Source organism: Chanodichthys erythropterus, chromosome 24, assembly GCF_024489055.1.
Source record: "Chanodichthys erythropterus isolate Z2021 chromosome 24, ASM2448905v1, whole genome shotgun sequence".
Lineage (NCBI taxonomy): Eukaryota > Metazoa > Chordata > Actinopteri > Cypriniformes > Xenocyprididae > Chanodichthys > Chanodichthys erythropterus.
Window position 1 is genome coordinate 6728735 of NC_090244.1, and position 60948 is coordinate 6789682.

The following is a 60948-nucleotide window of genomic DNA, read 5'->3' on the forward strand; positions in this document are numbered from 1 at the left end:
TAAAGACTAAGCACATTTAAAATACATTAACAAATGTCATTTTGGAAAACACACTTAAGTTGAAATTAAAATAAATTATTTTTCATGTGCTTTAATATATGTCAATATATCAGAATAAGTTTACTTATTTAAAACACCATAAAGTCATAATTAAGTAAAAATTAAGTGCATTTTTAAAAAGTGCTCTTAAGCATGTTTAGAAATAAACATTGTTATTAAAGTGTACTTTTTTTTAAGTACAATTAATAAGTCATTATTACAAAGTGCATTTTTAAAAACTGCACTTAAGCGTGTTAATAAATATTGTCATTAAAGTGTACTTTCTGTAAGTACAATTAATAAGTCATTATTACAAAGTGCACTCAAGCGTGTTAGTAAATATTGTCATTTAAGTGTACTTTCTTTAAGTACAACTTAATTTGACATTATTACAAAGGGCATTTTTAAAAAGTGTGAGCATGATAATAAATATTGTCATTAAAGTATATTCTATTTAAGTACAGTTAAGTGGCCTTTAATTTTAATTATATTATATTATCTGCAAGTGCACTTTTTAAAAAGTATACTTTAAGATTTGAAGTACACACAAAGTACACTTTCAATACAATTAAGTACACTTCTTTTTCACAAGGGTATTCAGAGCGCTGTAGTGTTATATACAGGCCTATGGCACAGTACTGGTATGTTGCTGCTTTATTTGCCTGCTAAGACTAAGTATAGTTTCATTTACAACAGTAATAATTATCTAATGTTAATCATAAATATGGAAAAGAGATGAGCCCATAAATTCGGATGCCACATGTTAACTTTGTAATGTTGACTTTGAAAATTTGATCCATTATTATTTAATTTGTACTCTCTAAAATGATTTGCATATCCCTGTCACCACACACAACGTAAAATATTGGCTGTTTTTTTAATATGATTTATGTTTAAATCAATGTGATAAACGAGTCAGGTCAAAAGTAATCTAAAAAGTAATGAAATTACCTAAATTAAGTAATCTAGATCACATTACTAACTACAATCTTTTTTACAATTACTAACTGTATATATTTGATACATGCCCTATGTGGGTGTCTGCGAGGATTTTGGCAATAGGGTGGAGCACTTGTCACTCTTTAAATTACAGTGTGCCCTTCTTCCCAGCCCCTTTGCTTGATGAGAGCACACCTGTGGTCACATCTCTAGCCTCTTAATCAAAAAAAAGATAAGTCTGATAAAATGTCTGCTGAGTTTGAACTTTGTCCAGGAAGAAAAATCGGGGGCTCCAACCCCTGTTTTATCATCGCTGAGATTGGACAGAACCATCAAGGAGACATAGAAATTGCCAAAAAAATGATCCGAATGGCCAAGGTAAAGTACTGCTTTATCAAATGTGAAGTCTGATACCGTGTTGATGCCGGTTCTTTTCATATTTTGAAACAACAGGGGAGGGGGGAGCAGTGAGATGTGTAGATGTCAATGTTAGCACGACCAGGGGAACACCAAAACCACAATTTTCATATAAAAAATTACAGTTAAAAGACTAATTTAAGTGAGAAACTATTAATATCAATGATTTTACCTGTATTTTCTAGTTAACAGAAGAAATGACATGGAAACAGGATACAGAAACAGGGCTGTTCACACAGAATGTGTTTTTCCATTTCACTGAGCTACTTTCCATTGTTTTTCAACGTAAACATGTGCATAATTTTTAAAAACTCATTTCAAGACCTTGAAATTTTTCCCCGTTTGACTAACATTTGTCTCATGTTTTTAACCACAAGAACGTGTTTCTGTCTATCCCACCATGGTAAATTCACTTTAAAAAAAGCAAGAACTTTTGCAAATCTTAAGTCAATAATTAAAGAGGAAGCTTCTTTAAAACAGCTCCTGAGCTATAACTCACACATTATATCACATCAAATTAACTTTTAGATTTCTTATATGGTGAAACTAATTTTTCATAAAAAAAAAATGCTGATTGTTGTCAACTAAATCCACTTCTACTTCCCCATTTATCTCCATTCAGGACTGTGGAGCCGACTGTGCCAAGTTTCAAAAGAGCGAGATCGAACACAGATTCACCAAGCAGGCTCTGGAGCGTCCCTACACGTCCCCTCACGCCTGGGGCCCGACCTACGGGGCTCATAAGCACCATCTGGAGTTCAGTCACCAGCAGTACAGAGAGCTGCAACAGTACGCCAGTGAAGTTGGCATCTTCTTTACTGCATCAGGGATGGACGAGGTGAACAAATGAAAGAGGGTCCCAATGTTTATTATAGAGAATATATGCATGTTAACATGCAAATATCCCTTAGAGACCCCGTAGTTTGAAATGCATCTCATAACTTTTCCTCTCCCTACCTCAATCAGATGGCTGTAGAATTTCTTCATGAAATCAATGTGCCGTTTTTCAAAGTTGCCTCAGCTGACACCAACAATATCCCTTACCTGGAGAAAACTGCCAAAAAAGGTAAAACTCAGTGACGTTGAGACCCATTTCAAATGAAAAGTCTAGAAGCTGTTGTTACACAAATTTAAGAGAGTTGTTGCTGTAAACTTGTTCTCCTTTGACTGAGATCTGTCATCTTCACTCCCAAGGTCTCATTGTTCCTCTATTTATCTAACATTTCAGACACTATCCACAGTGACTCACAAATGAGAACTGAATCTGAATAGCTTCTCTTGTGCATTTGAAGTCAGTTATTCTGAAGCCCCTGGGCAATTACGTATTGACAGTGCTGATTGGCCAAAGAGCAGAGCGAATGAAACCTAGAAATCCTGGTGTGGATTTTCTGGAGTTTCACGTTGGGCTGGATTTAAGTCTGCAGAGAAATCGACATGTGTGAACTAATCTTAATGTGTTAATGACTGAAACAATTACTTTATGTTCTCCCAGAAGCAGCCATATCTTGAAGCTGAAGTTTTGACTATTTTTATAGGTCGTCCCATGGTGATTTCTAGTGGAATGCAGTCTATGGAGACCATGCGCTGTGTTTACCAAACCGTCAAGAAGCACAATCCCAATTTCACGTTTCTGCAGTGCACCAGCGCTTATCCACTGCCACTAGAGCACGTCAACCTCAGCCTGATCCCTGTAAGACATAAATAGCTTTAATCTCATCTTTATAATGTTCATAAATTACTGAAGAAAATGTTAATTTTTTTTAGTAGTAGCAGAGTAGTTTGAAATCTTTCTTTCCCTTTTCCAATGCAGGAGTTTCCGGACATTCCCATAGGCTACTCTGGACATGAGACGGGCATCCATGTGTCTGTGGCTGCTGTGGCACTTGGGGCAAAGGTCCTGGAGCGTCATGTGACCCTGGATAAGAGCTGGAAAGGCAGTGACCATTCAGCATCACTGGAGCCGGCGGAGCTGGCGGAGCTGGTGAAAGCCATCAGGAAGGTTGAGATGGCAATGGGCTCGCCAATCAAACAGATGCTGCCCTGTGAGGCTTCCTGTCACAGCAAGGTCACATATAACGGTTGTTCTTTGTTTAAAATCAATAGGTGGCTTTTGCTCAATTCTTTAACTCCTTTCTTGCAGTTGGGGAAGTCAGAGGTGGCCCGGAAACCATTGCAGAAGGGTCAGACATTAACTCTCGACATGCTGACAGTAAAAGTGGCCGAACCGCACGGCATGAGACCAGAGAACATCTTCAAACTGGTTGGCAAGAAAATCACTGTGGACCTGGAGAAAGATGCCACCATTACTGATGCCATAATACAAGACTGATGATCAGACACTCCAAAATATAGGGCAATGAAGGGGTCTTATACTTTTATTAAATCAGAAATATGACGTTTTGTATTGATTTAGAATATGCCTAATGTCTTGCTATAAGTTTGTTCCATGTTGTAGCCTGTCTTGTAGACTATAATTGTCTTTGAAATTGTGGTGAATGTGAATGTCACTTTGTCAATTAAAATATCATTCTCTCAATCAATTTCAATTCAACTTAGTTCATATTGGTCTCTTTATTAGACCAAGCTGTGTTCCACAACAGCAAGATGTGTTGAAGAAAGAAAAAAGAAAAAGAGAGTAAATAAATAAATGGGTACATAAGTTGCAAAAAAAAGAAAGAAAGAAAAAAGGATGAGATGATATGATATGATATGGGGTACAGAGGTGGTATTAGATCAGGTTGCTATTTAGGGGCATCAGAGTGGCCCTAACAGCTATGAATGCTTCATTAGAGCATATTTCAGTGAGCGTACCTACTGGATCGTCGTCATCTCACCCTGGGGAGAACTGATTTACTGCCCAGTCTCCTTCAAAACCTTTTCCAAGCCCTGAGGGGGGAGTCAGTTTATTTAGGAGTAAAAAGCTAAATGAAAGAAAGAAGATAAATGTATAGATTGCATATATACATTCAATGGTGCTATTTTAATAGTAGAAACAGAATATATATTAAAACTATACATTATGTCAATAATGTAGATCAATACATGTGTGCACAAATTCACACATACATAAACATATACACATACATACAAATATTTATATATCTATGAATATATTCCCCTTACTCTTTCTTTGTTGCTGTTAGGAGAATTTGGAGAGTGTGTTGGTCTGGTGCCAGGTTTCTGATGTATATTATGATGAATCAGAAATGGGTTCCAAATATAGGTAAATATAAATAAGTTTTATGTTATGTTATGTTATGTTATGTTATGTTATGTTATGAGAATATTTGTGGTGCGCCAAAAAAAACCTAAATAACCACTTTAGTGATGGCCGGAGCGTTATGAATCAGTGTATCGAATTTTGAAAGTCAAACTGCCAACGGCCGAAATCACGTAACTTTGGTGCTCCGAACAGCAGATTCAATACACTGATTCATAACGCTCCGAAGCTTCCTGAAGCATTGTTTTGAAATCGGCCATCACTTTATAAGTCGTTATTTTGTTTGTTTTTTGGCGCACCAAAAATATTCTCATCACTTTATAATATTAATATTGAACCACTGTACTCACATGAATTGATTTAAATATGTTTTTAGTACCTTTATGGATCTTGAAAGAGAAAATGTCATTGCTCCCTATGAAGGCCTCACTGAGCCATCGGATTTCAAAAAAAAATTGTGTTCCGAAGATTAATGAAGGTCTTACAGGTGTGGAACGGCATAAGGGTAAGTAATAAATGACAGAATTTTCATTTTTGGGTGAAATAATCAAAGTTCGTACAAGTGCCTAAAGTGGCCTAAAAATGTAACTTTTTAAAATGTCATCTTTACAACAAGCAGACCAGTGCGTAATGGAGAGCAGCATTAAGAAATATCAAATATTGGGTGGGACAATTTGACCATTTCCAGTTATTGGGGGTGACTTGTCCCCCTCAAATGGTGGTTAAGGCCCTGATGGAATCAATACAAGATTCTTGTGTCATACGCAAGCCCATTTCAACTGTTTGTTATGTCTATTGTTGAGCTGGGTCCAACAAATGAAATGAAATTTACTACCAAATTTCTGTCAAACGAACCAAAAGAACTTAGAGATTATATGGCTGATTTGATCACTCAAGGTTTGCAAAAAGAACAAGACAAAACTCAAAGAAGCAAGCCAAAAAGGAAGAAAGGAACCTGAATGGGACAACTGAAGATCAACTCGAAAGCCAAAGAGATGATCAAATTGCTGAGACAGCAACAGAAAATTTATATTATGAAATTGATTTTGCTTTTAAAACAATCATATTCTTTTATGCGTGAAATTAACCAACTTACAAACAAGGTTGAAGCTTTGAGCACAGAGGCTTCAGCACCAATTGTAACTGAATTTATTAGCTGATTATTTTCTGTAGAACTTCTCAGAAATGACATGAGTTGAATTTTTAGAAGTGTTATACGGAAATGAAAGCGAAGGTCACATGCTTTAGCAGTTAAAATGTGTTAGAATCTGTAGAATGTGTTGCAGTCAGCAAAAGGTGTCACAAGGCAGACTGCAGCCAAACTTTGTAACTTATGCTTTGCAGCTTTATAAGGGCTTTATTTCTATTTACAAATATACAAATATTAAAATTCTATTATGCTTCTATTATTTAACGATGTGATCTCTGCAAGCTATATATATTGAAAAACTTGTAACAGAAGGTTGCCAAGAACCTCGTGGTGAAGACTTCTCACTGTTATGTTATATTTTTATTCTGAACTTTGTTATTAAAAAGAAACCAATATATTTGGCAAGTTTTATCCTCTCTATAACCCTCGTAAATAAAATCCATCCACTGCGTTTTCAGTGGCTCTGATGTCGGAAGTAAGTGAAAACTACTATGTTCATTATTACATCCCACAACAGAACACTTATGTTTCTTAGGAGACATTTCCGGCTGTCGTTGAAACAATGAAGGATGGTTGACAGATCTCCGACGGCGGGGTCTATGCCAAAACCAGATTGTCAATCAAACCACGTGGGTGGGGCTTAGCGCAATTCTACGTCACAGTGAGAGCAATCTTAGAACAGGGTGTTCTGAGACAGTGCTTAAGAATTATCGAGATTGTAAAAAAACACTGGGTGGATTTTTCTCATTCTAGGGTGGTTTTGCTCACACACTGCCAACACACATTTATGGTCAAACACCATGTAAAAGTGAATTTTGCATAATAGGTGCCCTTTAAACTTTTGCTTGCAATTAAATATGTTTAATCAACTTAGAACAACAATGATATTAAAAGTATTATACACATATGTAAAGTACAGCACTGTTGCATTAAGTATCACAAATACAGCACTCCATAAAAAAACATTTTATGTCAAATATTATGTAGAAAACTGACACTAGTCGAGTTTAGAGCAGGAGCTGGTGATAAACATTTCAACAATAAGTTGTACAGGATTATACACTGTATAAGAGCAAGTGTATTGAAATTCAAAAGAAAAATAAATTTCAAGTGTATTAATGCACACAGTATTTATTAAAGACTAAGCACATTTAAAATACATTAACAAATGTCATTTTGGAAAACACACTTAAGTTGAAATTAAAATAAATTATTTTTCATGTGCTTTAATATATGTCAATATATCAGAATAAGTTTACTTATTTAAAACACCATAAAGTCATAATTAAGTAAAAATTAAGTGCATTTTTAAAAAGTGCTCTTAAGCATGTTTAGAAATAAACATTGTTATTAAAGTGTACTTTTTTTTAAGTACAACTTAATAAGTCATTATTACAAAGTGCATTTTTAAAAACTGCACTTAAGCGTGTTAATAAATATTGTCATTAAAGTGTACTTTCTGTAAGTACAATTAATAAGTCATTATTACAAAGTGCACTCAAGCGTGTTAGTAAATATTGTCATTTAAGTGTACTTTCTTTAAGTACAACTTAATTTGACATTATTACAAAGGGCATTTTTAAAAAGTGTGAGCATGATAATAAATATTGTCATTAAAGTATATTCTATTTAAGTACAGTTAAGTGGCCTTTAATTTTAATTATATTATATTATCTGCAAGTGCACTTTTTAAAAAGTATACTTTAAGATTTGAAGTACACACAAAGTACACTTTCAATACAATTAAGTACACTTCTTTTTCACAAGGGTATTCAGAGCGCTGTAGTGTTATATACAGGCCTATGGCACAGTACTGGTATGTTGCTGCTTTATTTGCCTGCTAAGACTAAGTATAGTTTCATTTACAACAGTAATAATTATCTAATGTTAATCATAAATATGGAAAAGAGATGAGCCCATAAATTCGGATGCCACATGTTAACTTTGTAATGTTGACTTTGAAAATTTGATCCATTATTATTTAATTTGTACTCTCTAAAATGATTTGCATATCCCTGTCACCACACACAACGTAAAATATTGGCTGTTTTTTTAATATGATTTATGTTTAAATCAATGTGATAAACGAGTCAGGTCAAAAGTAATCTAAAAAGTAATGAAATTACCTAAATTAAGTAATCTAGATCACATTACTAACTACAATCTTTTTTACAATTACTAACTGTATATATTTGATACATGCCCTATGTGGGTGTCTGCGAGGATTTTGGCAATAGGGTGGAGCACTTGTCACTCTTTAAGTTACAGTGTGCCCTTCTTCCCAGCCCCTTTGCTTGATGAGAGCACACCTGTGGTCACATCTCCAGCCTCTTAATCAAAAAAATGATAAAATCTGATAAAATGTCTGCTGAGTTTGAACTTTGTCCAGGAAGAAAAATCGGGGGCTCGTACCCCTGTTTTATCATCGCTGAGATTGGACAGAACCATCAAGGAGACATAGAAATTGCCAAAAAAATGATCCGAATGGCCAAGGTAAAGTACTGCTTTATCAGATGTGAAGTCTGATACCGTGTTGATGCCGGTTCTTTTCATATTTTGAAACAACAGGGGAGGGGGGAGCAGTGAGATGTGTAGATGTCAATGTTAGCACGACCAGGGGAACACCAAAACCACAATTTTCATATAAAAAATTACAGTTAAAAGACTAATTTAAGTGAGAAACTATTAATATCAATGATTTTACCTGTATTTTCTAGTTAACAGAGGAAATGACATGGAAACAGGATACAGAAACAGGGCTGTTCACACAGAATGTGTTTTTCCATTTCACTGAGCTACTTTCCATTGTTTTTCAATGTAAACATGTGCATAATTTTTAAAAACTCATTTCAAGACCTTGAAATTTTTCCCCGTTTGACTAACATTTGTCTCATGTTTTTAACCACAAGAACGCGTTTCTGTCTATCCCACCATGGTAAATTCACTTTAAAAAAAGCAAGAACTTTTGCAAATCTTAAGTCAATAATTAAAGAGGAAGCTTCTTTAAAACAGCTCCTGAGCTATAACTCACACATTATATCACATCAAATTAACTTTTAGATTTCTTATATGGTGAAACTCATTTTTCATAAAAAAAAAATGCTGATTGTTGTCAACTAAGTCCACTTCTACTTCCACATTTACCTCCATTCAGGACTGTGGAGCCGACTGTGCCAAGTTTCAAAAGAGCGAGATCGAACACAGATTCACCAAGCAGGCTCTGGAGCGTCCCTACACGTCCCCTCACGCCTGGGGCCCGACCTACGGGGCTCATAAGCACCATCTGGAGTTCAGTCACCAGCAGTACAGAGAGCTGCAACAGTACGCCAGTGAAGTTGGCATCTTCTTTACTGCATCAGGGATGGACGAGGTGAACAAATGAAAGAGGGTCCCAATGTTTAGTACAGAGAATATATGCATGTTAACATGCAAATATCCCTTAGAGACCCCGTAGTTTGAAATGCATCTCATAACTTTTCCTCTCCCTACCTCAATCAGATGGCTGTAGAATTTCTTCATGAAATCAATGTGCCGTTTTTCAAAGTTGCCTCAGCTGACACCAACAATATCCCTTACCTGGAGAAAACAGCCAAAAAAGGTAAAACTCAGTGACGTTGAGACCCATTTCAAATGAAAAGTCTAGAAGCTGTTGTTACACAAATTTAAGAGAGTTGTTGCTGTAAACTTGTTCTCCTTTGACTGAGATCTGTCATCTTCACTCTCAAGGTCTCATTGTTCCTCTATTTATATAACATTTCAGACACTATCCACAGTGACTCACAAATGAGAACTGAATCTGAGTAGCTTCTCTTGTGCATTTGAAGTCAGTTATTCTGAAGCCCCTGGGCAATTACGTATTGACAGTGCTGATTGGCCAAAGAGCAGAGCGAATGAAACCTAGAAATCCTGGTGTGGATTTTCTGGAGTTTCACGTTGGGCTGGATTTAAGTCTGCAGAGAAATCGACATGTGTGAACTAATCTTAATGTGTTAATGACTGAAACAATTACTTTATGTTCTCCCAGAAGCAGCCATATCTTGAAGCTGAAGTTTGACTATTTTTATAGGTCGTCCCATGGTGATTTCTAGTGGAATGCAGTCTATGGAGACCATGCGCTGTGTTTACCAAACCGTCAAGAAGCACAATCCCAATTTCACGTTCCTGCAGTGCACCAGCGCTTATCCACTGCCACTAGAGCACGTCAACCTCAGCCTGATCCCTGTAAGACATAAATAGCTTTAATCTCATCTTTATAATGTTCATAAATTACTGAAGAAAATGTTAATTTTTTTTAGTAGTAGCAGAGTAGTTTGAAATCTTTCTTTCCCTTTTCCTATGCAGGAGTTCCAGAAGGAGTTTCCGGACATTCCCATAGGCTACTCTGGACATGAGACGGGCCTCCATGTGTCTGTGGCTGCTGTGGCACTTGGGGCAAAGGTCCTGGAGCGTCATGTGACCCTGGATAAGAGCTGGAAAGGCAGTGACCATTCAGCATCACTGGAGCCGGCGGAGCTGGCGGAGCTGGTGAAAGCCATCAGGAAGGTTGAGATGGCAATGGGCTCGCCAATCAAACAGATGCTGCCCTGTGAGGCTTCCTGTCACAGCAAGGTCACATATAACGGTCATTCTTTGTTTAAAATCAATAGGTGGCTTTTGCTCAGTTCTTTAACTCCTTTCTTGCAGTTGGGGAAGTCAGTGGTGGCCCGGAAACCATTGCAGAAGGGTCAGACATTAACTCTCGACATGCTGACAGTAAAAGTGGCCGAACCGCACGGCATGAGACCAGAGAACATCTTCAAACTGGTTGGCAAGAAAATCACTGTGGACCTGGAGAAAGATGCCACCATTACTGATGCCATAATACAAGACTGATGATCAGACACTCCAAAATATAGGGCAATGAAGGGGTCATATACTTTTATTAAATCAGAAATATGACGTTTTGTATTGATTTAGAATATGCCTAATGTCTTGCTATAAGTTTGTTCCATGTTGTAGCCTGTCTTGTAGACTATAATTGTCTTTGAAATTGTGGTGAATGTGAATGTCACTTTGTCAATTAAAATATCATTCTCTCAATCAATTTCAATTCAACTTAGTTCATATTGGTCTCTTTATTAGACCAAGCTGTGTTCCACAACAGCAAGATGTGTTGAAGAAAGAAAAAAGAAAAAGAGAGTAAATAAATAAATGGGTACATAAGTTGCAAAAAAAAAGAAAGAAAGAAAAAAGGATGAGATGATATGATATGATATGATATGATATGGGGCACAGAGGTGGTATTAGATCAGGTTGCTATTTAGGGGCATCAGAGTGGCCCTAACAGCTATGAATGCTTCATTAGAGCATATTTCAGTGAGCGTACCTACTGGATCGGCGTCATCTCACCCTGGGGAGAATTGATTTACTGCCCAGTCTCCTTCAAAACCTTTTCCAAGCCCTGAGGGGGGAGTCAGTTTATTTAGGAGTAAAAAGCTAAATGAAAGAAAGAAGATAAATGTATAGATTGCATATATACATTCAATGGTGCTATTTTAATAGTAGAAACAGAATATATAATAAAACTATACATTATGTCAATAATGTAGATCAATACATGTGTGCACAAATTCACACATACATAAACATATACACATACATACAAATATTTATATATCTATGAATATATTCCCCTTACTCTTTCTTTGTTGCTGTTAGGAGAATTTGGAGAGTGTGTTGGTCTGGTGCCAGGTTTCTGATGTATATTATGATGAATCAGAAATGGGTTCCAAATATAGGTAAATATAAATAAGCTTTATGTTATGTTATGTTATGTTATGTTATGTTATGTTATGTTATGTTATGAGAATATTTGTGGTGCGCCAAAAAAACCCTAAATAACCACTTTAGTGATGGCCGGAGCATCGGAGCGTTATGAATCAGTGTATCGAATTTTGAAAGTCAAACTGCCAACGGCCGAAATCACGTAACTTTGGTGCTCCGAACAGCAGATTCAATACACTGATTCATAACGCTCCGAAGCTTCCTGAAGCATTGTTTTGAAATCGGCCATCACTTTATAAGTCGTTATTTTGTTTGTTTTTTGGCGCACCAAAATATTCTCATCACTTTATAATATTAATATTGAACCACTGTACTCACATGAATTGATTTAAATATGTTTTTAGTACCTTTATGGATCTTGAAAGAGAAAATGTCATTGCTCCCTATGAAGGCCTCACTGAGCCATCGGATTTAAACAAAAATTTGTGTTCCGAAGATTAATGAAGGTCTTACGGGTGTGGAACGGCATAAGGGTAAGTAATAAATGACAGAATTTTCATTTTTGGGTGAAATAATCAAAGTTCGTACAAGTGCCTAAAGTGGCCTAAAAATGTAACTTTTTAAAATGTCATCTTTACAACAAGCAGACCAGTGCGTAATGGAGAGCAGCATTAAGAAATATCAAATATTGGGTGGGACAATTTGACCATTTCCAGTTATTGGGGGTGACTTGTCCCCCTCGAATGGTGGTTAAGGCCCTGATGGAATCAATACAAGATTCTTGTGTCATACGCAAGCCCATTTCAACTGTTTGTTATGTCTATTGTTGAGCTGGGTCCAACAAATGAAATGAAATTTACTACCAAATTTCTGTCAAACGAACCAAAAGAACTTAGAGATTATATGGCTGATTTGATCACTCAAGGTTTGCAAAAAGAACAAGACAAAACTCAAAGAAGCAAGCCGAAAAGGAGGAAAGGAACCTGAATGAGACAACTGAAGATCAACTCGAAAGCCAAAGAGATGATCAAATTGCTCAGACAGCAACAGAAAATTAATATTATGAAATTGATTTTGCTTTTAAAACAATCATATTCTTTTATGCGTGAAATTAACCAACTTACAAACAAGGTTGAAGCTTTGAGCACAGAGGCTTCAGCACCAATTGTATCTGAATTTATTAGCTGATTATTTTCTGTAGAACTTCTCAGAAATGACATGAGTTGAATTTTTAGAAGTGTTATACGGAAATGAAAGCGAAGGTCACATGCTTTAGCAGTTAAAATGTGTTAGAATCTGTAGAATGTGTTGCAGTCGGCAAAAGGTGTCACAAGGCAGACTGCAGCCAAACTTTGTAACTTATGCTTTGCAGCTTTATAAGGGCTTTATTTCTATTTACAAATATACAAATATTAAAATTCTATTATGCTTCTATTATTTAACGATGTGATCTCTGCAAGCTATATATATTGAAAAACTTGTAACAGAAGGTTGCCAAGAACCTCGTGGTGAAGACTTCTCACTGTTATGTTATATTTTTATTCTGAACTTTGTTATTAAAAAGAAACCAATATATTTGGCAAGTTTTATCCTCTCTATAACAAGTCGAATTATTTTTTACATAACCTATTATCAATACCTGAAATTAAATTAATTCCAACGAGCCCCAAGAGCATCAGATCAAACTGAGCCGGCTGCACTCCCCCTTGCATCTACCCCTAACCCCGCCTCTAAACCTACCTGTCACTGGGGTTGACAAATCGTACAAATTCGTACAAATTCGTACAAGTGAGTGACTTGCCACTTAGAGTAAGATAACTAATGCGTCAAGGTGAGTTTTCTGCTTTCTGGATGAGAGCTCACCCTCCCCTGTGCAGATGGATACAGATTTATGCGTGGTCTGTTGCAGGGCCATGGCTAGACTGTCGATGGACTGGCCATCCCAACCAGCAGGTCAAGGAGCTGAAAGAGACCTGTATGACGGAAAGAGACTTCTGTCATGTCTCCCTCCAGCGAGGCAGTTTATTCTGGCCGTCCCGGCTTGTTTAGCTGAAATTAAGAGGTTTTGGGATAAGCCTTTTTCCCACCGAGTACCTGTCAAGGGCTTATCGAGGCTGGATGTTCAGGGAATGGAGGACTTGGGAATGGCAGATCCTTCCCCTGTAGAATCATTTGTGGTGAATCATTTGCACCCGAGTCGCAGGGCAGCGCTTTCTTCAGCCGGGGCCTCGCTGCCAGGGAAAACAGAGTGCTTCGCCGCTTCTGTTTTTTAAAAGATTTATAAATCTTCTGCACTGTCCATCCATGCTTTGAACGTGACGTCCCTCCTTACAGCCTATCAAGCCTAGTTATTAGAGGGGATGGGGCGTCAGCTGGACTCCGGATCTCCCAACCCAGCGCTCTGGGAGGAGATATGCGTCATTGCAGATTTAAACCTGTGCACGTCCCGCGGAGCAGTTCAAAGTTGCGGTCGGAGTATGAGCTTAGTGGTTATCGGAGAGAGATTGCTATGGCTGGGTTTTTCAGGCCTTCTTGTCCTGGTCCACCACAACAGCTGGGAAGCGCAGGCCCTCAGTCAAAGCCCGGTTTCATGAAACTGAAACAGTCTCCAGCAGGGAAACAGAGAAGAAATTTAAATGTGCAATGTGTTTGTGTGGACAGGTCAAAGTCAACTGTTCACTGGAAAATGGTCCATGTTCCTCTAGCACCCCCCAAAGAATTGTCTCTCCCTCCACCTATAAGGTTTGTTCTGGGGGAGGAAAGACAAAAGTGCATTAGCATCCCGTCACAAATAAAGTTTTCTCTGTCACATCCAGGCCAAGGGCTGAGGGAGCAGAGTGGAATAAAAAAAAAAAAAATCTCCATCCCATTTTAGATTTACCTGAACAAACACCTCAGAAAATACAAATTCATAATGCTTTTGCTCAGAACTTCAAGGGGATTGGTTCACCTCAGTGGACCTCTAGGACACATATTTTCACATAGATATTTTCAGGAAATATCTGAGGTTTGCTTATCAGGGCACAGCATACAAACATATGAAAATCCCCTTTGGCCTTGCTTTAGCGCCCAGGGTTTTCACCAAATTTGTGGAAGTGGCTTTGACACCATTAAGGAACGGAGGAGTCAGAGTTTCATCATATCTGGACAATCTGCTCATCTGTGCGACGTCCCCATGGTAAGCAGAGAGCGATACATACACACTAGTGACGCATCTGGAGAGATTAGGTTCCAAGATAAACCAGACGAAGAGTTGTCTATTTCCTTCACAGGAAATAGTCTATTTGGGTCTCAGGTTGAATTCAGTGATGTTTTGAGCATTCCTATCAGAGGAACGCATCAAGACATTTCTCAACTGCCTCTCCTTCTTTCAACGAGGGAGTTTTGTCTCTTTCGGAATATATCTTCGACTACTGGGTCTGATGGCCTCAACAGTGTCAATGGTTCCCCTGGGACTGCTACGAATGAGGGATTTTCAGAACTGGACAGCATCACAGGGCATTCGCCCCATGAGCCACCTCAGCCGCAGAGTGCGCATCTCACCAGAATGCATAAGCGTTCTCTGTCATTGGAGAGCCCCGTCTTTTCTCAAGACAGGATGCCCTCTGGGTCCTGTTGTACTGAGGAAAGTGGTGATAACAGATGCATCTCTTACGGGCTGGGGGTCGGTGTTCGAGGGCAGAACAGTGAAGCGCAGCACATAAACAGTGAGAGAGAAGCACATAAACTACTGAGAGTGTAACTAGCTCTGAGACATTTTGTGCATTTTCTCAAGAGTCATCATGTATTGGTCACAACAGACAATACAACGGTGATAGCCTACATAGATCAACAGGGAGGAGAGCAATCTCACAAGCTTCACTTGTTAGTGAAAGACCTGATTATGTGGAGCAGCAGGACGTTCCTGTCATTATGCGCGACGCATGTTCCGGGAATAATGAACAGGGGAGCAGATTTACTGTTATGCTCATGGTGTGGTAGAGATTCGGCCAGGCCGCCGTAGATCTCTTCGCATTGCGCAAAGACGCGCACTGTCCCCTGTTCTTCTCTCTGGTTGGCAATGATGCACTGTTGGGTGTGGATGCTCTAGCCCACAAGTGGCCAGACATGTTACTTTACGTGATCTGTCCATTAAGCCTGATCGAGCCGACACTATGGGGGGTTCAAGAATGCAAAGTGTTCAGGGATCTCCTCTCAGAAGCACGGGATGAAAAATATTTCACCCCTCCCCTCAGAAACAAGTTCTCTAGGCCTGGCCCGTGAGAGGCTAAATCTGAATGCAGCTGGTTACCGCCGAAAGTGATTGAGACAATTCAAAACGCGAGGGCTGCCTCAACTCATTCTTTATATAATCTCAAATGGAGGGTGTTTGAGGGTTGGCGCGCAGCTGGGAACATCGTTCCTCTCTTGTGTTCAGTTTTGGATGTGCTGTTTTTTTTACAGGACCTTCTAGATAAGGGCAGAGCCTTTTCTATGGTTAAAGTTTATCTGTCCGCTATCTCGGTATGTCATGTGGGTCTTAGTTCGGGTACTATTGGCCAGCACCCTCTCGTCTGTCGATTTATGAGAGGGGCACGTCGGTTACACCCAGTATCGAAGCCGCTGGTTCCGTCCTGGCCCGTCCCGCTCCGGGTGGTCAAAAAGTCACTTTTAGAACTAGCCCTGTGTTTGTACCCAAAGTGTTTGATCACGCTGGTGCAGTTCAATCAGTGGACCTGCTAGCTTTTCATTCAACACCCTTTGCATCCCCAGAGGAGGAGAGGTAACACAGTTTATGTCCAGTTCGTACTCTGCATATGTATGTTCAGAGAACATGCACACTTTGTGAGAGCAATCAGCTATTTGTCTCATGGGCTGACTCTTACAAAGGAAGACCTATCTCCCGTCAACGCCTTTCTCACTGGGTGGTGGAGGCTATCGTATTATGTTACAATAATGCAAATTTAGAGCCCCAATAGGACTACGAGCATACTCTACTAGAGGCATGGCTACTTTCTGGGCTCTTTTTAGAGGCATCTCAAGAAATTTGTGCGAATTTTGAATTACGCATTGTGTTGTGCTTTAGGGTTAACAGACATGTCCGTAAAAGGATAATGCCTTGGCAGAACATATCCAGTAGCCTAGCTAGCCTACATTTTCCATTTTTCATTTTTTTTACATTCCCAGCTAACAAAAAGGAGTTGTCAGAACGTTTTGTTAACATTCTCTTTAAGTTATGAAAACGTTATTTTGGAATGTCCTAAAGTGGCCTAAAAATGTAACTTTTTAAAATGTCATCTTTACAACAAGCAGACCAGTGCGTAATGGAGAGCAGCATTAAGAAATATCAAATATTGGGTGGGACAATTTGGCCATTTCCAGTTATTGGGGTTGACTTGTCCCCCTCAAATGGTGGTTAAGGCCCTGATGGAATCAATACAAGATTCTTGTGTCATACGCAAGCCCATTTCAACTGTTTGTTATGTCTATTGTTGAGCTGGGTCCAACAAATGAAATGAAATTTACTACCAAATTTCTGTCAAACGAACCAAAAGAACTTAGAGATTATATGGCTGATTTGATCACTCAAGGTTTGCAAAAAGAACAAGACAAAACTCAAAGAAGCAAGCCAAAAAGGAGGAAAGGAACCTAAATGGGACAACTGAAGATCAACTCGAAAGCCAAAAAGATGATCAAATTGCTGAGACAGCAACAGAAAATTAATATTATGAAATTGATTTTGCTTTTAAAACAATCATATTCTTTTATGCGTGAAATTAACCAACTTACAAACAAGGTTGAAGCTTTGAGCACAGAGGCTTCAGCACCAATTGTATCTGAATTTATTAGCTGATTATTTTCTGTAGAACTTCTCAGAAATGACACGAGTTGAATTTTTAGAAGTGTTATACGGAAATGAAAGCGAAGGTCACATGCTTTAGCAGTTAAAATGTGTTAGAATCTGTAGAATGTGTTGCAGTCAGCAAAAGGTGTCACAAGGCAGACTGCAGCCAAACTTTGTAACTTATGCTTTGCAGCTTTATAAGGGCTTTATTTCTATTTACAAATATACAAATATTAAAATTCTATTATGCTTCTATTATTTAACGATGTGATCTCTGCAAGCTATATATATTGAAAAACTTGTAACAGAAGGTTGCCAAGAACCTCGTGGTGAAGACTTCTCACTGTTATGTTATATTTTTATTCTGAACTTTGTTATTAAAAAGAAACCAATATATTTGGCAAGTTTTATCCTCTCTATAACAAGTCAAATTATTTTTTACATAACCTATTATCAATACCTGAAATTAAATTAATTCCAACGAGCCCCAAGAGCATCAGATCAAACTGAGCCGGCTGCACTCCCCCTTGCATCTACCCCTAACCCCGCCCCTAAACCTACCTGTCACTGGGGTTGACAAATCGTACAAATTCGTACAAGTGAGGTTGTATGAATTCATTTTCAATTCAATTTACACCTTGTAAAATATGTACAAATTGGTTCTGAGATAGCGTTGGTTCTCTTACTAACATTTGTTCAGTATCTCACTATGGGACCGCCTCAGGGCGTGTCCAATCGCGAAAGCACCAATAACACCACGTCTGCCAACCATGGCAGACCAATCGCTGCAGCGATCAGGGAGTCCTGCCTCCCTGTATATAAACCGCATCTACCTGCCATTTCATCATTCTCGCTCTCTTCCCCATGGAGATTTCGGAAGCTGCTCTCAGCAGACTTTGGGAATTATTACTTAACAGTTTATAGATGGAGCTGCAAGGTAACATCCCAAACGCAATATATTCTTAACGTTTGTTGAGTGACTTGCCACTTAGAGTAAGATAACTAATGCGTCAAGGTGAGTTTTCTGCTTTCTGGATGAGAGCTCACCCTCCCCTGTGCAGATGGATACAGATTTATGCGTGGTCTGTTGCAGGGCCATGGCTAGACTGTCGATGGACTGGCCATCCCAACCAGCAGGTCAAGGAGCTGAAAGAGACCTGTATGACGGAAAGAGACTTCTGTCATGTCTCCCTCCAGCGAGGCAGTTTATTCTGGCCGTCCCGGCTTGTTTAGCTGAAATTAAGAGGTTTTGGGATAAGCCTTTTTCCCACCGAGTACCTGTCAAGGGCTTATCGAGGCTGGATGTTCAGGGAATGGAGGACTTGGGAATGGCAGATCCTTCCCCTGTAGAATCATCTGTGGTGAATCATTTGCACCCGAGTCGCAGGGCAGCGCTTTCTTCAGCCGGGGCCTCGCTGCCAGGGAAAACAGAGTGCTTCGCCGCTTCTGTTTTTTAAAAGATTTATAAATCTTCTGCACTGTCCATCCATGCTTTGAACGTGACGTCCCTCCTTACAGCCTATCAAGCTAAGTTATTAGAGGGGATGGGGCGTCAGCTGGACTCCGGATCTCCCAACCCAGCGCTCTGGGAGGAGATATGCGTCATTGCAGATTTAAACCTGCACACGTCCCGCGGAGCAGTTCAAAGTTGCGGTCGGAGTATGAGCTTAGTGGTTATCGGAGAGAGATTGCCATGGCTGGGTTTTTCAGGCCTTCTTGTCCTGGTCCACCACAACAGCTGGGAAGCGCAGGCCCTCAGTCAAAGCCCGGTTTCATGAAACTGAAACAGTCTCCAGCAGGGAAACAGAGAAGAAATTTAAATGTGCAATGTGTTTGTGTGGACAGGTCAAAGTCAAGTGTTCACTGGAAAATGGTCCATGTTCCTCTAGCACCCCCCAAAGAATTGTCTCTCCCTCCACCTATAAGGTTTGTTCTGGGGGAGGAAAGACAAAAGTGCATTAGCATCCCGTCACAAATAAAGTTTTCTCTGTCACATCCAGGCCAAGGGCTGAGGGAGCAGAGTGTAATAAAAAAAAAAAATCTCCATCCCATTTTAGATTTACCTGAACAAACACCTCAGAAAATACAAATTCATAATGCTTTTGCTCAGAACTTCAAGGGGATTGGTTCACCTCAGTGGACCTCTAGGACACATATTTTCACATAGATATTTTCAGGAAATATCTGAGGTTTGCTTATCAGGGCACAGCATACAAACATATGAAAATCCCCTTTGGCCTTGCTTTAGCGCCCAGGGTTTTCACCAAATTTGTGGAAGTGGCTTTGACACCATTAAGGAACGGAGGAGTCAGAGTTTCATCATATCTGGACAATCTGCTCATCTGTGCGACGTCCCCATGGTAAGCAGAGAGCGATACATACACACTAGTGACGCATCTGGAGAGATTAGGTTCCAAGATAAACCAGACGAAGAGTTGTCTATTTCCTTCACAGGAAATAGTCTATTTGGGTCTCAGGTTGAATTCAGTGATGTTTTGAGCATTCCTATCAGAGGAACGCATCAAGACATTTCTCAACTGCCTCTCCTTCTTTCAACGAGGGAGTTTTGTCTCTTTCGGAATATATCTTCGACTACTGGGTCTGATGGCCTCAACAGTGTCAATGGTTCCCCTGGGACTGCTACGAATGAGGGATTTTCAGAACTGGACAGCATCACAGGGCATTCGCCCCATGAGCCACCTCAGCCGCAGAGTGCGCATCTCACCAGAATGCATAAGCGTTCTCTGTCATTGGAGAGCCCCGTCTTTTCTCAAGACAGGATGCCCTCTGGGTCCTGTTGTACTGAGGAAAGTGGTGATAACAGATGCATCTCTTACGGGCTGGGGGTCGGTGTTCGAGGGCAGAACAGTGAAGCGCAGCACATAAACAGTGAGAGAGAAGCACATAAACTACTGAGAGTGTAACTAGCTCTGAGACATTTTGTGCATTTTCTCAAGAGTCATCATGTATTGGTCACAACAGACAATACAACGGTGATAGCCTACATAGATCAACAGGGAGGAGAGCAATCTCACAAGCTTCACTTGTTAGTGAAAGACCTGATTATGTGGAGCAGCAGGACGTTCCTGTCATTATGCGCGACGCATGTTCCGGGAATAATGAACAGGGGAGCAGATTTACTGTTATGCTCATGGTGTGGTAGAGATTCGGCCAGGCCGCCGTAGATCTCTTCGCATTGCGCAAAGACGCGCACTGTCCCCTGTTCTTCTCTCTGGTTGGCAATGATGCACTGTTGGGTGTGGATGCTCTAGCCCACAAGTGGCCAGACATGTTACTTTACGTGATCTGTCCATTAAGCCTGATCGAGCCGACACTATGGAGGGTTCAGGAATGCAAAGTGTTCAGGGATCTCCTCTCAGAAGCACGGGATGAAAAATATTTCACCCCTCCCCTCAGAAACAAGTTCTCTAGGCCTGGCCCGTGAGAGGCTAAATCTGAATGCAGCTGGTTACCGCCGAAAGTGATTGAGACAATTCAAAACGCGAGGACTGCCTCAACTCATTCTTTATATAATCTCAAATGGAGGGTGTTTGAGGGTTGGCGCGCAGCTGGGAACATCGTTCCTCTCTTGTGTTCAGTTTTGGATGTGCTGTTTTTTACAGGACCTTCTAGATAAGGGCAGAGCCTTTTCTATGGTTAAAGTTTATCTGTCCGCTATCTCGGTATGTCATGTGGGTCTTAGTTCGGGTACTATTGGCCAGCACCCTCTCGTCTGTCGATTTATGAGAGGGGCACGTCGGTTACACCCAGTATCGAAGCCGCTGGTTCCGTCCTGGCCCGTCCCGCTCCGGGTGGTCAAAAAGTCACTTTTAGAACTAGCCCTGTGTTTGTACCCAAAGTGTTTGATCACGCTGGTGCAGTTCAATCAGTGGACCTGCTAGCTTTTCATTCAACACCCTTTGCATCCCCAGAGGAGGAGAGGTAACACAGTTTATGTCCAGTTCGTACTCTGCATATGTATGTTCAGAGAACACGCACACTTTGTGAGAGCAATCAGCTATTTGTCTCATGGGCTGACTCTTACAAAGGAAGACCTATCTCCCGTCAACGCCTTTCTCACTGGGTGGTGGAGGCTATCGTATTATGTTACAATAATGCAAATTTAGAGCCCCAATAGGACTACGAGCATACTCTACTAGAGGCATGGCTACTTTCTGGGCTCTTTTTAGAGGCATCTCAAGAAATTTGTGCGAATTTTGAATTACGCATTGTGTTGTGCTTTAGGGTTAACAGACATGTCCGTAAAAGGATAATGCCTTGGCAGAACATATCCAGTAGCCTAGCTAGCCTACATTTTCCTTTTTTCATTTTTTTTACATTCCCAGCTAACAAAAAGGAGTTGTCAGAACGTTTTGTTAACATTCTCTTTAAGTTATGAAAACGTTATTTTGGAATGTCCTAAAGTGGCCTAAAAATGTAACTTTTTAAAATGTCATCTTTACAACAAGCAGACCAGTGCGTAATGGAGAGCAGCATTAAGAAATATCAAATATTGGGTGGGACAATTTGGCCATTTCCAGTTATTGGGGGTGACTTGTCCCCCTCAAATGGTGGTTAAGGCCCTGATGGAATCAATACAAGATTCTTGTGTCATACGCAAGCCCATTTCAACTGTTTGTTATGTCTATTGTTGAGCTGGGTCCAACAAATGAAATGAAATTTACTACCAAATTTCTGTCAAACGAACCAAAAGAACTTAGAGATTATATGGCTGATTTGATCACTCAAGGTTTGCAAAAAGAACAAGACAAAACTCAAAAAAGCAAGCCAAAAAGGAGGAAAGGAACCTAAATGGGACAACTGAAGATCAACTCGAAAGCCAAAGAGATGATCAAATTGCTGAGACAGCAACAGAAAATTAATATTATGAAATTGATTTTGCTTTTAAAACAATCATATTCTTTTATGCGTGAAATTAACCAACTTACAAACAAGGTTGAAGCTTTGAGCACAGAGGCTTCAGCACCAATTGTATCTGAATTTATTAGCTGATTATTTTCTGTAGAACTTCTCAGAAATGACACGAGTTGTATTTTTAGAAGTGTTATACGGAAATGAAAGCGAAGGTCACATGCTTTAGCAGATAAAATGTGTTAGAATCTGTAGAATGTGTTGCAGTCAGCAAAAGGTGTCACAAGGCAGACTGCAGCCAAACTTTGTAACTTATGCTTTGCAGCTTTTTAAGGGCTTTATTTCTATTTACAAATATACAAATATTAAAATTCTATTATGCTTCTATTATTTAACGATGTGATCTCTGCAAGCTATATATATTGAAAAACTTGTAACAGAAGGTTGCCAAGAACCTCGTGGTGAAGACTTCTCACTGTTATGTTATATTTTTATTCTGAACTTTGTTATTAAAAAGAAACCAATATATTTGGCAAGTTTTATCCTCTCTATAACAAGTCAAATTATTTTTTACATAACCTATTATCAATACCTGAAATTAAATTAATTCCAACGAGCCCCAAGAGCATCAGATCAAACTGAGCCGGCTGCACTCCCCCTTGCATCTACCCCTAACCCCGCCCCTAAACCTACCTGTCACTGGGGTTGACAAATCGTACAAATTCGTTCAAGTGAGGTTGTATGAATTCATTTTCAATTCAATTTACACCTTGTAAAATATGTACAAATTCGTTGTGAGATTGCGTTGGTTCTCTTACTAATATTTGTTCAGTATCTAACTATGGGACCGCCTCAGGGCGTGTCCAATCGCGAAAGCACCAATAACACCACGTCTGCCAACCATGGCAGACCAATCGCTGCAGCGATCAGGGAGTCCTGCCTCCCTGTATATAAACCGCATCTACCTGCCATTTCATCATTCTCGCTCTCTTCCCCATGGAGATTTCAGAAGCTGCTCTCAGCAGACTTTGGGAATTATTACTTAACAGTTTATAGATGGAGCTGCAAGGTAACATCCCAAACGCAATATATTCTTAACGTTTGTTGAGTGACTTGCCACTTAGAGTAAGATAACTAATGCGTCAAGGTGAGTTTACTGCTTTCTGGATGAGAGCTCACCCTCCCCTGTGCAGATGGATACAGATTTATGCGTGGTCTGTTGCAGGGCCATGGCTAGACTGTCGATGGACTGGCCATCCCAACCAGCAGGTCAAGGAGCTGAAAGAGACCTGTATGACGGAAAGAGACTTCTGTCATGTCTCCCTCCAGCGAGGCAGTTTATTCTGGCCGTCCCGGCTTGTTTAGCTGAAATTAAGAGGTTTTGGGATAAGCCTTTTTCCCACCGAGTACCTGTCAAGGGCTTATCGAGGCTGGATGTTCAGGGAATGGAGGACTTGGGAATGGCAGATCCTTCCCCTGTAGAATCATCTGTGGTGAATCATTTGCACCCGAGTCGCAGGGCAGCGCTTTCTTCAGCCGGGGCCTCGCTGCCAGGGAAAACAGAGTGCTTCGCCGCTTCTGTTTTTTAAAAGAATTATAAATCTTCTGCACTGTCCATCCATGCTTTGAACGTGACGTCCCTCCTTACAGCCTATCAAGCTGAGTTATTAGAGGGGATGGGGCGTCAGCTGGACTCCGGATCTCCCAACCCAGCGCTCTGGGAGGAGATATGCGTCATTGCAGATTTAAACCTGCGCACGTCCCGCGGAGCAGTTCAAAGTTGCGGTCGGAGTATGAGCTTAGTGGTTATCGGAGAGAGATTGCTATGGCTGGGTTTTTCAGGCCTTCTTGTCCTGGTCCACCACAACAGCTGGGAAGCGCAGGCCCTCAGTCAAAGCCCGGTTTCATGAAACTGAAACAGTCTCCAGCAGGGAAACAGAGAAGAAATTTAAATGTGCAATGTGTTTGTGTGGACAGGTCAAAGTCAAGTGTTCACTGGAAAATGGTCCATGTTCCTCTAGCACCCCCCAAAGAATTGTCTCTCCCTCCACCTATAAGGTTTGTTCTGGGGGAGGAAAGACAAAAGTGCATTAGCATCCCGTCACAAATAAAGTTTTCTCTGTCACATCCAGGCCAAGGGCTGAGGGAGCAGAGTGTAATAAAAAAAAAAAATCTCCATCCCATTTTAGATTTACCTGAACAAACACCTCAGAAAATACAAATTCATAATGCTTTTGCTCAGAACTTCAAGGGGATTGGTTCACCTCAGTGGACCTCTAGGACATATTTTCACATAGATATTTTCAGGAAATATCTGAGGTTTGCTTATCAGGGCACAGCATACAAATATATGAAAATCCCCTTTGGCCTTGCTTTAGCGCCCAGGGTTTTCACCAAATTTGTGGAAGTGGCTTTGACACCATTAAGGAACGGAGGAGTCAGAGTTTCATCATATCTGGACAATCTGCTCATCTGTGCGACGTCCCCATGGTAAGCAGAGAGCGATACATACACACTAGTGACGCATCTGGAGAGATTAGGTTCCAAGATAAACCAGACGAAGAGTTGTCTAATTCCTTCACAGGAAATAGTCTATTTGGGTCTCAGGTTGAATTCAGTGATGTTTTGAGCATTCCTATCAGAGGAACGCATCAAGACATTTCTCAACTGCCTCTCCTTCTTTCAACGAGGGAGTTTTGTCTCTTTCGGAATATATCTTCGACTACTGGGTCTGATGGCCTCAACAGTGTCAATGGTTCCCCTGGGACTGTTACGAATGAGGGATTTTCAGAACTGGACAGCATCACAGGGCATTCGCCCCATGAGCCACCTCAGCCGCAGAGTGCGCATCTCACCAGAATGCATAAGCGTTCTCTGTCATTGGAGAGCCCCGTCTTTTCTCAAGACAGGATGCCCTCTGGGTCCTGTTGTACTGAGGAAAGTGGTGATAACAGATGCATCTCTTACGGGCTGGGGGTCGGTGTTCGAGGGCAGAACAGTGAAGCGCAGCACATAAACAGTGAGAGAGAAGCACATAAACTACTGAGAGTGTAACTAGCTCTGAGACATATTGTGCATTTTCTCAAGAGTCATCATGTATTTTTCACAACAGACAATACAACGGTGATAGCCTACATAGATCAACAGGGAGGAGAGCAATCTCACAAGCTTCACTTGTTAGTGAAATACCTGATTATGTGGAGCAGCAGGACGTTCCTGTCATTATGCGCGACGCATGTTCCGGGAATAATGAACAGGGGAGCAGATTTACTGTTATGCTCATGGTGTGGTAGAGATTCGGCCAGGCCGCCGTAGATCTCTTCGCATTGCGCAAAGACGCGCACTGTCCCCTGTTCTTCTCTCTGGTTGGCAATGATGCACTGTTGGGTGTGGATGCTCTAGCCCACAAGTGGCCAGACATGTTACTTTACGTGATCTGTCCATTAAGCCTGATCGAGCCGACACTATGGAGGGTTCAGGAATGCAAAGTGTTCAGGGATCTCCTCTCAGAAGCACGGGATGAAAAATATTTCACCCCTCCCCTCATAAACAAGTTCTCTAGGCCTGGCCCGTGAGAGGCTAAATCTGAATGCAGCTGGTTACCGCCGAAAGTGATTGAGACAATTCAAAACGCGAGGGCTGCCTCAACTCATTCTTTATATAATCTCAAATGGAGGGTGTTTGAGGGTTGGCGCGCAGCTGGGAACATCGTTCCTCTCTTGTGTTCAGTTTTGGATGTGCTGTTTTTTTTACAGGACCTTCTAGATAAGGGCAGAGCCTTTTCTATGGTTAAAGTTTATCTGTCCGCTATCTCGGTATGTCATGTGGGTCTTAGTTCGGGTACTATTGGCCAGCACCCTCTCGTCTGTCGATTTATGAGAGGGGCACGTCGGTTACACCCAGTATCGAAGCCGCTGGTTCCGTCCTGGCCCGTCCCGCTCCGGGTGGTCAAAAAGTCACTTTTAGAACTAGCCCTGTGTTTGTACCCAAAGTGTTTGATCACGCTGGTGCAGTTCAATCAGTGGACCTGCTAGCTTTTCATTCAACACCCTTTGCATCCCCAGAGGAGGAGAGGTAACACAGTTTATGTCCAGTTCGTACTCTGCATATGTATGTTCAGAGAACACGCACACTTTGTGAGAGCAATCAGCTATTTGTCTCATGGGCTGACTCTTACAAAGGAAGACCTATCTCCCGTCAACGCCTTTCTCACTGGGTGGTGGAGGCTATCGTATTATGTTACAATAATGCAAATTTAGAGCCCCAATAGGACTACGAGCATACTCTACTAGAGGCATGGCTACTTCCTGGGCTCTTTTTAGAGGCATCTCAAGAAATTTGTGCGAATTTTGAATTACGCATTGTGTTGTGCTTTAGGGTTAACAGACATGTCCGTAAAAGGATAATGCCTTGGCAGAACATATCCAGTAGCCTAGCTAGCCTACATTTTCCATTTTTCATTTTTTTTACATTCCCAGCTAACAAAAAGGAGTTGTCAGAACGTTTTGTTAACATTCTCTTTAAGTTATGAAAACGTTATTTTGGAATGTTTTTTAAACGTTCAAAACGTCCAGTTTTTTTAATGTATCAAGAATGTTTTTTCTTGGTTTATGTTAACGTTAGAGGAACATTCCATTCTATCATTTTGGAAATGTTATAAAAACGTTATTTTGTAATATTTTCGGAACGTTCAAATTATGTGTTTTTTTATGCATTAAGAACGTTTTTTCTTGGTTTATGTGAACGTTAGAGGAACATTCCATTCTATCATTTTGGAAATGTTATGAAAACGTTATTTTCTGAACATTCAAAACACCCTGCCCCACTAGAAAATTTTACATTACGAGAACGTTCTCAAAATGTCCCCACTGGTGTTAAGGACGTTGTCTAGTAATGTTCCCAGAACATTTAGAGACGGTCACGATGTGGAGTTCTTTTAAGGTTTGGGGGACATTATTTGGCGGACCTTCATAGAACATTCAGGACGTTCTCTGAACATTTAGGGAACCACATTTTATTTTTATTTTTTTTAGGGAACATCCCTTCTGCCCTTGTCAAAAAAATCAATTAATAAAAGTATCTGCTCAAACAAAAACTAATTTATCTTAAATGTCTTACAAAAGATGAAAAAACAGCAGAACATGCGTGAGTTAAAGGTGATAGAGAGGATTTTTTTCGTCGACTGAGAATCCAAAGACTGTTACTGAGTTTTTGAAATGAGCGCATGCGAAAGAACAACCCCCCTCCTTCACAGCTCATTTTAAAGGAACGCCTCCCAAAACTCGTGCACGAGTATTGGAACACGAGTGTTTACCACCGGCATTCGCTGTATCGTGTTAGTGGATTCATTATGTCGGACTCACCACAGGTAACTCATAATCTGCATTTGTTACTCCTGTCTCCTGACAAAAACATTGCATGCAGCGCCTGTGGAGTGTGGAAAGTTACTGGAGCGCACAGCTGCGCTCGTCTCTCACAAGGAACGTCACGGCAGTGATTGACAAGCCAGAGGGCCAATCTTTTACACGATGATCGCGTAAACGATTGGCTGATGTTTTTAAGGCCCTACCTTGTGCACAAATGATGTATATAAATATTATTACTTTCAGTGCACCTAATAAATAGTTTCAAGTAATATTGCAAAAATGTATAAAAAAAACATCCTCTTTAGCACCTTTAATATAACTGCTGTTTCACTGCATCATCAACTACACAATTATTGTCTTTAAATAAAGCAACATGCAGCAGAACATCAGTGTTCCTGGATCATCACTGACTGAAGCACTGGCTCTACTCTCCAGCACAATGGTGACCTCACAAAACTCAGATAACAGAAACAACATTAAACACTAACAGATCTCTCTAGACATCAGCATCTTCACATTACAAACCACTCTGACTTTGTTTCTTTCATACAAATCTTCTTAATGAGGTGTTGATGTTTTATCAAATTTATAAATATCACCGTTATGGAGGTAAGCGCTTGTTTTAGTTAGGCTCCTGACCCTTAACATTTTGACTATGTTATTTCCAATTGTTGTAATTTTGTTTTTTAAAGCATTTGTTGCAAAAGAAATTGTGAGAGAAATCTGATCAAATTTTACTGCTCTTTGCTGATGATTTTCTCATCATACAGTGGTCTTGTTCTCTGGATATTGCATTTTCTTTCATGTTGAAGTAGTCATATGATAATGTATAAAATCCTGTCATGTTTTGATATTTTTAAATTTTCATTATAGGGCAGAAATTATTCAGACAGCGTTGTGTAGATTCACATAGACATCAAGATTCTGCATATGATCCTCAACAATGGTGACAAAATTTTCAGATAAACAGATTAACTCTGAACATCACAAAACAAGCTACTAAAGTCACAAAAAAGATTTTTGTTTAGTGTCACCACCGTTGAAAACACCAAATAAAAAAACATTTGAAAAACTAACAGTTACATATATTATATATTTACAGTTTGGGGTTTTAGTGATTAGCAGAAAATCAGGACACTACCTGATTATTAAATCACCAGCACTTACAAACCCAATTCATTGCTGTAACTAACATCTGTTGATAACACAGTTAAAGCAGCTAGAGAAACACAATGTTATACATCAAAAATCAAGAGCCCATCTAAAGCAAACGCTCACCTCTATAACGGTGACTTCAAACTTTATTATTTTCTATAAAACACACACGCAGAAGCGATGTTCTTGTAACCTTGTGCAACTTTGCCTAAAGTTCTCTAAAAGTGACAAAAATTCTGACATTTTACAGAACATTTGTGACATAAACATCCTCTTTTGTTAATTAAAGTGCTGCAGTTCAAGGTTCCTTATATGACTTTAGGGGGACATTCCAATTTGGGTAATTTTATGGTCACATAAGAAAGTTCAAAACATTGAACTTCAAAAACATTTAGCAAATATTAATAACATCATAAAGACGCTACCGGCAATGTTGTTCTAAGTACGTTTTCTCCCAATGTTATGAGAATGTTTTTAGTAAAAAATAACATTGTATGGACGTTCCTTGAACGTTGTTCTCACAACGTTTTCTCTATATAATGAGAACATTTATTAAGTACAGATTACAATGTAAGGACGCTTTTTATGAACTTTAACTCAGAACGTATTATGATAACATTATGAAAACATTCAGCAAATAATAATAACATTAAAAGCATGTTCTCAGAATGTTATCCTAAGAACGTTTTCACTCAACATTACGAGAACATCAGTCAAATAACGTGAAATAGACATTTCAAGAACGTTGTTATGAGAACGTTTTTGTTCAACATCACGAGAACATCAGTCAAGTACAAATAACGTGATAAAGATGTTACAAGAACGTTGTAATGAGAACGTTTCTGTTCAACATTTTGAAAACATCAGTCAAGTACACTGTAAAATGTAATTAGTTTACTTAGAAAAATCTTGTTCACATTATGAACAAGAGAGCCCAACTAAAGCAAACACTTTCCACCATGATGGTGACATCAAACTTTATTATTTTCAACAGTATCGCCAGTTTAATAAATACAAATAAATGTATGGTCCATTGTTGCAACTTTGAGTAAAAAATGCTTGAGAAATGTAAGGCAGTTTCTACATAATGTGAACAAGATTTTTAACATGACTGAACTAAGTACTCAATTTGTAAAAACTTACTTGCTAAACTTACGGCAATCGTTTTCTTTAAGTTTTTTTATGTAAACCCAACAGTTTAATTAAGCTTTCTAAGTAAACTCATCAAATTACGTTTTACAGTGAATACTCAAGATTTCTAAGTACTCTGTACTGTGTGGTAGCTAGTTTTATCAATTCAAAATGATGAGTTAACTTGCTAAATTTAAGGCAATCGGTTTCCTTAAGTTTTTTAAGTAAACCCAACAGTTTAATTAAGCTTTCTAAGTAAACTCAACTAATTACATTTTACAGTGTACAAATAACATGGTAAAAACGTTCCAACAATGTTGTTCTAATAATGTTTCCTCAACGTTATGAGAATGTATTTTAACTATGAAAACATTATAAGAATCTTCCTGAAACATTATTTTAGAAATGTTTTTTTCTAACATTAACAAAACTTTAACATAACGTTAGTGAAAGTTATGGAAACGTTCCCTATTAGCTGGGTTGTTATACAAAATGTCTTGACAGGCTAGAAAAACATAACCATAACATCTTTTAACAGAACATATAACCTTTTCCTTAAACCTGTTGTTAGATTTAAATGATGAACACAATTGTTCAAAATATGATGAGATTCATAATTAAACATTTGTATTTTTAATTATCAGTAAAATAATAGGTCAAAAGCAAAGTTAAATGACTATAAATAATTTTACATAAAGCACATAAACTGTTCAGTTTTGATTAAGCAAAGCCTGTGACATTCTACTGCTCTCATGTGGTGAGTGAGTGAAACATAAATGATGTTTAACTAGTCGAAAAATAGTCCATTATAACGTAGGCCTACTACATAATGAACATGACAGCAATTACAATATTAGCCTAGTTTATAGCCTATATAATATTATTAATGAACTAAACCATTAAAATCGATTATTAGTAGACCTAACAATAATGTTTATACAACAGTTCAAGTTACCTCTTGTATTCGTTAGCTCTCATTCCTCTCTTTGTGTCACTTACGGGGTTGTTTTTATTTGATTATAACTTGATGCTACTCGTCAGCTTCTGTCTATCAAGATTTTTGTGCTCACTGCCTGTGACGGTTTTAAAACAGAAGAAACACTAACGTACGTCTCTGATATAAACTAAAGAAGTCAGAGATCGCGGAGTGATACAAGAGACTTAAAAGTAGCACCATTTACTCGGCTCATGATGATTATCTGACAGATAAAGACTTTCTATTTGTTATAGAGGAAGCCCCGTAAACCGCCTCTGATCGTTAGACATATGCTTTTAAATCTATCAAACTAATAATATAACGAATAAATGAAATTATTCTCATAAAGGTGTGTCCTATCCGCTTCCTCTTCTCTGTTCCCTCACTGCGGCGATGGACAGCAACAGGTGCTCACAGGTGGGTTCGTGTTGTTCGTCCTCTGGACACCCTCATCGGGCGGCTCTGATTCTGGCCCGGGGTGGCAGTAAAGGAATCCCTTTGAAGAACATCAAGAATCTGGCCGGAGTTCCTCTCATCGGATGGGTGCTGAGAGCTGCCTTGGATTCAGGAGTCGCTGACAGGCAACTACATTTATATTTTCTTAATTGTTTAATATGACTTTAATATGTTTTTTGTTGTTCAATATATGTGTATGAAACAAACTAAAATGTTTGTGGTGGATATAAGTTTGTGGTCGTATTTAAAGCTCAAAATTAGGCTACAATTACCATATAGGCTGTTTTTAGCAAGGACAGAATTTGATCCTGAATTTATTCTTTTTAATATGGAATCTTGTTTCCTCCACGGAATAAACAATATAAAAGGCTAATCTCAAAATTCTAACTACTTCCAGCAATTGCGAGTTTATTTCTCACAATTCTTACATTTTTACTTATAGCCTATTTCCGCGAAAAAAATAAGTCGGGGGGAAAAGCTATTTTATTTCTATGTCGCAAATAGGATACATTTTTATGTTTTTTATTCCGCGGCGAGTTTCCATCTTCTAAGATTAAAATAGCCTTTTAGTCTTAATTCTTGTCTTTAATGACTGTGTTATGTGTGGCAGCGTGTGGGTTTCCACGGATCACGATGAAATTGAGCGGGTCGCAAAACTCTGGGGCGCGAAAGTTCATCGCCGCAGTCCTGAAGTTTCCAAAGATTCTTCCAGCTCTCTGGAGACTATCCAGGAGTTCATCCGACTGAGACCCGGTGAGACAGACCTTCATCATTTATGCCTCGCAAACAAACAAAAAATGATCTGATTTGCTAACATAGATGAGATTTTGTATTTCAGTTAAAAATATAGTAAATTGTATAGGCTACTATATATTGTAGTATTTACAACACTTTATTAATGAAGGCTACAGCATTAACTATAGTGGACTGATCAACTGTTATACTGTACATATATAGGCTTCTTCAGTTTTTACTGCAGTAAACTGTAGTGTATATTAGGGATGTCCAGATCCGATCACATGATCGGAAATCGGGCCCGATCATGTGGTTTCAGACTCGATCGGAATCGGACATTACCTCCCGATCAGGACTCGGATATATTAGGGGTGCAACGGTTCTCCACTTACGCACTTGCACTGCGGTCCATCTCGAATGACGACGCATCTATTGGTTAATATGGTTTGTTTAAAATAGCAACGTGGAATACAGACAGAGTTCAGATAATGTATGTTTCAGTCGATGGATGCACAAAACGTTACAACAACGATAATCAGAAAGCGTGGACAAAACAGTCACTCTTTGTAAACTGTTAACTGCGAGTGCCGTCTGCTCTCATGTCCAGTCATTTACGCCGTCATCACCCGGGTGTTGACACACGTTGCTGTCTGTATTTAAACTAACTCTTTTAAGCCTTGCTGATTTAAACCTTAAAGAACAAGACGCGAAAGAGAACTCGCGCGCGCTGTGAGAAGATTTGTGTGCGCTCATCCGAAGCGCGCACACGCTTATTCCAGTCAGCGCGCAAATACTGAGTTCTCTTTCAAGTCTTGCGCTTCAGCGGACAAATTCATACAAAAATTATGTCAACATGCCCGTCCTAGTGAGTATCCTAGCAAACATAGTCGGTTATGTCTTAAGTGAACGTATATTAGTCGAGAAAGACAGCGCATGTGTAACAGTATATGTACTGGATCGTGCATGTCTTAAAGGGAAAACAACTATTCCTGCTGCCTGTATTTAATGTTAAATCAAACAACAAACAACAAAGAAATCACTCACTGCTCTTGACTGAATAGTTTTTGTAACTTCAATAATGATTAATCTTTATTTATTTTATACAGTAAAGATAATATGCAGTGATATTTTATATTTGATTACTATTTGAAAACCGAATACCTGAAAAACCTGAAAAGCATCCTGGATCTGTTTTTTCGCTCTTCTTTATTCTTTTTTATGTAGGCTATTAAGTATCGGATCGGGACTCGGTATCGGCACATACTCAAAATCAAATGACTCGGACTCGGACTCGAGGGCAAAAAAACGTGATCGGGACATCCCTAGTGTATATTGTTGTATAATATGCCTTATAGTTGTTGAAAACAGTACAGTACAGTATTGGGTAATTTGTTTATATTACTATTTGTTATATTACCACAACAACTATAGAATTAGCACAACAAATTAATTAAAGTACTTTAGTATGGCTCAAAAACTCTGTATTTACTACAAATTACTATAATATTTTTTCATGTGATGTATGCTATAATTTTTCTACGTGTGTAGGATATATATCCTATGTGTGTATATATATGAATTGACATGGAAACTATATATTTTTTTGTAATTTGAACAGAAAAAGAATATCACAGTGCTTAAAAACCTGTTGACTTTTATAGTATATTTAACACTACTGAAATTCATGTACCTTTTAAGAATTTTTTTAATGTAATTTTCTATGTAAATATATGTAACTTTAAATATTTTAGGAAGCACAAATTATGAATTATAAGAGAAAATTATATTTAACATATTGTCGAAATGTTGAGATGTTTTAAGCAGTATGAATTTGTGTAACTTTAAGAGGGAGAACTGGAATATAGAGCAATTACAAACAATTAAAAGAAGTCAAATATTTAAGCCTTTATTAAAAACCATTTAATACCCAGAAAGGCCTGCAGCTTTATTGTGTTTATCATTTATTTTCTCTGTGTTTCAGAGGTGGACATCGTCTGTCATATTCAGGCGACGTCTCCATGCCTGCACCCTCATCACATCAGAGAAGCCCTGCAGATGATCACCGAACAGGGTTGTGACTACGTGTTTTCAGTGGTGCGCAGACACCAGTTTCGGTGGGAGGAGGTGAACGAGAAAGGTACAAACATCTCACAAACCCCATACAGAAAACAACTGCAGATTTTTGCTTTGTATAAAAATAATTAATTTGTCATATCAGGACTTTCCAATTGATGTTTATGACACTCACTTAAAATCATATTGTAAAAACAAAAGTAGGTCACATTAATATTTGATCTCATATCTTGGATCTGTATGGCACCTAACCCTGTGGCTATGATAATAGCAGGAATTACATCCGAACGTTTTTCACTGTAATTAGGGAGTAAGAATCCGACTCCTCTGAACATCGATGTGGCGCACAGACCTCGACGCCAAGACTGGTGTGGGGAACTCTATGAAAATGGCTCTTTCTATTTTTATACGAGAAAAGCCCTGGAAAACGGCCTTGAACAGGTGAACATTATCAAAATATGGTGACAAACCTGTTCCTTCACTTCTCAGTCATGGAAATTAGAATAATTTAATATAATCAAATTTAAATTAGCCTAGAAACACCACCTAAAGGCATAATGTAAATTTTATTTAACATTTTACACTATTTTATAATACACATTTACATTTTTTAATTATTTTTCAAGTGCCTGAAAAGCCCCTTTCCTGTACACCAGAAAGTACAAAAAAAAGTGGAAAAATTTCATACATTTTGAAAATACAAAAATTCATGGAAAAGTACTTCTGAGGTAAATGTTCAGAGTAAGAAGAGGCACCGGAAAAGTTTGCTTTTAAATATTTTTATTGTGTTACGTTACGTTGAAATTTTCATGTGGAACATTTTCTTTGAAATTTTTTTTACTGAGATGATTTTGACACCATCTTAGAAAAAGATTTAATAATCACTGATATCACGACCAATCCTTTGTGTGTGAAACAAACTAAAATAAAGTACAAAAGTCAAATGTCAAGATGTTCACAAATACTTCCCACCAGCTTTAATGGGACAAAAACATTTTGCAAACTAAGAAATCAACATGACCCATGAGAGCTCATGACCTCAAACGCTCTGCTTCAGATATTTTGATCTGTTCTGTTTGTTTTAGTTGGACAAGTTCGCTTACTATGAGATGCTGCCTGAGCACAGCGTTGATATCGATGTGGACATCGACTGGCCTGTCGCTGAGCAGAGGGTTCTGAGGTGGGATATTTCAACAAACTCTGTGGCTGCTGGACAAAACACAGTAATGAAGATATAAATGCAGCTCTTTTCTGCAGGTTTGGCTACTTCGGCCAAGAGGAGAAAGCGGCGATAAGGCTGTTTCTGTGTAATGTGTCTGGCTGTTTGACGAATTGTCAGATTTACACATCGGTTTCGGGAGAGGACCTTGTGGCCATCAATGCTCGAGACGTGGCAGGCATACAGATGCTGCAGAGAGAAGATAAAGAGGTGCAGTCATGTAGGCTGGCACAAATAATGGGGCGTAGTACCTATACAATGAAATAAAAATGTTCATTTTAACGGTAAAATTTACAGGCACAATATGTAAGATTTTCGGAGACCACTAGAACAGTGTTAAACATTTTGTTGACTTGTGTACTTACATTATCTCAGATGTTTCCAAGTATGTTTAAAGGGTTAGTTCACCCAAAAATGAAAATGCTGTCATTAATTACTCATGTTGTTCCACACCCGTAAGACCTTCATTCATCTTCAGAACACAAATTAAGATATTTTTGATGAAATCCGATGGCTCAGTGAAGCCTGCATTCATGTGAGTACAGTGGTTCAACCTTAATGTTATGAAGTGACAAGAATACTTTTTGTGCGCCAAAAAAAGCAAAATAACACTTTAATCAACAATATCTAGTGATGGGCGATTTCACAACACTGCTTCATGAAGCTTCGAAGCTTTACAAATCTTTTGTTTTGAATCAGTGGTTCAGAGCGTGTATCAAACTGCCAAAGTAACGCCCCCCAATGGTGAACCATTGAAATTTTGAAACATTTATAATGTAACGAAGCCTCGTTTACTGAAATCACGTAACTTTCGCAGTTTGATACATGCTCCGAACCACTGATTCAAAAATATAGAGAAAATAAACAATTTGAACCAGGACAGGGACCATGTCCGTGCATTGCCTAGTGATGTCATACCTGCACAGGGTTGCCAGGTTTCCACAACAAAACCCACCCAATTGCTAATCAAAACTAGCCCCAAACTAACCCAATCACGTTTCACGGAAGAGTCCCCCAATAAAAATCATGTTCTAGGAGAGATATCTGCATTTTTACCGGGGTTCCCCTGGTAAAATTCACATTCCAAGGGTTTAATATCAGTTCCACGGGAAAACCACCGGCTGTGAGGTGAAGACAATCTCCCACAATTCAGCGCACAATCTCGGCGTCATCAAGCTACGCCTTTGTTTTAAATAATGACCTCTAGTGGCGAAAATTTACATATTGTGCCTTTAAGTCCCATAAAGTAAAGTTCTGGTAACCACAGCTGCAGTTAATTTCACTTTTTTCTATTGTGGAGGAACACCTATGAACACACATTCACAATCCATTTTATTTATTCATACACTATTAATAGCATTCAATATTAAGATCAGAAGAACATGTATTAAGAAAGTATTCATTTTGATTTCCATGTTTCATAACTTTCATTAGGTGATCCTCATATCCAGTGTGAATGAGCCACTGTCCAGGGGTCTCCTGGAGAAAGTGGCCCAGCAGGCCAGATGTGGCCTCAGGATTGGAGAGCAGCAGAAAGGGCTTGAGGTTGAGCGGCTGATGAGAGAGAAAAATCTGCGGTGGGACGAGGTGGCCTTCATGGGTAAGTGTGTCATGTTGACATGAGAGATGAGAAGGTCCAAACGAATGGTATAAATAAACCTGGAACCACATGCAAAATAATCAAAGGTTTATTGAGCAGTCTGTGATGTTTTCCTTCACAGGTTCAGAAGCTGAAGATGTAGATGTCCTGTCTCAGGTGGGGCTGAACGGCGTCCCATGTGACGCACCTGTGGCTGATCTCATTGCAGCTAAATACATCTGCCAGAGACCCGGTGGCCACGGAGCCATTCGGGAGTTTGCCGAGTACATTCTGACGCTGGAGAAAAAGAGCACGTCACAGCACCAGAATCGCATTGACAGGGCTCATTTTTAGAACGTTTCTGTTTTAAACAGTCAGTTTGTTGAACTTTATCTTTATTGTCCTTAGAGGCAATTCTTTTTGTAGACAGCAGTACACATTCATGTCCATACAGCAACACAATACACATTGGATAACACACATTTATATTAGATAATTTAAAAACATAATAGCAGCAGGTATGTGTCCCTGTGATAACATGACATCAGATCGAATTTGAATAAAACACCTGTGCGTGTCTGTTAACAAAAACACAACTGCGTTCCAGTTTATCTCTTCACTTGATCTCTCTCTCTCTGTTTATTTACAATGTATTAATATGCAATACTCATTTACTTGTTGCACACCAACAATCGTCTTCAGTATGAAAGGGAAATGTCTTCATATCAGTGTCATCAAGGACAGTGTTGTGCATCAGGAGTTTTCCATTAACTATACGTGTTTCATTTTTGCCAGTCCGAGGACATCAGGAAGGACACAGCTAAAATTAATCTGTAATGTTTAAGGTGTGATTCAGTTTATGTATGTGTGCATGTATATCCTACTTTTCAAAAGTTTGGGGTCATTAAGATTTGTTTTAAAGAAACAAATAAATGTTTTTTTTTTTTAACTTTTTTTGTTTTTTATAATATAAATGTTATTTTATGTATATTTTTATTGTTTTATTGTATTGTTATTTTCAACAAGCTACTATTTCAGGGATATTAAAGACTCCTGTAGGTTATAGATATTAAACTGGGCCATAACTTAAATTACTATTGAGAAAAATTACTCTGAATTTGCTCTTACTATTTACTTTTTAGTTCTGTCCCAATTTTTGCATACACACATTTTGTGTACATTACCTAAGTAAATGTTTATATATGAAAATGTAAGCAGTTGACATGAAATTTCAAATATTCAAATTAAAAACTAAGTTGTAACGAATAATGTGCTGCTGTGCAGAAGAGGCCGTAAAAACCTTTCTTGTATTACGCATCGGTATGCGGGAGCGGCAGGGTTAAAGGGGCTCTCTGTAGGAATGACACCCAGTTTTCAAAATAGGTACTGCAGTCCAAATTCAAAATATTGTTTGGCCCGCCCCCTCGTTCAAAGATGAGGGTTGCCAGCTTTTACAGCATATGGTTGCCAGCAACAATAGGGAGTGCAATTGACAATGAAAGCTGAGGAGACTTAAACACTGTAAGCTGATGAGTTGATTTATCTGTTTTGATATGCTGTTGTTCATAGAGATATTGGATTCAGAGGCTTTTTAGTACAGATACACCGATTGCAATTTTCTTGGCTGATTCCGATTTTTTGTTGATCGGCCAATACATATTTTACATATCTTTCTAAGAACTATAAATGACAGCATATACTACAAACAAAAATCTACTTTTCTTCAATGCAGAGTTTTAGAGTTTTATTTTCATTAAAAAAGTAAAAGTCAGTAATAAAATATAAACAGCTCAAATAAATGCAATAGAATAAAGAGAACTATGAAACTAAGTTTTTTGGGTTTTTGGGGGTTTTATTCAGGTAAGAAATAATAAAGAAATTAAAGTAATCACATGTAAAATAACACATTGTGTTATTTTGCATTGGTTACCTTAATTTCTGTAGTCTTTATTGCAAATAATTCTTACCATTAAAGTTATAAAACGTATTCAGTCAAGAGCAGAAAGTGATTTGTTGTAAATTGGCCTATTTTTTTTCCTTTTTTTTTTTTTTTTTTTTTTTTTATTCTTTTTGTACTACATTTCCCATAAATCCCAGTAACTTGCATAACCATATTTGGTGTACTACATTACCCATAATTCTTTGGTTAAGGTCTATAAATAGACCTCATTTCCTTCCTTTGTTCTTTTGCATTGGTGAGGAGTGGGTGTTTGAATGGGCACCCAACCATGTCCTTTGAGTTGTCTAGGATGCGTTACGTAAGTTTGTTTTTGTCAATTGTATGGTTTGAATTTGTTTATTTGAATTATTTGGATTGGGTTTAATAATCATTTTGGATTGTGTGTATATATAATTGTTAATGTTTATTTATGAATTGTTTGAGTCTGATTATCTTTTTGTATGGTTTGTAGTGATTAAAAGACCATCCTGATCATCCTATCCATCCTGTTAATCCTGTCCTACAAACATCTGTCATGTTTATTTGCTCCCTGTATCTTTGTGCTTGGGTCAGCCAAAGAATCCAAGACTCAAGCATCCTGAATTAAATAAAGACTGTAAGGACTAGAACTTTTCCAGTGTTTTAATCAGACACACCACCAAGTCTCTACAATTCTGAGGAACTTTGGATTTTAACATCTGATATCCAACAAATGGTCCTTCGAGCCGGAGGTAGAGATTTGGTGGAATGGATTACCATTTAAGACCTGCAGCCCGGCGCAGTGTAAGAATGAGAAGACCTCCTGCCCGTTTTGCAGACTTTATGGTACAAGAACGTGCTCCTCCTCCTCCCTCATCAACACTAGTTGTAAGTGATCCTCAACAGACAGATAATGGAAATTCATGTTCCTTGAGGCCTGCTCCTTGCTCATCTGTTGAATGTGATCAGACTCAGTCTGATTTAGTTAATATGGATGTTAAACAAGAAATACTTGGACTTAAGGGTATGCTTGGTGAGATTATGTCTAGAATGTCACAGTTTGCAGTTTCTTCCAAACGTTCTGATTTATCTGAGTCTTTTGATGATGTTTCTGATGATGATGATGATGATGATAATGCCCTTGCTAATCCACCTATTGTTCAGGAATTGTGTGCATGTATTAAGAATGTTGAACAGAAATCTACATGTAAGCAAGGTAATTCATTAGATGCTCCTTCGCCACTTCCATTGGGTAGGCCTAGTTCTTTGCCGCCTCCACCTTCCTCATTGTTACGTAGTCCACCTCAACATATGCCTACACATGATGTATCACATTTGCAATCAGGTACCATGATTCAGCCTTCTGTTCCATTAGTCCCTGATCCCTCTAATTCTCATTTCCCTCAAATGCAACCATCGCAGATGCTGCCACATCCAGTTGGTTCACCACAGCCTGCCGCTTACTTACCAAGTAGCTCTTTTTCCCCATCTTTGGTTCATACGCAGTTGTCTCCACAGATAACATCAGCACAGTTACCTCCTCAGACTCAGCTAATTCCTCATGTATCTTCAGCTAATGTAGGTCATCATATTCAGGCTGTAGGTCATTCAGGGAATCTTGTTGTACAACAACCTGCTCCATTCATTCGACCAATTGTTCCCACTAGCCAGGCAACTACAACTCCATTTATTCATTCGTACCAGCATCCTCAGCCATACTATGATTCATATAATGTCCCTCCCTATCCTACTTCTCGTGTTCAGGGACCTTCTTTTCCCTTTTTGGTAAATGATGATCCCCAAGAGTTTGCCATGTTGCAGTTAGCTTTGACAAATTTATTGTCACCTCATGAGACAGAACATTACAAATACCATATTTTGTTGGATCATTTGAAATTTCCTCCTGCTCGTGATCTAGCTTTAGCTTATGCCAATGATCCTAGACCATACAGTATGGCTCTCTTTGCATTACAACAGAAGTATGGCCAACCCCATCAATTAGTTTTGAGAGAAATCAAAGCCATTCTAGCTCTTCCCAAGGTGAGACCAGGTGACAGCAGAGCATTTGGTAGCTTTGCTCTGAAAGTTCGAGCTTTGGTTGGCATGCTCCAATCTTTGGGTCAAGATCATGCTCAATCTGAACTAGCCTGTGCTTCTCATGTACAGCGACTACTTGGTAAACTGCCCACAGAAAATGTGACCAACTTTGCCCGCTATGTTCGTGCTGTCCTACATGGTCAAAGCTACAACCTGATTAACTTTTCTGCCTGGCTTCAGGAAGAGGCTGAATGTCAGGCGATGGCTGATCAAGTTAGTGACTTCCCAAACCCACTCCCGAGTAAACCTCAATCAAAGGTCCACATTAATACTCGAACAGTTTTGTATGGAGCTAATGGCAATTCTGTTGTATCAAGATCCACAAATAAGCAATCCCAAATTGTAAGAGACTGAGAGCAAAGTTCCAAGTTTTCATGTGTATATTGTTCCAGTAGAGAACATTTCATTGGTCTGTGTCCCTCCTTTAAAGCTATAGAAGACACCAAAAAGGGTGCATGGATTAGACAGAATAAAAGATGTTGGAGGTGTGGGCTTAACCATCTGGCTGTTGACTGTGACCTGAAAAAACCCTGTCCACAGTGTAAAGGTCGACATCTTGGTATTCTTCATGGAGTTAACTGTCGTGACCAGGATAACGGTACATTCTATCTTAGTCGACTTGGAGGTTCCAGCAAGGTGCTGCTGAAAGTTGAGGTACTTCTCCATCATAAAGGTCAATCCCTGCAAACTTATGCCATCCTTGATGACGGTTCAGAACGTACCATGTTGCTACCTCGAGCATCTGACTATTTGGGCCTCAAGGGCCAAGCCGAGTCCTTAACTGTTCGCACCGTACGGCAAGATACTATTGCACTCGAAGGCTCTTCTGTAACCTTTGAAATATCCTCAACTGCCAACCCAGAAAAGTATACCATTTCCAATGCCTTTTCTGCTGCCAGATTGGGATTGGCAGAACAGACGTACCCTGTCGAGATTTTGCAGAGACGCTTTAGACATCTTCGTGGTCTACCTCTTCCAGCATTCTCTAACGTCCAACCACTTATCCTTATCGGTGCAGACTATCCACACCTGATAAATCCAATTGATCAGGTGTATTTCGGACCACTGAAATCTCCGGCTGCAATCCATACAAAATTGGGTTGGGTACTGCAAGGTCCAATACCAATTCCCAACAGTGATGAGACGCAGTGTCTTTTTACCTTTACTAACCCTGTAGAGGATCTTCGCCATGATGTGGAGAAATTATGGCAATTAGACGTTCTTCCTTTTAGAAATGAGAAGGTCATTACCAGGTCCAAGCAGGATCAAGAAGCTGTGGACTTGTTATCCTCGAAGACTAAAAGAGTTGATGTTGATTGTGTGCAAAGATATGCCACTCCTTTACTGCGTGCTGCTTCAGCTATACAGTTACGAGCTTCACCAAATGCAGTTATGTCCTCCCTCAGAGGTATCGAACGCCGTCTCCAACGAAATCCTAAATCTGTGGCTGTCTATGACCAAGAAATTGCCAAGTTGGAGAAGTCCGGTTATATTTCCAAAGTGGAACCTCCTCATGACACGTCTTCTGAATCATGGTATATCCCTCACCATCTTGTGGAGCATAATGGGAAACCACGAATAGTCTTCAATTGCTCTTATCAGTACAAAGGTACATCACTGAACAACCAGCTTCTTCCTGGTCCACAATTGGGCCCCTCCTTACTTGGTGTCTTACTCCGATTTCGCCAGTATCCAGTGGCAATTAGTGGGGACATAAAATCTATGTTTCACCAAGTTAGGCTACTACCAGAAGATCGTCCTCTCCTACGTTTCCTGTGGTGCAATATGCAAAGGTCAAATCCACCTGATGTCTACGAATGGCAAGTTTTGCCGTTTGGCACAGTATGTAGTCCATGTTGCGCAATATATGCTTTACAAAAGCATGTCTGACCATTCAGAAGGATACGAAGATACAGCGAATTCTGTACTTCAGTCATTCTATGTAGATAATTGTCTAGAGAGTTTCCAAAATATGCAAGCTGCAAAGAGCCACCTTGACTGCATGCGTTCTTTATTGATGAGTGGGGGATTTGAAATCAGACAGTGGGCAAGTAACCAGCCTGATGTTGTTAGACATCTTCCTCCTGAAGCTAGGTCTGAGAGTTCTGAACTCTGGATAAGTCAAGACCGTTTGGACCCTAAAGAAGGAGCTTTGGGTCTGAGCTGGCACTGCCCCTCTGATTCATTGGGGTACCGATCACGAACCATGGAGTGTAAAGAAACAACTATGCGTAATATCTATAAAGTTCTTGCTAGTCAATATGACCCGTTAGGTTATATTACTCCATTCACAACGCGAGCTAAGGTCATTGTACAACAATGCTGGATGAAGTCTCGGGGATGGGATGACCCTCTTATGCCAAGTCCTATTCAACAGGCCTGGAAGGCTTGGGAAACTGAACTCACTGATCTGTCATTGATACAGCTTCCTCGCTGTTATTTAACTTCACCTTCAGAGCAAATTGCATCCAGGGAATTGCATATATTTTGTGATGCCTCAGAGAGTGCATATGGGTCAGTAGCCTATTTGAGAATGGAAACAGATAAAGGTGCGGTACATACTTCCTTCATCATGGCAAGATCTCGAGTTGCCCCAAAAAGGCAAATATCCATCCCTCGCCTTGAACTTTGTGCTGCTCTAACAGGTGCACAGCTTTCTAAATTACTGCAGAAGGAACTGACTCTTCCTCTGACAAATACTATTTTATGGTCTGACTCAACAACTGTCTTGTCCTGGCTGCATTCCCTCTCCTGCCGTTATAAAGTTTTCATAGCAAATAGAGTCACTGAAATCCTGGAACTGACTGATCTTTCTTCTTGGAGATATATCCCTTCTGGGCAGAATCCAGCAGATGACATTACTAGAGGTAAAACACTCGTTGAGCTAGCCAAACCTGATCATAGATGGCGACAAGGTCCATCATTCCTGAAATATCCTCCACATCAGTGGCCGCAAAATCTAGTATCTAGACCTGATAGTTCTGATCCTGAACTTCGCAAACCACTCTTTTGTGGGCTAACACAACTGGAAGATCTTGCACTCCCAGACCCCTCCTGTTTCCAGTCTTGGGCAGAGTTGACATCTGCCATAACTGAGTTATTGCGACAACATAGTCCAGACTCTTGTGACCCTTCCTCAGTCCAAACCCTTCTGTTAAGGAAAGCCCAGCAACAAAGCTTTCCCTCTGAGTACCAGTGTTTAAAGGAAGGAAAGCCCATTGAACATCAAAGCCGTCTCCTTACACTTTCTCCTGAATTCCGAGAAGAAACACAACTTACTGTAGTGGGTGGCAGACTCAGACGAGCAGAGGATATGGAGCCTGGAATGGTTCATCCAGTTGTCCTTGACCCCAAGCATCCATTATCCAGTTTAATTATCAAGGACTATGACGAGAAACTTTTCCATCCTGGTCCAGAGAGAGTTTTCTCAGAACTTCGGCGTAATTATTGGATAATTAGAGGGAGACAAGCCATTAAAAAACATCAGTGGTCTTGTTTGGAATGTAGGAAGTGGAGAGCTAAGCCATCTATACCTCAAATGTCAGACCTTCCACTTTCCAAGCTCAGAGTGTTCAAACCTCCCTTTTGGTCCACCGGAATGGATTGTTTCGGTCCTCCATGTCAAGATTGGTCGTAGAACAGAGAAGAGATGGGGCATTCTGTTTAAGTGTCAGACCACTCGATGTCTACATCTTGATTTGTTAACCAGCTTAGGTGTGGACAGCTTTCTAATGGCCCTACGCCGTTTTATATCCAGGAGAGGTCAGCCTTATGAGATTTTTGTGATCAAGGAAGTAATTTCCGTGGAGCTGCAAGAGAATTAAAGGAAGCTTTCCAGAGCCTTACTACTGAGTTACAAGTCAAATTGGAAAATCAGCAGATCAAATTCAAGTTCAACCCTCCACAAGCTCCTCATTTTGGAGGCTCATGGGAAAGAGAGATCCGTTCGGTTAAAACAGCTCTGCGAGTGGTAATTGGCAGCCAAACCGTATCAGAGGAAGTCCTACGGACCGTTCTTACAGAAGTTGAAGGAGTGTTAAATTCAAAACCACTTGGTTACACCTCTTCTAACATTTCAGACCTTGACCCTATTACTCCAAATCTCCTCCTCATGGGGCGGCGAGACTCTTCTCTACCCCAGGTGATTTACGCCAACACTAAGCTCCTTGGCCGTAGATCTTGGCGTCATAGTCAGGTCCTTGTTGATCAGTTTTGGACATCCTTTATTAGAAATTATCTACCAAGTCAGCAGCTTCGTCAAAAATGGAATAGAGAAAATCCTAATCTAAACGACTCTGCTGTAGTGTTAGTTATTGATCCTCAACTCCCAAGAGCATCATGGCCTATTGGCAGAGTAGTACGCCTTTTACCTAGTCAGGATAGGCGTGTTAGAGCAGCAGAAATTGTTATTAATGGAAAAACTTATGTACGACCAGTTGCTAAGTTGATCCCATTACCTGAAATTGACAAGTAATGGCAAATACATGACTGTATTTGGGGGCGGCTGTTGTAAATTGGCCTATTTTTTTTCCTTTTTTTTTTTTTTTTTTTATTCTTTTTGTACTACATTTCCCATAAATCCCAGTAACTTGCATAACCATATTTGGTGTACTACATTACCCATAATTCTTTGGTTAAGGTCTATAAATAGACCTCATTTCCTTCCTTTGTTCTTTTGCATTGGTGAGGAGTGGGTGTTTGAATGGGCACCCAACCATGTCCTTTGAGTTGTCTAGGATGCGTTACGTAAGTTTGTTTTTGTCAATTGTATGGTTTGAATTTGTTTATTTGAATTATTTGGATTGGGTTTAATAATCATTTTGGATTGTGTGTATATATAATTGTTAATGTTTATTTATGAATTGTTTGAGTCTGATTATCTTTTTGTATGGTTTGTAGTGATTAAAAGACCATCCTGATCATCCTATCCATCCTGTTAATCCTGTCCTACAAACATCTGTCATGTTTATTTGCTCCCTGTATCTTTGTGCTTGGGTCAGCCAAAGAATCCAAGACTCAAGCATCCTGAATTAAATAAAGACTGTAAGGACTAGAACTTTTCCAGTGTTTTAATCAGACACACCACCAAGTCTCTACAATTCTGAGGAACTTTGGATTTTAACATCTGATATCCAACAGATTTTCTTTCTTTTGTTCTTTGATTAACATGACAGACAGCAGCAGGAATATTGGACTGCTGTCCCTTTAAGAGTTTATGAACGGTGTTCAACGGACCCAATACTATTACACACGACATGGGTTCACTTTCTTAGTCAGTTTTGACTCGTTAAATAGCTGTGTTTATCTGAATACTCACCAAGATTGCCTGTGCCGCTGGTTTTGACATACTTTTGTATGTATTTGACAGTCTCAAACAGAGACAGAAATCAAACAGTCACATGTACCAAAATAAGCGCCTTCCTGCGCTTAGACTGAGCGCTCGTTCCACTAATAAAGATCAGTGGTGCGTGCGCTTTCGGTGTGAGCGCGAGACCTGCGGGAATGATTAAAATGAATGCGCAATACAAGCACTACTTAACCGGAGCGAATGAGACGAGGGAGAGAGGAGGCGTCCGCGCGGGTGTGTGTCACTTCAACATGACAGAGAAGAGAGCGAGAACGCGCAGCTGACGTTATTGCCTGATTCTCTGACCCAGTCTGTTTGCTGGTCTCCATGGCTGCAATACGCGGTGTTTTCTGCCAACTGGCAACCTGTGATGCTGAAATACTATTGGATAAACTGCAGCACGAGGTTTCGCACAGACAAAAACAAAGACATTCCGACACGGAACGCACATTTTCAAAGTAGAATATCTGGCTGTAGCAATGTTTTTCTGAGAAACAAGTAGGTGAACTTAGCATGTTTCCTAAATATCTGCAAACATATTGAGGAATTTTTATGCTTTATTAAAGTAAAAATCTTACATAGAGCCCCTTTAAAGCCTTTCTCCCCGAACATCAGTTACCTTTCCTTCTTATACCCTGAGAAAAGTATTGTTATACATGAGTGGAATACCAACACCAAAACCACCTGATATGGCAAATGGGTGGTGATCAAGAGGGAGAGAAGTGCATTGGCATATTCTCCTCAATGCATGGTTAAGCAATACCCAGATTGTACATTAGGATACTTTCAGAGGTGGAAAGTCCAGGGGTCAGAAAGTAAAAGTCCTGCCATATTTTTATTCCACCCACTGAAGCATTAATGAGATAATTAAGTGATTGAGTGATGATTGACCATTATTGAAGACACCTGATGATAACAAGCAGAATCACTAAAGGAGAAAATCACGATTTTTAAGTTACCATCATCGAGGTCAGGGTTTGCTTTAGTTGACCTCTTGACCCTTGAATTTTTAATATTAGAGTTTGTTTGAGCTGTTGTAACTGCATTAAAACCAACCAGACAAGCAAAGTTAAGAGATGATCAGGTGGTGTTGGTTATGTTTCCACATAATCATTATTTGATCTGAATCACTGAGCTCATTTAGAGCCCAATCTCTGAGTTAGATTTACATTATTGATTACAGCAGCACTGTGATTCTACAGCAGAAGCTCCAGTTTTTTCAAAATAATCCAAAGGTTTATCAAAATTTGTTCTAAAGAAAAAAAGCTTATTTAGACACACATAGATCAAGAATCAGCCCGTGAATCTCAACAGTGGTGAGGATAATAAAGCATGTTGCAGTGCATTCTGGGTGCCACCAATCAAAATTCATCCATGGCTCCCATCATGCATTGCTGCATGAATAAATTATGAGCTGAATTGTCTTAGTCATTTTCTTTATTCTCACTATTTTATTTTATTTCTTCTGTTTTTCTGTGACTTTTCAGAAGCTTGTTTTCTAATGTTCAGAGTTGATCTGTTGATCAGAATATGTTGCTTGTCACCGTTGTTGAGATTCATACACTGATACTTGATGTCTGTGTGTGCCTAACAGAAGGATTCTTTTTTGATCAGAACAACTTTTAAGATATCCTTCAGATTATATTGATAAAGCTGATCTTCTGCTGTAGGCTACTCAATAATGTAAATCTAACTCAGAGATTGCGCTCTAATGCCTCGTTTCCACTGAGCGGTTCGGTTCGGTACAGTTCGGAGCGGTACACCTTGATCAGGCTTGCGTTTTCACCGAAAACAGTACCCTTAACGATAGGCGTGGTGTAGCCGGAAAATAGTGATCGACGTCATTCTCGCGCAAAGAAGAAAACGATATAGTAAACAACAATGGAGGACATACTACAGCAGATCTTGTTGCTTCTCGGCTTGAGGCTGTCTGTTACAAAAAGAAGACGAGTTTTGCATTCGGCGTTTCAGAATACCAAGATTGCAAAGTTCAGACGTCCATGCCGCAGCACCTACCAGCAAGCGGAGGAGAAAACCCGCGTAATTTAAAAACTATTTTACTGTGTCATTAAATGTACTTTTAAAAGTTTTTCAGGCGAGAATGTAGTTGTTTAAATCTCAAATCTGTGGTTAATTTATATAGAGAGCGCCTATTTGAACATTTGATCTGTCGTTGTCGGAGTTGTGAGATCCAGGCGATCACCGGGCGCTCGGTGCTCATGTACCCTGCCGAGAGCAGCTGTACCTCGGCTAATCCTTCTGACATTCGCCGCTGGCTCTGATGTCTCTGTAATGGTTAAAAACAAGATAACATTCATCTTGTGTATAACGGGCAATCTTTGGTCTCATGAATTTATAATTTGTTCCCGGGCAAATCGTTTTGGCCGAGGGGAAAATTAAGTTTTATAACTTTATATATTTATTTAACTTTACCGTTGTCGTGCGCTGTACGTTTGACTGAATTGTTTGCTTGTCTTTATTTCTTATTGTAGCCTATAGCTTCTCATATTTTATTTATAATGGTTATTATTGATAATTAAAACTGACGTTTAACAAAAAGAGAAGGTTGTTTTGTCTTATTTCATTTTATTATAGGCTACATACAGTGAAGATAATCAGAGTACATAATATGCACATTTGCCTGAACCACACATTAATAGGTTTCATATTTTTTAAATAAAAACGAAAAGAGGCAGGGTTGTGTTTTATATTTTGTTTTGTTATATAGCCTACATGAAGTGAAGATAATTAATGCACGCATTGTCTGAACCACGTTTGTGTGTGGCGCCTCTTGTGTTGTTGTCATTCCCCTTGTAGCACGCGCAAGTGACGATTCTCTGTCAACCAATCAACGTTCTGCAGAGTGTAGCTCCACCCTTTTGGTACGGTACTGTTGTGCTTGGTACCCCAACGAAAGGGTCCCAAAAAAGTGGTACAGTACGGTTCGAAATTAGGGTACCATTCACAACTTTTGACAATGGAAACGGAAAAAAAATGCGTACCGTACCGAACCGAACCGTACCGCTCAGTGGAAACGAGGCATAAATGAGTTCAGTGATTCAGATCCAATAACGATTATGTGAAAACATAACCAACACTGCCTGATTATCTTTTCTCTTTGCTTGTCTGGCGGTCATAACTCAGTTACAGCAGCCAAACAAATTCTAATATTAAAGAGTGAAGGGTCAAGAGCCCAACTAAAGCAAACCCTGACCTCTGTGATGGTGTCTTAAAAATTGTGATTTTCTCCTTTAGTGATTCTGCTTGTTATCATCAGGTGTCTTCAATAATGCTCAATCATCACTCAATTAATCACTTATTTATCTCATTAATGCTTCAGTGGGTGGAATAAAAATATGGCAGGACTTTTACTTTCTGACCCCTGGACTTTCCACCTCTGGATACTTTAATGTCTCCATTAAGTACACTACCATTCATTTCAGTTTATAAGCTGTCAGATAAGACCAAACATGACATAGATAGTTAAAAAACACTAGTAGATAAAAAGCATGTAGTTGAAAGCAGTGGTTCTCAACTCCAGTCCTCGGGACCCACTGCTCTGCACATTTTGTATGTTTCTCTTATCTGACACACTCAGTTCAGTTCATGCAGACTCTCCTAACGAGCTGATGATCGAAATCAGGTGTGTTAAATAAGGGATACATACAAAATGTGCAGAGCAGTGGGTCCCGAGGACTGGAGTTGAGAAACACTGATTTAGAGCTCAATCTCTGAATTAGATTTACATTATTGATTACAGCAGAACTGTGATTCAACAGCAGAAGATCAGCTTTATCAATATAATTTTACAAAAGGTGTTCTGATTTAAAAAAAAAAAAAAAAAAAATCACTTTCATGTAGAGACACAGACATCAAGAATCATCCTGTGAATCTCAACAGTGGTGACATTCTTAAAGCATGTTGCAGTGCATTCTGGGTGCCACCAATCAAAATTCATCCATGGCTCCCATCATGCATTGCTGCATGAATAAATTATTTGCTTAATTGTCTTAGTAATTTCCTTTATTCTCACTATTTAATTTTTTTTCTGTTTTTCTGTGACTTTTTAGTAGCTTGTTTTCTAAAGTTCAGAGTTGATCTGTTGATCAGAATATGTTGCTTGTCACCTTCATTGAGATCCAGAGACCGATACTTGATGTCCGTGAGTGCCTGAAAGAACAACTTTTGTGAAATCCTTTGGATTATATTGATAAAGCTGGTTTTATGCTGTAGAATCACAGTGCTGCTGTAATCAATAATGTAAATCTATCTCAGAGTTTGGGCTCTAAATGAGTTCAGTGATTCAGATCAAATAATGATTATGTGAAAACATAACCAACACCACTTGATTATCTTTTTTCTTTGCTTGTCTTACAACTCAGTTAACAGCTAAAACAAATCTAATTTTGACTTAAGAGTCAAGGGTCAAGAGCCAAACTAAAGCAAGTACTCATCTCCACAATGGTGGCTTAAAAATAGTGATTTTCTCCTTTGGTGATTCTGCTTGTTATCATTAGGTGTCTTCAATAATGGTCAATCATCACTTAATTATCTCATTAACTTTAACACCGCTTCAGTGGGTGGAATGAAAAATATGGCAGGACTTCTACTTTCTGACCCCTGGACTATACACCTCTGTATATGTCATGTGAAGCAAATGGTACAGATGAGGTGTATTGAGGTGTAAACGACTCTGTCTCTCCTGACAGAACCATCCTGTGTCCCAACAGTCCTCAATCAGCATATTGATGAATCCCTTGCACTAGATAGGCATTAGCATACTGTGATGATGAAGGCCATTGTGCCACGTTTAATTCACATGTATACCTTTCAAAGGGATTTCTGACGTACTAGGAGAGTAAAGAGTTCTACCCATATTTGCTCAGCCCTACAATCATGAATTTACTACTATTTACTTTTTAGTTCTGTCACAATTTTTGTGTATACACCTTTTGTAAACATTACATAAATAAATGTTTATACTGTACACTGTAAAATGTAATTAGTTGAGTTTACTTACAAAGCTTAATTAAACTGTTGGGTTTACATAAAAAAACTTAAGGAAACCGATTGCCTTAAATTTAGCAAGCTACCAAGCTACTAGCTACCACACAGTACAGCAGGGATGGACAACTCCGGTCCTGGAGGGCAGTGTCCTGCAGAGTTTATCTCCATCCCTGATAAAAACTCACTTGCCTACAGAGGTGGGAAGTCCAGGGGTCAGAAAGTAAAAGTCCTGCCATATTTTTATTCCACCCACTGAAGCATTAATGAGATAAATAAGTTATTAATTGAGTGATGATTGACCATTATTGAAGACACCTGATGATAACAAGCAGAATCACCAAAGGATAAAATCACAATTCTTAAGTTACCATCATCGAGGTCAGGGTTTGATTTAGTTGAGCTCTTGACCCTTGACTTTTTAAAGTCTAAATATATTAACTTGTGTCACACATGTCAACTTACTGGAAAGCCAAACCAGTTTTTGAAACCTGCTCCCCTTAATTCGATACCGGCTATTAGTCAACCGTTTGAGTGTCTCATTATAGATTGTGTTGGGCCATTGCCGAAGTCAAAAGCATGTAGCAAATATTTGCTTACAATTATGTGTCAAGTAACTAGTTATCCTGCTGCATATCATCTACATTCTGTAACAGCAAAGCAAGTCGTAAAGACACTGACTCAGTTCATTTCTGTGTATGGGATACCACAAATGATCCAATCGGATCAGGGAAGTAATTTTACTTTTAATTTGTTTAGTCAAATGTTGGAACAACTTCATATTCAGCATCATCTGTCCAGTGCTTATCATGCTGAATACTGAATTGAAAGCCATTGAGGCGATAGATATAGAGAATGTGAAGGTGCCGTCATGCTGTGTTCAGTTCTATTCTGGTTTGTTTATATCGTGCTGCCTTTCTGCTAGTGAGTTTAGGGCAGTATTTTGATTTTCTGTCATGATTGTGAAAAATGTCGCCATTGTAGATCATTTATGCTGAATCGAAAACTGCAACAGGAACTCATCATCGTTCAGGGGGGAAAAAAGTGAAATATATTTTCGCCTTTTCTACGTAAAAGTGAAGGGAAGACGACGCATAGCAAATGTAGTTATATTGTCACTGATTGAACCCACTGCCTATCACTCAGTAAAATAATCACACTGCTGAGTGATTTTGAAAGTTATGTATTTTGTTTTGGTGTAATTAACATCTCAGCCAGCACAGCATGGTGGGGCCCAGATGGGTGTCACCTGGGCTGCCTAACTGGGGCCCAGACATTTTTGTCCCCGGTTTCCATGGAGGCCCCACATGGATTAGCCCAGATGAAATGAACTCTGCTCAGTGTGCACACTACAGGCTGTTAAATGTAACACAGAAACATGCTGGAGTTAATGAGATAATAAGATGATAATGAGCAGAATCACCAAAGGACAGAGGAACAACAAGAACTACAACTTCAGCCACAGCGTGAACCGCTTCTTTCGGACATATCCGATTTGAGAACCGGTGAGCTGATGATACTGCGCATGCATGTAATTTTTCAAGAGAACGAAAAGCACGTTAGTCAAGTTTTGTTGAACATCGGACAGTGTGAGAATATAAAACATATATTTATGACTTAATTCAAAATACAAAAATTGTATTGTGCTTTTCCAAATACACCATAGCAGATTAATAGCATAAAATACTGTACATAATACTGAACATAATAACTTCATGCCAACATGAACATAATATTTTGTACACAGATCAAACTAATGTTCAGAAATAGTTCTACAAATTTATTTTTCTATATTAATATTATTTAAAAAGCAATATAGTGAAAGTTGTGTAGTTATGCTTTTCAAGTTATTATTTTTTTTAAAGATTGGAAACATTTATTTGTTTCATAAATAATCCATGGACAGCTTATTTAATTTCTAAACAAGGTGATATAAAGATAAAAAATGACATAATCAATCTACAGCGACATACAGATTTATACTACAGATTTATTTACATTATAACTGTAAAACTTTGTTTGCACATCACTGCCTGTAAATGTCATGTGTTTGGATCATAGACTGTAAAAAAAGATGGACGACGCGACGACGCTTCCTTCCATTGTATTGAACTGAAGCTAAAATGGGCAGATGAATGGGCGCTGACACGTTACACAATACGTCAAAAAAAAAAAAAAAAAGTTTGGAGCCTGGGCATGCGCAGAAGGAATCGTCAGTTGAGCCGGATCGAGGCGGAGTCGCGATATCAAACTTCCGCCCAGACGACTGCGTCATCATTCATGTGTTTTAAATAGACTATAAAAATTATACACAATTTAAAATTCTACCTATAAAATAATAGGCTATTCTGTTTCTAGAGCAATAATATTTAAAAAAAAACTGCAAATTCAGTAGATAAAATCAATATAACATGCCACTTGAAACAACTCTAAATCGTCAGAAACGGTCCTGCCATTTTAAATCAAGTTCAACTAACGTTACAGGAGATCGATTGCTGTAATTAGAGTAGGCTATCATTAGTTTTGTCCTGCTAATTAGGCTATTATTTTATACCCATAAAAATAATAAGTAACTGCCAGATAACGATCACCTGCTTTTTCCCGACATGGTTAACATGTTATCTTAACTAATAACATTTATTAATTAGCTTATAGCGCCCACACTTAATGTTATCCTGTACGTCGGTTAGTACAGTTTACTGCTGAACAACTCATTTTGTTGGTGTTAAATAACAAAGAAATTAACAGTCTTCAATCTCCTCTCGAAGCTCCGACAGTCCTCAGACAAGCTGTCAATCAACTTCGAATCATGACGACACGCCCTGTTTTTATAGCATCAAATTGCTAGCTAAAATCTAAATCATCACAAAAACGAACAATTGATATATCAGCGTGATAACAACTAACTTAAATGACCAAAACCATCTTTCAGAAAGTTTTATTTGAAGCATTTATTAGCAATTTAATTTTAAGCAATTTGTTTTCACTGTAGTCTCATTCGACTGCATTGCGAGGGCGGGGTTTATGACCTGTACTGCATCCAGCCACCAGGGGGCGATCAAAGAGCCCGCAGTTTCACTTTTCAAGACGTATGAGACACACCCAGTTTGGACGCTTAAGATGCAAAACTAAACTGTAAGAAACTAAATTGTAAGAAAACACTGTTTATTAAACACTTCAAACTTCCAACAAAAATTTATTCACACACAGACATCAAGAATCAGCATATGAATCTCAACAATGGTGACATGCTGCAATGCATTCTGGGAGTCATGGATGAGTTTTGTATGAGGCACCCAGAATGCATTGCGGCATGAAGCATGTCACCATTGTTGAGATTCATGCGCTGATTGTTGATGTCTGTCTGTGAATAAATCATATAGGTGAATTAAAGCGTTAATGGACGTTTAATTGTAATTTATAGCTTTATTATTTTGATCTGTTTTTTGAAATTTTTTTTTTTTTTTTGTTATGCTGGAAAAGATCCAGCACAAAATTAATAAAAACATTTTTTCTTCATATAAAGCTCAGTCATTAGATCAGTGAACAAACCCACAGCATGATGACAATTATATTCTTATCAAACAGCTGACAACAGCTAAACACATTTCTGCTTACCTTTCTTGCCATAACAAATAGCAAGAGCAGCCAGAGAAACACAAACACTAAATCAGTCAAGAGTCAAACTGCCTAACTGAAGTAAGCACTGACCTTGATTATGGTGACATCAAAACAAACTTATTTTCAACAAATTATCAACTTCTAAAACTTTTATAATTCTCAATAACAACTTTTGTAGATGTATGTCAGAAATAAAGTCAGTCCGGTTAGGACTAAGTGAAGCTGGTAAAGCTGTTTGTGGAGTTGTTTAATCAGATCTTGAGAGATTTAATGTCTTTTATCTTCAGTTGATTTCATCGAAGGCTGTGGCTGAAGTTGTAGTTCTTGTTTTTCCTGTATAGCTTTCCTGAGCATGTAGTCAGTAAAGTTAGAAGGGGTTCTTTTGGGCAAAATAACTTAATCATTAGGTTAAGTTAGGGGGTGGAACAATCCAACCGTCTCCATTGACTTTGTATTGCGTGAGGCTGCCTATTTGTCTTTTCTGACTTATTACAAAAAACAGAACAATGTCTAAAAGCTGCTGTGTGACAAGGTGCACAGCTAATAAGCTAAAAAACCCAGAAATAAGTTTTTATAAGCTGTCGACCCCCCAAAACGAATGTTTAAGGACATAAAAGTGGATACAGGCAGTGAGACACCTTGTCACACAGCAGCTTTTAGACATTGTTCTGTTTTTTGTAATAAGTCAGAAAAGACAATGAGGCAGCCTCACGCAATACAAACTTAATGGAGACGGTTGGATTGTTTTCCCCCGCAGTGGGCGTGGCTTTCAGATTATAAATGCGCTCTGTCTCTATGCATTAATATAGCTTGAATGTAACTCTATACCCTTGCATCATTTAATACACGGATCAATGCAAATTAGCCCGGCCTCCACTCACTCACGCAAGCTTGGAGAGTATACTGTTGCTGTAGTGATGAGCAGATTGTTGTTTGTGTTGTGGATATTTAAAAAAAAAAAAGCTTGCTTCGCTTTATATATTCAGTTTAACAGCTGTGTAACTGAACTGCTTACATATTTTTTGACGCTTAAATTGTGTTCTAAAAATGATGAATTGGTAACACTTTTGCAAAACCGTCTGAATTCACTCGCATTCGTTTGGACTCTCACTGAATCACCTGAAGTGATTTCTTAGTAAAATAGACAGTATCAAACGAAAAAGCAGCACTGTTTTTCAGCCGTTGAACATGCGCTAAATGTATGTCTGACAAATTCTTTGAAATTTTGAGTTTTCAGATATAAAAACGTTTAAAACATCTAGAGCTACACTCATTCTGCTGTACCATTGCTCTCAGTGATGACCAAAAGGTGCGTAAAAGTTAGGCTATTATGTAACTTTATAGTGTTAAGTAAAAAACCCTTTGTGCGTACCGTCAGATGAAATCCTGCAGGCGCCCATAACACTTTGCAGTTTTTTGTTCAATTCACACCATCAAAATGAACTAAATGAAAAGTTGGCCTCAAACTTTCTGCAGGTGTGGGTATTCAGAGCGCTGTAGTGTTATATACAGGCCTATGGCACAGTACTGGTATGTTGCTGCTTTATTTGCCTGCTAAGACTAAATATAGTTTCATTTACAAACAGTAATAATTATCTAATGTTAATCATAAATATGGAAAAGAGATGAGCCCATAAATGCGGATGCCACATGTTGACTTTGTAATGTTGACTTTGAAAATTTGATCCACAGTAATTTAATTTGTATTCTCTAAAATGATTTGCATATCCCTGTCACCACACACAACGTAAAATATTGAGTGTTTTTTTTTTTTTTTATATGATTTATGTTTAAATCAATGTGATAAACGAGTCAGGTCAAAAGTAATCTAAAAAGTAATGAAATTACCTAAATTAAGTAATCTAGATCACATTACTAACTACAATCTTTTTTACAATTACTAACTGTATATATTTGATACATGCCCTATGTGGGTGTGTGCGAGGATTTTGGCAATAGGGTGGAGCACTTTTCACTCTTTAAATTACAGTGTGCCCTTCTTCCCAGCCCCTTTGCTTGATGAGAGCACACCTGTGGTCACATCTCCAGCCTCTTAATCAAAAAAATGATAAAATCTGATAAAATGTCTGCTGAGTTTGAACTTTGTCCAGGAAGAAAAATCGGGGGCTCCAACCCCTGTTTTATCATCGCTGAGATTGGACAGAACCATCAAGGAGACATAGAAATTGCAAAAAAAATGATCCGAATGGCCAAGGTAAAGTACTGCTTTATCAGATGTGAAGTCTGATACCGTGTTGATGCCGGTTCTTTTCATATTTTGAAACAACAGGGGAGGGGGGAGCAGTGAGATGTGTAGATGTCAATGTTAGCACGACCAGGGGAACACCAAAACCACAATTTTCATATAAAAAATTACAGTTAAAAGACTAATTTAAGTGAGAAACTATTAATATAAATGATTTTACTTGTATTTTCTAGTTAACAGAAGAAATGACATGGAAACAGGATACAGAAACAGGGCTGTTCACACAGAATGTGTTTTTCCATTTCACTGAGCTACTTTGCATTGTTTTTCAACATAAACATGTGCAAGTCCGTTTTGCTTGCGTCATTTGCAGCATAATTTGCATAATTTTTAAAAACTCATCTCAAGACCTTGAAATTTTTCCCCTTGTTTGACTAACATTTGTGTCATGTTTTTAACCACAAGAACGTGTTCCTGTCTATCCCACCTGTTTAGTAACCATGGTAAATTCACTTTAAAAAAAAAGCAAGAACTTTCACAAATCTTAAGTCAATAATTAAAGAGGAAGCTTCTTTAAAACAGCTCCTGAGCTATAACTCACACATTATATCACATCAAATTAACTTTTAGATTTCTTATATGGTGAAACTCATTTATCATTCAAAAAATGCTGTTTATTGTCAACTAAATCCACTTCTACTTCCACATTTACCTCCATTCAGGACTGTGGAGCCGACTGTGCCAAGTTTCAAAAGAGCGAGATCGAACACAGATTCACCAAGCAGGCTCTGGAGCGTCCCTACACGTCCCCTCACGCCTGGGGCCCGACCTACGGGGCTCATAAGCACCATCTGGAGTTCAGTCACCAGCAGTACAGAGAGCTGCAACAGTACGCCAGTGAAGTTGGCATCTTCTTTACTGCATCAGGGATGGACGAGGTGAACAAATGAAAGAGGGTCCCAATGTTTAGTACAGAGAATATATGCATGTTAACATGCAAATATCCCTTAGAGACCCCGTAGTTTGAAATGCATCTCATAACTTTTCCTCTCCCTACCTCAATCAGATGGCTGTAGAATTTCTTCATGAAATCAATGTGCCGTTTTTCAAAGTTGCCTCAGCTGACACCAACAATATCCCTTACCTGGAGAAAACTGCCAAAAAAGGTAAAACCCATTTCAAATAACCAGAAGCTGTTACAACAAATTTAAGAGAGTTGTTGCTGTAAACTTGTTCTCCTTTGACTGAGATCTGTCATCTTCACTCTCAAGGTCTCATTGTTCCTCTATTTATCTAACATTTCAGACACTATCCACAGTGACTCACAAATGAGAACTGAATCTGAGTAGCTTCTCTTGTGCATTTGAAGTCAGTTATTCTGAAGCCCCTGGGCAATTACGTATTGACAGTGCTGATTGGCCAAAGAGCAGAGCGAATGAAACCTAGAAATCCTGGTGTGGATTTTCTGGAGATTCACGTTGGGCTGGATTTAAGTCTGCAGAGAAATCGACATGTGTGAACTAATCTTAATGTGTTAATGACTGAAACAATTACTTTATGTTCTCCCAGAAGCAGCCATATCTTGAAGCTGAAGTTTTGATTATTTTTATAGGTCGTCCCATGGTGATTTCTAGTGGAATGCAGTCTATGGAGACCATGCGCTGTGTTTACCAAACGGTCAAGAAACACAATCCCAATTTCACGTTTCTGCAGTGCACCAGCGCTTATCCACTGCCACTAGAGCACGTCAACCTCAGTCTGATCCCTGTAAGACATAAATAGCTTTAATCTCATTTTCATGATATTCATAAATTACTGAAGAAAATGTTTAATTTTTTTAGTAGTAGTAGAGTAAAGTCTTTCTTTCCCTTTTCCAATGCAGGAGTTCCAGAAGGAGTTTCCGGATATTCCTATAGGCTACTCTGGACATGAGACGGGCATCCATGTGTCTGTGGCTGCTGTGGCACTTGGGGCAAAGGTCCTGGAGCGTCATGTGACCCTGGATAAGAGCTGGAAAGGCAGTGACCATTCAGCATCACTGGAGCCGGCGGAGCTGGCGGAGCTGGTGAAAGCCATCAGGACGGTTGAGATGGCAATGGGCTCGCCAATCAAACAGATGCTGCCCTGTGAGGCTTCCTGTCACAGCAAGGTCACATATAACGGTTGTTCTTTGTTTAAAATCAATAGGTGACTTTTGCTCAATTCTTTATCTCCTTTCTTGCAGTTGGGGAAGTCAGTGGTGGCCCGGAAACCATTGCAGAAGGGTCAGACATTAACTCTCGACATGCTGACAGTAAAAGTGGCCGAACCGCACGGCATGAGACCAGAGAACATCTTCAAACTGGTTGGCAAGAAAATCACTGTGGACCTGGAGAAAGATGCCACCATTACTGATGCCATAATACAAGACTGATGATCAGACACTCCAAAATATAGGGCAATGAAGGGGTCTTATACTTTTATTAAATCAGAAATATAATGTCTTGAATTAATTTTGCATATGCCTAATGTCTTGATATCAATGTTGTAACTCGCAGACTATAATTTTCTTTGAAATCGTGGTGAATGAACAATTAATTTCAAATCAACTCTGGGTCTGTGTTCATATTGGTCTCTCTATTAGACCAAGCTGTGTTCCCCAACAGCAAGATGTTTTGGCTCAGAATCAATTCAAACCACAGAGAACAATGAAATGTGGAATTATTATTTAATGTGTAAATGCAAGTTTATTGTGCATTACAGCAATGGCAACACTTCACTAAGACACAAATGTGACTTTAGATTTGTTTTAAACACAATAAATATTGTGAAAGTTTGATTGAGTGTGTGGTTATTTGGAACAGACAGCACCAAAGTTCTTGTATGTAGAAAGTATGCTGGTTTTTGCAAAATGGCTCGGTCTACTACCTCCATGAAGTTGGCAAGCTCATAAAATGAAATAGAGTAGGTTTGGGGAAAATGCCCCCCTAAAGGCCTGTGTAATTTTTTCTGTAAAACAAAATTTAAATGTGTACAGATGTGAACTCATAGTTTTAGTGATGTAATGGAATGATAAAATGTAATTTTGAAAATTGACCCCCCCCCATTAATATGTGTATACATTTCCTCATGTTTTCTTTTTTTTTTTCTCTTTTCTTTTCACAAAATGATAACATTTCAGTTAAGGTTAAACATCTTTGTGGCACTACACCGCCATACCTCTAGATGGCGCATTACGCACATATGAATAATGCGAGAGATTTACTTCCCCCTGTTCGGCGCGCTCAGTAATAAACTGACTGCCGCCGTGGAAAGATATAACTTTTGTCTTCTCATGTTTTTACAGGTATCGAGTATATTTTATTAAAAAAAAGATTAATTTCATTGTACTTGTGTGAATCGACAGGGGTGATGCAAAGAGTTTAAGCGAGTTATGAAGTGTATTTAATCTAAAAAAAGTGTTTTAATTCACAAAGAATTATAAAAAACGGCTAAAGAGCAAGTTTATTCATGTTTCATGCCTGTTTATGTTGATTGACATTAGAAAAATGTTTATTAGACTAAGATATTGAGTTCATGTCTGATATATTATCGTTTTAGAAACGTTTTAGAATTACATTTCTTAGTGCATGTTGTATTCTCGTTTGTATCGCCATTTTGAGTGTTCAGCACATGTATTGTTTCAGTGTCTGCATGTGCGTGAGTTAAAAAGAATAAGACTAATTCTATCAAACTAATATATAATGACATCTAAAGTATTTTCATTATTGTAAAGTATATGATTATTATTATAAATCTATGTAAGATTCTAAATGCATATAATGCATACCTGCATATAAACTTATGTGTTAACATACAAGTA

At 39.0% G+C, this 60948-nt stretch overlaps 4 protein-coding genes and 1 long non-coding RNA gene across 7 annotated transcripts in view; 4 read left to right on the forward strand and 1 right to left on the reverse strand.

Annotated features, from left to right (window-relative positions):
* Positions 1-4097, forward strand: part of LOC137014595 (sialic acid synthase-like) — a 4487-nt gene extending 390 nt beyond the window's left edge. The window contains exons 1-6 of one of the 3 annotated variants that reach the window (XM_067378976.1): positions 1-1356; positions 2018-2233; positions 2362-2461; positions 2931-3085; positions 3206-3437; positions 3536-4094. The exon at positions 1-1356 is cut by the window's left edge and continues 387 nt beyond it. In XM_067378976.1, the coding sequence (XP_067235077.1) occupies positions 1225-1356; positions 2018-2233; positions 2362-2461; positions 2931-3085; positions 3206-3437; positions 3536-3705 (1005 nt within the window). In that variant the 5' untranslated portion in view covers positions 1-1224 and the 3' untranslated portion in view covers positions 3706-4094. Of the gene's footprint in view, positions 1357-2017; positions 2234-2361; positions 2462-2930; positions 3086-3205 lie in introns of all 3 variants that reach the window. The other 2 variants (XM_067378975.1, XM_067378974.1) reach the window with 2 other exon arrangements.
* LOC137014598 (uncharacterized) lies at positions 3543-9018 on the reverse strand. Its single transcript, XR_010893873.1, has 3 exons — positions 8910-9018; positions 4207-4281; positions 3543-3679 (listed from the first exon to the last, which is right to left on the reverse strand). It is a non-coding gene; the product is annotated as an uncharacterized lncRNA (long non-coding RNA).
* LOC137014597 (sialic acid synthase-like) lies at positions 5024-10844 on the forward strand. Its single transcript, XM_067378977.1, has 6 exons — positions 5024-8258; positions 8920-9135; positions 9264-9363; positions 9832-9986; positions 10107-10373; positions 10449-10844. The coding sequence occupies exons 1-6, from the start codon at positions 8109-8111 to the stop codon at positions 10635-10637; spliced, it is 1077 nt and encodes a 358-aa protein (XP_067235078.1). The 5' UTR covers positions 5024-8108; the 3' UTR covers positions 10638-10844.
* Positions 10845-31126: 20282 nt separating this feature from the next.
* Positions 31127-38934, forward strand: LOC137014594 (N-acylneuraminate cytidylyltransferase B-like). The gene is made up of 8 exons (XM_067378973.1): positions 31127-31433; positions 31919-32061; positions 34025-34180; positions 34424-34557; positions 35202-35296; positions 35374-35545; positions 36770-36935; positions 37057-38934. Exons 1-8 carry the CDS (start codon positions 31246-31248, stop codon positions 37266-37268), a joined length of 1266 nt encoding a protein of 421 aa, XP_067235074.1. The 5' UTR covers positions 31127-31245; the 3' UTR covers positions 37269-38934.
* Positions 38935-56984: 18050 nt separating this feature from the next.
* On the forward strand, positions 56985-59574 carry LOC137015157 (sialic acid synthase-like). The gene is made up of 6 exons (XM_067379900.1): positions 56985-57116; positions 57830-58045; positions 58174-58273; positions 58720-58874; positions 58990-59256; positions 59332-59574. Exons 1-6 carry the CDS (start codon positions 56985-56987, stop codon positions 59518-59520), a joined length of 1059 nt encoding a protein of 352 aa, XP_067236001.1. The 3' UTR covers positions 59521-59574.
* The last annotated feature ends 1374 nt before the right edge of the window (positions 59575-60948 follow it).

Excerpts from the sequence above, each read along its gene's own strand:
- LOC137015157 (XM_067379900.1), top strand. The coding sequence starts at position 56,985 with ATGTCTGCTGAGTTTGAACTTTGTCCAGGAAGAAAAATCGGGGGCTCC. Across the intron at positions 57,117-57,829 it reads AAATGATCCGAATGGCCAAG|GACTGTGGAGCCGACTGTGC; the intron begins GTAAAGTACTGC and ends ACCTCCATTCAG. Across the intron at positions 59,257-59,331 it reads AGGCTTCCTGTCACAGCAAG|TTGGGGAAGTCAGTGGTGGC; the intron begins GTCACATATAAC and ends CCTTTCTTGCAG.
- LOC137014597 (XM_067378977.1), top strand. The coding sequence starts at position 8,109 with ATGATAAAATCTGATAAAATGTCTGCTGAGTTTGAACTTTGTCCAGGA. Across the intron at positions 9,136-9,263 it reads CTGCATCAGGGATGGACGAG|ATGGCTGTAGAATTTCTTCA; the intron begins GTGAACAAATGA and ends TACCTCAATCAG. Across the intron at positions 9,364-9,831 it reads GGAGAAAACAGCCAAAAAAG|GTCGTCCCATGGTGATTTCT; the intron begins GTAAAACTCAGT and ends CTATTTTTATAG.
- LOC137014594 (XM_067378973.1), top strand. The coding sequence starts at position 31,246 with ATGGACAGCAACAGGTGCTCACAGGTGGGTTCGTGTTGTTCGTCCTCT. Across the intron at positions 34,181-34,423 it reads GGAGGAGGTGAACGAGAAAG|GGAGTAAGAATCCGACTCCT; the intron begins GTACAAACATCT and ends CACTGTAATTAG. Across the intron at positions 36,936-37,056 it reads GGACGAGGTGGCCTTCATGG|GTTCAGAAGCTGAAGATGTA; the intron begins GTAAGTGTGTCA and ends TTTCCTTCACAG.